Genomic DNA, 72,089 nt, shown 5'->3' on the forward strand with positions numbered 1-72,089 from the left:
CCATCTGCCACAACATGGGTGAACGTTGAAGGCATTATGCTAAGTGAAGTAGGGCATACAGAGAAAAATACTCTATGACCTCACTTACATGTGGAATCTAAAAGCAAAAATCAAAACTAAACTCGTAGAAAAAAAGATCAGACTTATGGTTATCAGAGGCAGGTGGTGGCGGGGGGAAGAAGGGGAACAGTAAGGAGATGGTAAGAAGGTAAACTTCCAGTTATAAGATAAATAAGCACTAGGGGTGTAAAGTACAACATGATGACTATACCTAATACTGCTGTATGGCTAGATAGGAAAGGGTTTGAGAGAGTAAATCCTAAGAGTTCTCATCACAAGGAGAATGTTTTTTTCTTTTCTTCTTTTCTTCTTTTCACTGTATCCATATGAGAAGATGGATGCTAGCTGAACCTGTTGTGGTAATCATATGTGTGTGTGTGTATGTATGTATATACATGTGTATATATATAAATCAAATTGTCATGCTGTATGCTTTAAACTTACACAGTGATGTATGCCAATTATTTCTCAATAAAACTGGAATAAATTGAAAAGTATATAGTGTCAACAAAAGAAAGAGTTAACCTTAAACAGGCCAATAGACAAACTGAATTAATGTTAAAGTATCTCTATCCACCACCCTCTTCCTACTTTCCTCTATTTCCCAGACAAGTAATAAATTCTTTCTGTCTTACAAGAGTATTTGAGAGAGTAGAAGTGTAAACTATAGATCTCATTTTGTGAGGGGAACATAAACAGATCACAAATCAATTCTATTTATGTATCTAGATTTAAAAAAACCCTAAATAAAATATGAAAAAGTTATCCATCAATTTATATAAAAAATAATAGTATATTATAGTCAAGTAGAATTTATTCCAGGAATGCAAGCATGGTTAAACAACAGAAAATCTGTAAGTTTCATATAACAATTTAAAATTTAAAAACCATAAGCTTGACTTAATAAAATAAGACAAGCATTTGATATATCTGGGTCTCCTCTCTGTTTCTCAAACATGCCAGGTGAACTTCTCTTAGGGCCTTTTCCCTGACTGACTCCTGTGCCTGGGACACACCCACCTCCCAACATCCATGATGCTAACACCTGCAAGTCCTTAAAGTTCTTGCACCAATAAAAACCCAGGGAGACCCATCCTGACTACTCTACATATAACTGAAATCCACTCTCCTTGCCCTGACCCTCCCAACTCCCTTAGCCTACTTCAGTTTCTATTTTTTTATTCTGTAGTACTTCCATATCATATGGTTTCATCATTTATTATGTTTATTGTGAATTGTTTGCCTTTCTTTGTCCCATCCCACTAGAGTATAGATTCTATGAGTGCAGGGATCTTTGTTTTGGTTACTGATACATTTCAAGCACCTAGAACTGTGCCTGCTATTTAGTACATGCCCAATAAATATTTGTTGAATCAAATAATTCATAATTTAAAAACTTGGTAAATTTATTAAACAGGGAACTATATTCAATATCTTGTAGTGACCTATAACGAAGATGAACATGAAATGGAACATATGTATGCATATGGATGACTGAAACATAACGCTGCGCACCAGAAACTAACAACATTGTAAACTGACTATACTACAACAAGAAAGAAAAAAAAGCTAAAAAAACTCAGAAAATTAGCAATGAAAGAGAATTTTTTTAACAAGACAAATAGGATATTTCCAAAAAACTACTTCAATATGCAGAACGGTTTTCAGTTATCATACATTATTTAGCTGTACCAGTTGAAGGAATATTGAAATCGTTTCTTACTGCTGGATATATACCTGTGCCCAAAGTCCCCCAGATGCCTCCCTTCTGCCACTTCAGTCACCTTCATTCCCATCATGGAACCCTGGCTCTATGATCAATTTCCTTTGGTCAGTGACAATTTTAGATTACTTACAGAAAATTACATATGTTTAATATCACCATTATTTGAATCAAACATGAAAGAAAATGTAGGTGAAAGAAATCACCCAGGGAGAGTACGGAAAGGACCAAGGACAGAGCCCTGAAGCCATCAACGTTTAGAAAGAAGAAAATATAAAGATGGATAACGGGTTACTAAGATTTCAGAGGAAAACCATAAGCATTTATTTTTATAAAAAAGAACCACTGATCGCAGCATAGAAGTCCTACAGGTGCCTGAAGTACGTATGTGTCATAATAATTTAATAGAACCACAGCACCAACCTAACTTTCTTGAGTTGTTCTGATTATACTTCAATGAGAAAAGCAGTCATCTGTCACATTTTATAAAATAATAACACTAATAAAAACAAACAAATCTATATATTTGTACATTGTATGCATATATAAATGTGTTTGTATATATATATATACACACACACAGAGGAAGAAAGACAGAGAGAGAGAAAGAATGAGAAAGAGAAGGAAAGGAAATTCTGTAAGACTACATATCAAGCAGTTAACAATATTTATTACTAGCTTGTAGAATTGACAGGAAGGCAGACAAACATAAACACAGGGCCTTTAGTTTTTTTAAATTCTTACCATGTACAAGTTCATACTTTGACATGTATTCAATGAGCAGGTATCACTGTTGTATTAAAATAATAATTAAGAATTTACATTAGATTATGGAGTCTATAGAATTTGAATAAATCAGTAATGAGATTTTGAATGAATCAAAGAAAATGCAGAAAAGGCATGGCAGGCAAAACAAATACTGTAAAACATTTTGTTTTCACATCTCTAAGTAACCATAGGCCTAGATTAATGCTTGAGCACACATATACCTGACATGTATGTCAACTGAAGAAAAACGCACAACCTAAAAACTGTGAGTTACATTTTACTCAGGACCTTACTGGGCACTATAGCCTGGGAGACCACCTTTCAGATAGCTTTGAAAAACTATTTCAAAGAGGTGAGAAAGGAGCCAGGAGACACAGGAGTTTTTGTTGGGAAAAAACAGGTGGTCAAACATTAAAAGATTACTGCTAATCACAAAAGACAGAAATCTCAAATTAATGATTTTAATGCTTTTCTGTGTATGGGAAGATGCAAGAGCCTGGGGAGGTCACTTAAATTATCCCTTAGATAGGCATCTTAGCCATCTAGGGCCAATATCCAGCGCAGAATGTTTCCTGTTTTTCTCCCTTCTGAATTCTCCTCAGGGCGCACCATTGGAGGGTGGCTGTGGTGGCTAATGGCTTAACGGTGGACAACATACGTTGTTTATCGGAATAGCAGGCACTATTCTTTGTTTACTGAAATGGTAGGCAACATTCTTTGTCCACATACGTAAAGTATTTTAAAAATATAATCTATTGTTATATAAAAGAAATTTATAATTAAAAAGTAACTTAAACTGTAGTGATCACGATCATGTTATTAAACTTTGTTTGATTTTTCTCTTGTTAATCAATCCCATGTCATTTAATTATTAGACCAGCCAGAAGAACTTGGAAGGGAAGAGGAGAATTTCCTCTCCAACAACAGGAAAATGAATTAATGTAATCTCATGATGTGAATGGATCCAATATTTTCCTTTAGCATTGTGCTTTAAATTTTTTTTTAAATCTTTTCATTGTTTTTCTGAATTCTGGGAGTTTTTGCATAATATTGTCATTTTGGGAGATTTGATTTAAAAAATACCAGGGTAGAAAGTCTTGACAAGTCAAGATTCCTCCCCCTACACACACCCCACACACACTTAAAGAGAATATTCACTTATTCTCTCCTTCAGACCGTTTATTACTTTCTTTTCAAATGCGAAGTATAATATTAATTGCTTAAGAGTAGGTGTCAAATTCAGACGGTGATTTAGATACAGGCAGGTATTTATTTCCTGTATTTAATAGATGCCTTCTGTGTGAGTTCAGACAACCAAAGTTTCAGTTTTTTCCTCTGCAGTGTGTGGGTAACATCTGTACTTACATCGCAGGGCTGGGGTCAGAGTTAAGAGAAATAAGACACATTAATTATTGCACACACTGCAAAGGCACGCACTTAACACTGAATCGATGCTTGTTAATATACAAAAATACAGTGTGGCCAAAAAGACTAGTCTTCCTTTACCTGTAGGTTGAAACCCTCTTCCAAGTTCTGCTTTCCCTTCCGTGTGCTCTCTCTTCTTCTCACACCAATACGATGTGGCCGTATCCCACTGTGTGACAGAGAAAGCACCCAATAATCGCTAGCTAAACAATATTAGCAATTGAGCAATGAAATCTTTGAAGGATTTCGTTGTTACAATTTTAAAATGGTACTCTTCACCTCCATGCCTGGAGTTCCCAGGATCCCCTCGTGGGATCTTTGCACCCCTACTCCACTTCTTATTTTCTAAAGTGCTTAGCCTTTGCGGAAATCCTACACTTTCCTCCTGTTAAAATCTATACATTCACTAAGGGTTTACAAGAATGCATTTAAAAAAAAAAGCCAGATCCGGGTTTAAATCTCCATTCTGCCACTGAACTAGCTGTGTGACTTTTTGCAACTTCTTTTTTCTGGGTATCACCTCTGTCTAATCTCTAAATTAGGAAAAATCACCTCATTAATTAATTGAGATGATTAAATAAGCTATTTTAAAGCCCCGGGTGCTTAGTGGGAAATTCAATAGCTACTTTCTCTTATTTCTCCTCATTGGCATCAAGACATAAATTAGTATCCATTATTTTTAAGCATATTACTCCACAAATATTTTGTGACTTGTAGCTTTGTATGTGTAGTTGAGATAGGTGTCAAACATCAGTGAAAAAGCATAAGGTCAAGTAAGCCTTCTCAACACTGCTGTAAACCATTCCTGCAAGTATACAGAAAACTTTGTTTCCCACAGACAAGCCTAATCCTGATTATGGAAAACGTAGTTCTACTTGTTTTCTTAAATTCTTCTTGTTGTTATTGGTATTATTTGCACTGTATCTCAATTTACATATATATATATATATATATACACATACACATACACATACCCACACATATATAAAGATATGTATGAACAGAAATACTTGCCTATCGCCAAAATGTTAAGTAAAAGCAAATTATGCAAGATATTCTGTAAGATTTTGGTTGTAACTGTTTCCGGTTTTTCCTGTGGAGCATCAGAGTATTTCTTTACCCATGTCAGGGGAAGGGCAACCAGAAGATCAAATCTTTTTTTTTTTCTTTTATCTTAAAAAAATGTATTTTAAAGGTGGATTTGGAAGAGACTGAGAAAAGGCTCTCTTGGCTGCATTAAAAGCTGAGGATTAGTAGCAATGTTCTGACCGGAAATTTAGGTCTTGTGATTTCTTTCCAGGAGATTTTTCACTGCGTGAAAAACCTGTCTCCAATGGCCTTATTATTTAATTTAATCTTAATTGGATACAAACTGTCAAAATCTGAGGGATTGTTGGATGGCCTAAAAGCGCACAAAGGTATTTTTTAATGGTAATATTAATCATCTGGAAGTAGAAAATGTCCTTCACCAATCACTAAACCTTTCCGCTACAATAGTTTACGTTCATTTTACATTTCTTTCAAATTTTTAAAGTTTTAAAAACATAAATTTAATCTCTAGAACATATGCCCTATTAAGGGGAAGATTCGGCCATTTTCAAAAGTAGGCTAAGCTTTGTGTTCAGTGATGTATATTTTAGGAATTCTCCACGTGGCTTAATGAGTATGTCTTCCTTGCTGTGAGAGGTAAGTCAGCCTTCATCTTGTAATAAGACCCCTTGGAGACGAGTCGGATGCTAAGGGACCAACATAGGGTGAGGACTAGCTCCTTTAAACAGCCTTTCATAATCTGGCCAGAATCGCTGAGCGCTATCAGGTAACCGTTTGAAGGAGACGCAAATGCCTAGAATGTTTTTCTTTTGCGAGAGAAGTAAATGGCCGGCTTGGAGAGAAAACTGGGGAAAAGGGTTCTTTGAGTCACCCACCGCTTCTGGTCCTGTCACCAACTCGGAGAATAGTCCGAGCGTGTGAGGTAGGATCATTTCTATTGTTATCCCGGCTGAGACAAAGGGGGAGGGGACAGTGGGCAACTGGTGCCCATCCTTTCGGTTGCGTAGGTTGTGGGAGGACAGGATGGCAGGGAGAATTTGTTTAGTTTGCTTGGGAGCCGGCTTCCCCAAGTCCATCCCGCCCCCGGCCTGGAGCGCTGGGAGGATAGATGCTGCGAGGCCGCCGCAGCGGCCTCTGCGTCAAGGGGCGGTGGGGCGGGGAGGTGCGGCGCCCAGCCGGGCGACCTGGCTCGCGTCCCCGCGCCGCCAGCAGCCTCCGCCTCTCCCCCGCAGCCTGCCGGCCGCCGCAGCTCGGGCGGGCCGGGCACGTGGGTGCCTCCGTCACACCCTCACTCACACACTCACACACACCCGCGCGCACGCACCGCGCGCCTGCATCTCGTGCTCTTTCTCTGGCGGACACACAGGCGCTCACGAGTCGCTCAGTGCCAGCCCCCAGGGCAGCGACCCCCACCACCCAGTCCCGGGGCCCGCCCTTGGCTAGCTGCTGCCTCTCTCCAGACGCCTCCTTTGCGGCCTGGGTCACAGCCACCTGGACCCAACCCTTCGACCACTGCTGCTACAGTCGGGACGTGGAAACAGCCAGAGGCGCCCGACCAACACACACTGACGGTAAGGACACCCTCCTACCGCTAAGGGCACGGCTTAGGTGGAGTGGGGCTCACCGTTGGGCACCCTGGAGCCTGGGGACCTGGGAAGGGAGCGGAATTGATGGATGGGTCCAGGGAAGGACTCAGGCTGTGTCCGGGGGTGAAGGGAGCACCTTCCAAAGCCCTGGATGGGAGAAGCTGGACTAGGCGGGCGACCCTCCCGGCTCCTCGTCCTGCACCTGTACACAGTCGGAGGGAGGGGGTGCGAGAGGCGGCGTGTAACGGGAAGCACATGGGTCGAAACGTGCCGCCATCCTTCCTTCTCGTCGTGAAAACTGCCCACAGCAACCCCGAGAGACCAGTCCTTTCCCAGTCAAGTCAGGTTGGCTGAAGGGTGGGGTCTGACCAGGGCAAATCAGAAAGTTGGGAGGGTCGGGACGGAGCGAGGCGCTTCGGAGGTTCTAGGTGAGTTAGAAGCCGATCCTCGTGCGGGTGGGCGGTGGGGCGGGGAGAGGAGCCAACCTCATTCCTCATTCGCTTCTGGTTGCTTTTGCAACTGCTTAAGGAGACTACCGAAGGCGGTGTGTTTTCACGTGACCCCAGTTCCCTTTTGCCTGAGGCATCCTGCGATAAATGGTCCTAAAGTGGGCCATTCTCCCGCACAAGGCACGTGGCTCCGGAAGAAAGCACAGCTTGTGTGTTCCTGCGCACCCAGGAATTTGAGAGTGTGGCGGTGAGGGTGCTGGTGCTGGGATTTCAAGGAGGATGGTAGGAATTAGAAACCCAGACCTTCTACGTTTCGTTAACTCTACCGTCTATGCGCGGCCTGGGCAGAGGACGGTTTTGAGAATAGGATAGACTTTAAGTCGTAAGGCGCAGACATACCAGCCTTGTAAACATGAATGGATCAAAAACGCCCGAGCCGTCCCGGGGACAGGTATGACCCTGCCGGGCGCAGAGGCCGCAGGGGCGGGAATTCTTTTCCGTTAGGCAGAGAAGCGGAGTTTGCCGCGCGTTCGCGGAGAGCTCGCGCTCCGTGGTGCCGAGCTCTCCTCTCCCCCTTCCATTCTCTTCCCTCGCAGGGAAATAGTGGAGTAAGACGGGGCGGGGTCCGCACTCGGGCGTGGTGACGTCAGCAGTGTTTGGGTGCTTATGCAAATGAGACTGCGACCGTTTCTCCCAGTTGGGCCGTTTCCCTCCAGGTCTTAAAGGTAGATCTAGTCTTAGTGTGCACCGTTTGTTTGGTTTCCTGCCCAGAAACACCGGAGGACTGAAGGGTTTACGTACTGTGCTGCATTTGGGCTCCTCATCGTCCAGTTTTTAAAGCTGTTCTATACCTGTCCTTTCCTGGTTGCTTTCCCGGACCACAAGGAACAATGTGTTTGCTTTAGGAAATATTCTCTGACAAACAACCCCATGGAGAGCTTGTTACCCCACCCAGTCTCATTTTTGCAAGAACGGCTCTGAGATACACACTTGCTTTTATCTTCCATACCCAGTATTGGGTTTGACAGTAGTAGGTATTTAATACTTGATTGTGAACCAAAGCGTGTGTGTATTTATCTCATTAAATTCATAGTATTCAACCATCAGAATCGCCTGTTTTATTTTTTCTATCTAAAAATGTGTTTTTTCTATCTACATGACCAATGATCCATGTATATCTGTTAGAATGAAATACATTACCAGTATATTATTGAATTCATTGGCCATTTTCCCCTAAGTGACACATTCAGTGTGTCCTCCCTCTATATGTAACTCAAGATTCCATATATTAATGGCATTAAGAAAAGTATTTATACATACTTACCTGGCAGGGGAGACACCATGATCACGAAGGTGGTTTTCCCAGGGCGAGGCTCATCCATTGCACTCTGGATGTGCTGACCCCTGCGATTCCTCCAAATGTGGGAAACTCTACTGCATAATTTGTGGTAGTGGGGGGGAGGACTGCGTTTGCACTTTCCCCTGTTTAAAAAAAGAAGAAAAAAGAAAGGTATCTATATGTATTTTTAGGAAGAAATGCTGTGTCATCCAATTAAAGTAAATAACAAATACTATCTGAATCCAGTTCAGGCTGCTGTAACAAATGACCATAAACCAGGTGTCTTATAAACAACAGAAATTTATTTCTCACATTCTGGAGGCTGGTACAAGATTAAGGTGCCAGCAGACTCCTTGTCTGGTGAGAGCCTCCTTGCTGGTTCAGGGAGGGTGCCTTCTCACTGTGTTCTCACAAGGTGGAAGGGGCTAGTTAGCTCTCCAGGGTCTCTTACTAACCCCTAAAGACTTCACCTCAAGGTAATACACAATCACCTTGGGGTTAGAATTTCAACGTATGAATATGGGATGAAAGGAGGATACAAACATTCAAACCACAGCAAATAGTAAAGAATTTATAAAGATAATAGTTATTTGAGATACCAATAATCAGATGAGATGCCTTAGTTGTCAGTTATTGAAAATTTTAAATAACTTAGAATAATTCCTAAAACCTAAGCTCTATAATCATTAATTTACCCAGTGATCACAGTTCAAATTTTACTGTGTGCATGTTAGAAAATAGGCTTATCCTGTCATAAAATAAAACTTTTATTTGAATTGGTAAGAAATTTGCATTCTTGTGAACTCTGGGGTTATCATTCAGGTAATTAAAAGATTATCAACTTGGAATGATAGATCTGAAAGAGAGTGTTGTGATCAAAATCTCTGAAAAATTTTACTTCTCAATTTACTTCTTTTGGAGAGTGTTTTAACCCCTTTAGTACTATATATGTACGCATGATTGACTATGTTAATATATTCCTATGCAGAGTCGATTTTAAAATAGTTTCTGAGCAGATGGCATTATCAACAAAAATCCTTGGGTGTAGTCTGATGCGTGAAATCATTCAGGGTTACATGGCAGGATCTTTAGATTTATTTCCAGTTTGCACTATAACTTAACTCCTAACTACTCTTCTGGATGTATTGAGTAAATAATTTTTAATAAACACATTTATCTGCTTATACATTAACTTTGACCAGTAATGATTATCTCATATTTCTCCATGAACAGTAAGCCCTAGAGACTGAGCTGCAGGGTAGTTTTAAGTGCATAGTATCATTTAATATAGAGCTATTTTCAGTCTTGAAGTTCAGTTTGTTTCCTAATGATTAAGGTGCTAAGGTAACCTTTCACATAAGATAGATTGTTATCTTTTAATAGAATGCTTAAGCTGGGAGCTTTTTTACCTCTCAGATTGGCAAAGATCAAAAAGATTACTCACTGTATTGAAGAAGGCTGAGGGAAGCAGGCACTCTCATGCTTTGCTCGTGGTAGTGCAAATTTAGATAACCTTTATAAAGGGCCATTTGCCAATATTTACCAAAATTATGAAAGCGTGTACCCTTTGATCAAACAACTCCACTTCTAGGAATTTATTCTACAGATATACAAATTTCAGGTATACAAACTTAGTTGCTTGAACATTGATGCAAATTATCAGAAATGGCCAATCTATGATATATTCATACCATGCACTATCATACAATCATTAAAAAATAAGCTATTGTATTGAGAGCAAAGTTTTTGAAGGCTTTTAAAGTGAAAACCAAGATGCAGAATTATGTATAGTATATAGTTACAGTTGTGTAAAAAGAACAAAGTTGGGTAGGGGGGAGAAAACACATATTAGCCTGAATATACATCCTAGTTTGAATATATATCAAATTTCTGTTGAGGACTTCGGTGACTTACAGAGAGGTAGGGGTGGGACTAGATATGCTGGGGAGAAAGGGTAGGAAGATATATTTCACTCTATGCCCACCATATTACTGTATTATTTGTTCTAAAGTAGATTTAAACATATTCTAAAGTGAAAACAATAGCAAATAAACAGCTCTGGGAGAACAGTATCCAGGCATCAGATGCTGTCAAATGAGTAAAGTATAAAAGTCAATGGGTGTTTTGTCTCCATGATTTTTGTAGTTTCTGAATTTATAGGAAAGTTTCCTCTTTTAGCATTCTTAGTGATAAAATTATATTAGAGCAGCAGATAAGATTTAGTTGATTCACTAAAACATGCATAAAATGTATAGTTTAGTGAATTGACTGAGGTTTTTTAAAAAAAATTATTTTAAGATGGTTATAGATTCACATTTTAGTTGTTAAGAAATAATTATATAAGATAATACGCAGTTAAAAGAAACAGAGAGTTCTTTTGTGCCCTTTACAGTTTCCTGAAAATGTAACATCTTGCAAGACTATACAACATAATCAGAATATTGACATTGATAAAGCAAAGTTACAAGACAGTTCCATCACTGTAACAGTCCCTGTGTTGCCCTTTCATAAACACAACCACTTCACTCCTTCCCTCATCCTCTCCTTAACTCATAATAACCACTAACCTGTTATTCATGTTTGTTGTTTTCTTTCCAAAAATGTTACATAAGTAGAATCATATAATATGCAACCTTTCAGAATTGGCTTTTCCCACTCAGCATAATTGTCTGTAGATTCACCTAAGTTGTTGTGTTAGTAGTTTGTTTTTATTTCTGACTAGTACTCCATGATGTGGTTTTACCAGAGTTAGTTTAACCATTTACCCATTAAAATGGCATCTGGGTTGTTTCTGGTTTAGGGTTATTACGAATAAAGCTATTGTAGACACTTGTTTACAAGTTTTATGGAACATAAGTTTTCATTTCTCTAGGATAAACAGCCAAGAGTTCAATTGTTGGGTTAAATAGTTGCATGCTTTGTTTTCTAGAGAGCTGTACCATTTTACATTCTCACCAGCAATGTATGAATAATCCAGGTTCTCTGTATCAGAATCTGGTTGTCCTTATATTTTGGCCATTTTGATAAGTATATAGTGACATCTCGTAGTTCTCGTTAGAATTTCCTAATGCCTAATAATATCAAACCTCATTTCATGTGCTCATTTGCCATCCAGATACCATGTTCAGTGAAATATCCCTTTATGGCCTTTGTCCATTTGCTGAATTATTTCTGAAGTGGCTACAAGTGAAGGGATGCTGGCAGCCCCAGAAGCTAAAAGAAGAAAGAACAAACTCCCCCCACAACCCGAGTCTCCCAAGGGAGTGCAGACCTGCCAACACCTTGATTTTGGTTCATTGAAACTGATTTTGAATCTCTGATTTCCAGAGCTTTGAAAGAATACATTTCTATGGTTTCAAGCCACTACATTTGAAATAATTTGTTGCAGCAGCCTCAGGAAATGAATACAGTGCCTAAATCTGAGTTGTTCTCAAGATGTTAATAAAATTTTGTGTTTAAAAAAAAACTTTATGTATTTAAAAAAAATTAAAAGACTTTTTGAAAGACTTAAGTAAGGTTTAAAATCTGTCCTTGGTTCATAGAAGTTAACAAAAAAAATACATTTCAACTTATGGGAATTACTTTATAATCACAACTAACTTTGAAATAATTTCAAGCACACTGGAAAGTGCAAAGGGAGCTCACCTAGCCTCCCCTGTTTACAGTCTGGTATAAAGTACAGAACATTATCAAAACCAGCATATCGTTACGCGTATAATCCATAAAGCTTTCCCAGATTCTGCAGTCATTTTTTCTGCATGTTAGTTCTTTGCAATTTTATCTCATGTATAGCCTCATGTACCCTTCGTCATAATGAAGACAGTGAAGGGTACCATCTCACAGAGTTCCCTTGTGCTCCCCTTTTACAGCACACCCACCTGTCCTTCCCTTCCCTAACTCCTAGCAACCACTGTTCTGTGGTTCATCTCTGTCACTATGTTATTTCACATATGTAATATGAATGGAATTATGAAATATGTATCCTTTTTGAGTTGCGCCCCCCCATTCAGCATTATTTCCTTCAAGTCCATCCAGGTTGTTATATGCATCAGTGGTTCTTTCCTTTTTATTGCTGATATGGCATCATATGGATGTACTCCGGTCTGTTTAACCATTCATCCACTAAAGGATATTTAGGGAATTTACAGTTTGGGGCTATTATGAGTAAAGCTTATATGAACATTTTTGTACAAGTTTCTGCTTGAAAATAAGTTTCTGTTTCTTTGGGATACATGCCTAAGTGTGCAAAAAGGAACTGCCAACTACTTTTTAGAGTGGCTTTTATTATCTTACATTTTTATCAGCAATATATGATTAATCTAGTTTCTTCACATCCTCACCAACTTTCAGTGTCATCATTTATTTACTTATTTTATTCTAGCCATTCTGATAGATGTGTTACAGCCCACCTTTTTGGGCAAAACATTACAGACTGTACATTGTGACCTTGTATTATCGTTTATAAAAATGTCCTCCTTTTGATTAACTCTAATTTTTGTTATCATTTTTGCCTAATGCAAATATTTTATGTAAAAGGGGATTTTATTTGCAAAATAAATGCTTAAGATGAATCCTGTATTGTTAAAAATGTTTGTATTATTTGTCAAAATCATTATTTCATTATGTTTTCAAATCTTGCCTTGTTCCTTTTGCAATTATTTCATAACTACGAACTTCTCAACATGTGCCACTTTTTTCTTGGGTGTTGCATTATGTTTCAGCGTTTTGTTTTTATTCAAATAGTCTTTACTTTTTACTTTATATATTAGAATATGAAAAATGTATTTCATTTGAATTTATAATGAATTTCATATTCAATGTTCAGAATTGGTTCATATTTAAAGAAAACTTTTTTCAGTAAAACTTGAACTTGTCCAAGTCAGGAAGATAAACTACTGTTGTTCTAGGTCTATATTATAGAATATTAAGATTGCCAATAACTAGCCAGTGCAGGCATTATCTGTTTGAGTTATCTCTCATATCTAAGACGCAAGTGCTTGCCTGCTATTTTAGGCTTCTGCATACTTTCATTGGAAATGTTAGTTAATATCTAATAGAACATAAATTTAAAAGCTGTTGTAACAATAGTTTAGTATTTAAAAAGTCTTGAAAGACGGAGTAAGAATTGCATTAATTCTATAGTGAATTATTTCTATTTTGAGTTAATTTTGTAGTGAAATTTTTAGCAAGACTAATCAATACAAAAGCAGAGAAAACACCTATTACCGATGTCACAGATAAAAAATGAGATAGGACTACAAATCCTATAGATAATAAAAAATACTAAGGAATATTATGAATCACTTCATGCCAGTAAATTTGACAATTCAGATGAAGTAAATTCCTCAAAAAACACAACTTACAAAACTAACACAGCAAGAAAAAGAAAGCCTAAGTAGCTATCTATCAATAAAATAAATGGACGTTTAAATTTAAAATATTTCAAAAAAAGAAAACTCGAGGCCAAGATGGCTTCATGGGTGAGTGCTGCCGAACATTTAAGGAAGAAATAAAACTACATATATTCTCTCAGAAAATAAAGGAGAGACCATTTCAAAACTGTTTACAAGTCCACCAAAAACAGAGAGGTAAAATACAAGGAAAAAAAATGACAGATTCACATTCTCATGAATATGGTTGAAAAAAAATTCTTACCAAAATATTAGCAAATTAATTTCAGTGATATATTAAGAAGGTAATACATCTAGACTAAGTGGAGTTTATCCCGTAATGAAAGATACAAAACCAATCAATGTAATACTCTATATTAATAGATTAAGAAGTTATATGATTATCTTAATAAAATCAGGAAAATTACGTGACAAAATTCATTATTCATGATTCAAAAAAAAATACTGAACTGGAAATAAGAATCTTTTCTAAACTGATAAAAGGCATCTATGAAAAAATTCATAATTAACATTGTAAAGTATGAGTACTTTCACACTAACATTGGGACATAGATGAAGAAGTCTACTCTTAGTATTTCTGTTCAGAATTTTGGTGGATTTCCCAGCCAGTACAATAAATCAAGAAAAAATTAAATGTAAACAATTAGAGAGTTAAGCTGTATTTACCAATGACGTATTTATAAAAATTCTAAGGGATCTTTAAGAAAAAAACAACTTGATTTAGTATTGTTGCAAGATAGAAAGCTTGTATTAAAAAATCAATTTTTTCTAGAGATAAATTAAAGCAGATACAAATAAATGGAAAGATTACCAAGTTCATAGACTGAAGAAACTCAATTTTTGAAAAATTCAACTTTTTTAAGATGTCAGTGCTACCCAAGTGGGTCTATTGAATGAGTGTAATCCCAATCAAAATCCCAACAAGCTGTTTTTTGGGGTAGAAATTGATAAGCTAATTTCAAAATTTATAGGGGAAGGCAATGAACCAATCTTAAAAAAGAGAAAAAACACATTAAACATGGTTAGGGTTTAGAACCACAAGTTAGAGATTTATTATGTTGATTTAAAAATGTTTTGAATCTAGTTTTAAGTGTTGAAGATAGATTTTTTTTTCTGAAAAATTACCTATGGAGATATTTAAAGCAAAACAAAAATGAGAAAAATGTCAACAATTCCAAAAGTAAATAATGAAACATTTCCAACGTTTCCTCGTGTAAGTCCTTAAGCAGAATAGATAAATATGCAAAAGGTGCATAATAGGGTTCTTTGTCTGCAAGCTGCAGACTGATGCTGGCTAAGAGGGAAAAAAAGAAATATTGGCAGGGTCACAGGGGTTCAAAGAAACAATGGGGTGCTTGGCAATAGGATGGAAAAGGGCAAGGATGAAAACACTTCTGGAAACTAGGAACCAGGATCCATGACTACAGTAGTAGTTACAGCCTGGGCGTAACGCCTTTGGAATTGAATGAGATGCCAACTTTTTGATCTCTTTGTTCCTATCCTCAAGATTCAAAATCCAGGGAAGGGAAATCTAACTGGACAAATGGGAAAGATTATTTTCAAAGCTTGGGCAATATTTCTCTCTTCCCTCTACTCATTCCTTTTACAATTTGACTTTATCACTCCTTCCATCAAAAAGAGGAGTTTTTCCATTCTGGAATCATCTGGGCTTAGCTGTGTAGCCAGTGAGACATCAGCAAATATGACAAAAACAGGCTTTACTAGCACTTGGGTGTTGGGCTTACTCCTTTTGGCTAGAGTTGGTAGTCTGAGCTTATAATGTGAACAAGTTAAAACTCGCATTTTGGAGAGACTGCATGTGGAAGAACCGAAATGCTCCAGCTGATAGGCTGCCTCCTACCAGAAAGTGAGTGAGACCATCTTAGACCATCCTCCGGGACTTGAGTTGGCAGATGAGTGCAGGAGTGACCCAAGCCAAGACCTGCAAAACAACTGGTCATCTAAGCCTAGCTCCAATTGCTAACCCACAGAATCATGAGTAAATTCAATTTTTGTTTAAGCTACTAAATTGAGATAATTGTTATGCAGCAATAGAAAACTGGTCTTCTTAAAAAAAAAAAGGTGGTGTTAAAACAATGTCTGAAATATGCAGCATTGGCTCTGGACTTAAATTATCCTTAATAGAGTAATACATGCCAAACCAGTTGTAATATACAACCATAAGAGAGACAATAATTATAATAATAAAAGAAACCATATCGAGTACTCTCAATGTAATGGCATTTAACCAAGCACTTTATTGTTAGATAACTAAGTAATTTAGCCAAGGTCATAAAACCATAAGTGATAGAGTTAGGATTTGAACTCAGTCTGTCTCTAGAACCTGGATATAAATGTTTGGCACCAGTACGTTTCTTCTTAGTAAGAAATATTAATTCCTACGCGATCCCATTAAAAGTGAATAAGAAAGATTATATGAAAACATGGAGGTTGGGGTCATTATACTTCTTTAGACTGAATATCATATTTAGAGAATATCCTAAATTGCTTTCTGTGAAGATGAGGACATTCTTATACCTTTATTTCTTTCTATCTCTTTCAATTTCTGATTTTGTTACGTTATTTTTGGGTTTTAATTTATATTTTTCCCCATCATAATTCTTACAGACTTTGAACCTTATTTCCTTGTTTAAATTAATATGCACTTCATGCACTTCCATCCTTTAACATGACTTCTCTGTTTCTGAGGTTTTTACTTTGTTTTCTCTTTTGGTTGGCTAAGTTTCATGATCACGTAGCCGGTCCCTCTTCCTTCCAGAAGGACTCATCAGATCTCTTATGGATGAGACTATTTGCCTGGGGCATTTATAATTGGAACACAAAGTACCTGAGTATAAAAATTGGAGAGCAAGTATTTTTTCCCTTAGTTTTTATAGAGATTGTTGAATATCCTGAGAAGTCTTTTTAGCTCCCCTTTCTACTTCTGCTTGAAATTCCTAGGAATCTTTATCCCAGTAATTTCTCAATGTTGACCCTTAGCTAACATGCATTATTATTATTATTATTATTATTATTATTATTTGAAAATACAAGTCTAAGGAACACTTCTGTTATTTTATCTTTTAGTATTTTGTGTTTTATTAATTCTATTATTTCCTGATATACATTCTACATTTATCTTTTCCTTATGTTTCTTCCCCTCTCAACTACTACCCCTCCATGTCCCTGTTTCTGTGTAAAACTCTTTGATTCTTAGTAACTAATCTCATAATAACTAGTGAATCATCTCCTCTTTGAATGGGGAGAGTTCTGTCTTGTCACACGGTGTGAAGAAGAAGTTAGTGTTGGATTAACTCCAATAAAATGGAGCATGGATTAAGTGCTCTGGGGCACTCTGCATCTTGAGTTCAGATTTAATCTCTGGAACAGTGGTTGTCACATTTTTTTTCTGTAGTATCAGTATATATTTTAGGTGTTACAATCCATAGTGTTTCTGCTGTTACAGCACAAAATTAGCCAAGGAACATATGTCAATATGAGGGCACGACCATGTTCCAATAACATTTAATTTACAAAATCAGTTGGTGGGTTGTATTGGACACGTGGGTAGTAGTTTGTTGACCCCTGCTCTCAGCTATCTGTTGCTGCATTGTAGATAGGAGGCCCTTACCAGATAATGATGAGGCCAGCTCATGCAGCTCCTACCTACAGGTGGAGGGCAGTAGATGGTAGCTTGTTGCCAAGCTGACTCTCACAGGAATGGGTGCTGCTAACGTGGCAGGGGCTGTGCAGTTACTTGATTTTGATGATCCCGCTGCCTACATGACCTGTAGAATCCCGACACTTCATCACCCACTATTTTCCTTCCTTCCTGGGCATTCCTGCTTCGTTTCTTTACCTACTTCGAGATGTAGCAACAGTAATACATTTTTGGTAATGGTCAATTACATTTTTTAATCTATGTTTAATGGATTACTTTTATGAACTAAGTTCTTCAGGCAAGCTTTGGAACTTTGATCTTTTGGAACTGAGTCTATTTGAAAGATAAAAACATTACATTTCAAAAAAGCCAAGTCTTGAAAATTTGAAATTAATTTGCCTTCCAAAATGTAGTCTCATATACTAATTCCTTATAAATCCATTCAGAAACTCAATTTATGTCTTTAGTTTTGGCTAATATGCAGTCTTTATATATGAAAGAAATGCCTCTGACTCAGTAAGTATAGGGCCTTGGAGTGAAAAACAAACAGAAACAAACAAATGTGTAATAATACAAAATATTTGTAGTTATTATACAATATTATTCTGTCATACTTCACTCAGTTCATTTATTTGACATTTATTTGAGAATGTGAGATTGGTAAAATAAAGTAATTCTCCAGACAGAGCTTAACCCTAGTGAAGAAGAGGTATACATTTTTTCCCCTGAGACTCAAATGTTATTGTGGAAATTTCAACATTAACTGCAACCACTCCATATTTTCCTACAGCCATCTAAGACAAGAGCAGCAGGAGGGAGAGGGTAAGAAACAGAGTGAGAAAAGAGAGGGTAAATTATTTTACTTGTAACATCATTAATGTACTATATGATCACCTTTTTTTTTTTTTGCTTATAATAGAAAAGGAACTCTAAATGCATGCAAACACATATTTAACATCCCTTTTTAAAATATTTATAAAATTATCTAGGATTATTGCATTATACAACCTGTATATATAGTTAAGTATATCTTAGGCATTTAAAATATTAACATCACGTTTAAATTTTGTTTACTTTAGACATTGATTTCTTTTCATACGAAACATGAACTTTGGGTAGTCTGATAGGAATTTTTAAATGTCAGCTTTGCCAAAAGATATACTGTGTAAATTCGTATGATTATTCATTGGATATATAAAACATGCAACAGTGTCTGAATATGTTACTTTTCATTTAAATTTTTTTTCCTTGCGAAGAATAGAAATGTATAGAAGAAATGCAACAATTCAGAGATAACTAATTTGGGGAAGGCTCATTGAGCAACACTATCTTTTAGATTTTTTCTTTATGAAATGATGTTTTGACTATAATAGTATCTCTAAACTTCAGCACATTTCTTACCTTTCTTTTTGTATAGAAAAAAGCAAAAGGAACAACAGACCACTCTTTACTGAGGAAACTAAGTTAAAAGTGATATAATCACTAGAAGGTACACAAGTAAGTAAGAGTCAGGACATAATTCCAAGTTTGTCAGATTAAAACAAATGCTCTTATCCATGTACCAGTAATTATGCCAACAGTTTATCATTAGATGATTCAGTAAATGTAGACCTGTAGATAATCATGTCTCACAAATCACAATTTCCTATACGTCAGGTTGTTTTCTTCCAGCAAAAATTATTTGGAAAATTAGCTTATTTCAGTTTTTTAATGGTTATATTTATTCACTTATTCAGCTAATATTTACTGTGCTCTTGGAGGAAATAATGCAAATTAAACAGACACAAGCCCTAAGCTCATGAAACTATTCCCAAATTCCAAAATGCCATGGTGATGGCAGTATTTTTCTTGAGTTTTCTGAGAGAATGTTCAGACAAATAAGAATTTTTACCACTTCCTGCATGTGGTTATGCAGTTCCTTGTCTGGTGTGGCCTTTCTCCATTTTTGCCCAACTCTAAGTTCCCTTTTATCCAACATTCCTGGTCTCTCCTGTTGTAATGATGTTGAGGGTATTTAAATTGTGTGGTATGGTGTAGTTATGTGGGATGTGCCTTTCTCTCTATCAGACATAAGCTCCTTAGAAGCCAATATTGTATGTTTCATTAATGTTTGTATCTGATGGGGTTCAGAGCAGGTTGCCCCAAGATTGCCCCTCTGCCATGGTGATTATTTTGGGCTGAAAACAATCAAAGCCCAAAAGACTCAAGAACCTTTGAACTGCCCACCTTACTGCCTAAAATAATTTAAGATAGAAGTCCAATCCCAGAAAGGAGCTACCACAATAAATAACTATAGTAAAGTATTAGGTGTGGTAGACAGGAAGAAACCCAACAAGGTCCATTTGATCAAAGCTCTCTCTGTGTATCATTGTCTTTCATGGCCTTTTAAACATTTGTTTACCAAACATTAACTCTTTTTTTTCTCTTCCTGTGAATTACCTTACTTTCCCTTGAAACTTGAGGTCCCTACTTTCTTCTTCTTAGCCCAGAATGATATGTGTGTGTGTGTGTGTGTGTGTGTATATATACACACACACATACACCTCACCTTGCCTTGCTGTCTTTGGAAATCTTCATACTTATATGGACTCCCCATGCAAGTAATAAATTGTATTTTCTCCTGTTAATCTGCCTTATATCATTTTAATTAACAGCCAAAAGAACTAAGAGGGGAAAGAGGGAAAATTTCCCCTCCTCCAATATGTCCCTTAATGCTCCATCACAGTATCAAATGAGTTCATGGATGATTATGTGAACAGAAGAAATTCTACATAAGACAAACTTTCAGGGATGGCAAGCAATTGTGTCTGTAATTCTATAAATAATAAAATAAGGGATGTACTTTAGTCAGAGAGGGGGAAAGGAAGAATTAAGAAAAAAGAGTCACAAAATTTTAATTACGAATGAACAGAGTATACATTATGCATTGGAGTTGATCTGAGATCAAAGTAGATTTTTGCAAGAAGGGAAAAAAAAAAGTTAGCCAGTAGAAAATATGTGTGAAGCTCTTGTGTACTTTACAGTTCTTACACTTCTGGAAATATTCAGCTCTGAAAGGTCAAGGACAATCAGACGTTTTATACTGTCCACTGAAATAAAATCACACAACGTGAGAGTTGTGAGTTAAGTTTCATCTGGGGCAAAATGAGGACTATAGCCAGGGAGTCAGCATCTCAGATGGCTCTGAGGAACTGCTCCAAAGAGGCAGTGGGGAACTCAGTATTATATATGATTTTAGTGAAGGGGGTATGTGATGTCAAACACACATTTAGGCAGGGGCCTGCTGCTAGTCAGAAAGAGCAGATGTCAATGTTAATGATTTTAGTGCTTTTCTAGATATGAGGAGACAGAAGAATTAGGGCTCATAAAATCTTCTGAAAATAGCTCACTATCTGAAGGCCTGTTCTGCCAGTTTTCCCAGAGCACAGAGCGCCCCATTCCTGATCTCCACCCTGAACTCCTTTCAGGGAGTGTTGGAGGTCAGTGGCTGCAGCAGCTCATGATTTAATCCAAGCAGAGTTAGATGGCAAGTGCTAACATGATCCAATCCTCATAGAGGCAGATGGCAAATGCCAATTTTTAGTTGGCAATACTCTGGAGGAAGAGTTTGCATCACAAAAATTAATAAGAAGAGGTCTTGGGGATTTTAAATATTTTCATCATTAAATCTTACTGTTCTTCAACTTAAAATTTTACAGGTACCTACAGAATATTGGATATACAGATCCAGAATCCATAAGACTTTATCACCTTAAATCAAGGATTTATTTGATAGCCTCTTCTGCCTTTTATTTATAACATATTTTTAAAAGAATTAAGAAATTTGCCAAAAGAGAATTAAAAAAATAATCCTACCTGCACTTTCCAATGCCTAAGAACAGCAAGGTGGTAAAAAGAGAATTAGACGATGAGGTTATTGAGTCTGTCAAAGACCTTCTTTCCAATGAAGACTCAGCTGATGATGCTTTTAAGAAGAGTGAACTAATTGTTGACGTCCAAGAAGAGAAAGATACAGATGCTGAGGAAGGATCTGAAGTTGAAGATGAAAGGCCAGCTTGGAACAGTAAGCTACAGTACATCCTGGCCCAGGTTGGATTTTCTGTAGGATTAGGGAACGTGTGGCGATTCCCATACCTCTGTCAGAAGAATGGGGGTGGTAAGTTTTTGCTTTCTGTTGTTTTTTTTTTTTTTTAAGTGACACATTGCTGAGTAAATTGCAGTTGATTACCTCAAATAGCTCCTGTTGTTACTACAGTGTCATTATTTTAGAAGCTATGAATTCCATTGTAAAACTAGGGAGACGCTTTGGTTGGAAGTGAGCTCAGCTCTGTTTTCAGTTTAGGTTTCCATCGGAGCAGGTGGCTTACTATGAACACTCAAGGACTGCTTAAGGTAATAAATTCTCAATTCTGTGGATGCTATTAAACATCCCTAAATTACTGACTTTTCTAACCAATGTTGCATCCCTTGTGCCTGTCAGTTACTCTCTTTGGAGGAAATCCTAAAGTTTAAAGACATAAAGATACAAGACAACATTGGTGAACAAGACAGAGAATTTTCTGTCCACAGTTTATTAACTCTGAATTTTAAGTTGTTTCACGCTTCAAAAAAGCAAACATTGTGTATAATTTAGAACGATTATAGTCTTCAAATGCTGACCAGAACTTTGTAGATCCAAGTAGAAGGGATTTAACCAGATAATTAATATAATGCTAGACAGTCTTCATCCTTAGATATTAGCATCCTTAAGAGGCTATAAAGAAATGAGCATTCTTAATTTTAAACAAAATTATCTGTATCAGCATGATATTTAGCTTCTTGTATTTGGACGTGTAATTTAATTACCAAGGGCTCTTCAGCAAAAATTGTCTTAAAAATTAAGAAAAAAATATACAAAGGAATAGATGGTACACATAGAATACACACTCTAGAGTACACAGAAATTAAACTGAATATGAAGCTAACTAACATTTGGGTTGTTACCCTAAAAATTTTTAATATTGAACTTTTATCTTTACCATTACTACCATTATTTTATACACACACACACACACACACACACACACACACACGGAAGCTGTTAAAATAACTATAGTTAAAAACCAAATATTCTGTAAGCAACATTCAGCACACAAAGGATAGAAAGAATATTTTCACATTTTATTACAGTTTATGATAGTTTTGCTGACTGAACAAAAACATGGTTTTATTTTTGATGTAGTTTTAACATGTAAATCAAATGAAATAATATAACCATTCATATGTGAAATGGTTTCCTCTTGGTCACTAAGAGATAAAAAGCTAAGGTGTTATAGTAACAAAATATGTTTAAGATCTTGCTTAATTAATTCACCCAGGGTCAAAACAACAAGTGTGCGCAAAAGTAGCCTGTTTGACAGACCTACCTAAAAGGTGAGAATCAACACATGACCTTGGTGGCGTACTACACAGCGCTCCCCTGGAACTGTGAGCTCCTTACCTACTCTATAACATCGCAGATGAATTACTTATCAGATCAGCTACAAGTAGCTATGTACTACCCTACTTTTTGCTTCTCAGAAGTCATCCCATTTGCAAGACCGGCAAAAGATGAATTCTGATTTTCAGACCTTTCCCTTTATAAGCCTTACCAGCCATACTCTTCAGAAAGAAGGCTGTTTTGGCTGAAAAGTCAGGTTGCTTTCCATTTTATATTTTTGTCCTGGTGAAGAGCTCTAAAGGAGTTCGTATTTAGTAATTAGTTGTTAGCAAAAATGACTACTCCTTATTTTCATATGTAAAGAGAGTCAAAATGTCCTTCCTAGTATTGTTTCCTTTCTTCTAATTACAAATACTCGAGAACAATATTATACAACACCAGTGGACTGCATGGTTGCAAGATGGCTCTTGGAGCACAAGGGGTGGTTCTCAGCATGCAGTATAGCATTGAGCTTTCCAGGTGTTTGACTGGCATCTTCTAGGTGTTTGAAAAAATTAAAAATTTTAAGGAATCAATTATTTTTACAAAAAATGAAGTTACTTTACCCTTTCAGTAAAATGACACCAAAACTATTCATTGATACCCTTACTTTTTTCATAATTATTTTTTCATCAGAAACTCTTTGTAGCAGTCAAATTCAGATTTCAAATACTAGAAAACTTAAAGTAATGAAATTACATTTTCTTTAACGTCCTGTATAATTATATGATGTAGAAATTAAAATATCACCTTTCATAAGGTAGTCAGCATTAGTGTATTCTCTACTGTGACTGTTGAAAATATAATCTATTTTATTTGTTCTTGTCTCTGTAGGTGCCTATCTTTTGCCATATTTAATACTGCTTCTGGTAATAGGTATCCCCCTTTTTTTCCTGGAACTTTCTGTGGGTCAAAGAATTCGGCGAGGAAGCATTGGTGTGTGGAATTACATAAGCCCCAAACTGGGAGGGATTGGATTTGCAAGTTGTGTAGTAAGTTTCCTGGTATGGTATATGCCATATAATTTTCACATGGTTTGTAATTGTATAGTTTGCATTTGAATGAAATCTTTGTGTATTTCTATTCAACTCTTTAATAATGTTTAAAAAAAACATTTGGACCTTGCACTAATACACAAAACAAGCTGTAAATATTAATGTAATTCAATATCTTAAGGCCTATGAGAGTCATCATTTTAGACAGAGAATGTGTTTTAAATAAAAATAGAATGAAGAGGATTTTTTAAAGTATTAAATGGGGTTTTATGCGTTTCATCTCAATTGTTTCAGAGGAAGGGGCATGAGAGGTTTCATGTAATCACATTATTTTATTTTGCAGGTGTGCTTTTTTGTGGCTCTCTACTACAATGTCATCATTGGCTGGAGTTTGTTTTATTTTTCTCAGTCTTTTCAGCAACCTCTACCTTGGGATCAGTGTCCTTTGGTGAAAAATGCTTCACACACATGTAAGATGTGTACCTGGTAGTGTTTTTTGTATTTAAAGATCATAAAGTTGGTAAAGGCAGGAGCTTTCAAGATGTTTTCTTTTTAAAAATAATATGGAAAAGTCTTCCAAAATTATTTTCACAACAAACTTTCCTTGACATATTCAAAAAGATAGAAGCTTGGTTTGATTTAACTAGCTCTTTCCAAGATATTGTGCTCCATGGACATTAGGGTTAAAATTTATAAGCCTTCATTGTTAACTTTGACAATATTTTATTTCTTACACCTTTCTTGATGCCTTACATTTTCATTAAAATAAAAGAGAACAAAAGGAAGAATGTGGATTGAAGGAATTGTTTTTAAGTCTTCAGTTCTATTGTTCTTTAGTTTTCTTATCATTTATTTTTATATGTTAGAATATAAAGAACAATTCCCTAGCAATGTCCAGTAAATATAAAACACAACTCACATATGTAATCTAAAACATTCTAGTAGCTCTATTTACAGGAGGTAAAAAGAAACAGGTGAAATATTTTACTTAACCCAATATATCAAAAATATTAACATTTCAACATATAGTTAATATAAAATGAGTAATGTAATAGTTCACATTTTTCTCATATGGTCTCTAAAAGCCCCTCTGTATTTTATATTTATAGCACTTGTCACTTTGGACCAGCTCCATTTCAAAAATCACATATGGCCAGAAGCTAGCATTGTTGACATCTCTGCCCCCAGGAAGTCAATCAGATAATTTTGGAGGCAGAAGGGGCCATAAACCTGATACATTTTAATTACTTTGATAAAAAGCTCGCCTATTCCTATTTTAGAAATGTGTAATAAGACACATTAAAGAAGATACATGCCTGTTGAATTTTTTTCGCGTTTTTGCAGAGTTAAGGTTTCACTGTGTGTTTAAATTCTTCTATAGAATAGTAGTACTTTTCTAGAAAGTGTTAAGAATTGATTTACAGGCTTACTGGGGAAAAAAAATGGTGCCATTGGTCTTTATAGCCTGAAGTGACTGTGTTACTTGTCTTTCTACAGTTGTAGAGCCGGAATGTGAAAAAAGTTCCGCCACCACCTATTACTGGTACAGAGAAGCACTGAATATTTCCAGTTCCATCTCTGAAAGCGGGGGCTTAAACTGGAAGATGACCATCTGCCTGCTGGTTGCCTGGGTTGTGGTGTGCTTGGCTATGATCAAAGGCATTCAGTCTTCTGGAAAAGTTAGTATGTCAGAGCCCCTTCTGATTCTGCTGATCATCACGCGTGGGCACTGCGCCCCCTGCAGCTCGGCTATAGTCTGTGTGGGCAAGCTGCCAGCAGTGCCTTGTTCTAGGCAGTTAAACTAAAGATTGTTAAAAAGTGAAGCTTTAAAAAATGTGTTTAAATCAAGGAAAGGACATAAAGATATAAGTGTTTTATAGTGAAATCTAAAGTCATTTATAATCTTTCCTTCTCTTTCATCAAGATCTTCTTTCACATTTTTTGTCAATACCTAAAAGTCCTTTATTTTTGCTATTTATTCAGCTGACCCTAATGTTTTAGTTCTTTGACTAGTTTCAATCATGGAAATTGGAAAAAGTGGTAGAATAAAGAATGTTTATTTGTGCTACATCAGTTATTTTTCTCTGCTGTAGGTGCTCTAAGGAGTAGTTGCATAAAAGATTTAAAAATAGTCTAGTGTGGAGTGTTTCTAAAAGATCTGAACATTAGGTAGTTAGGATAATGTCAACAAGAACTCAGAGTAATGTAAAAGACTTAAGGGCATGCCTGCCAGGGCAAATGGAAAATTTTATAAGGCTGTGGTTGAAAAAAACAGTAAGTGATTTCTAGATACCCTAGGAAGACAATCAGATAATTTTTTAAAAGGATGCATTAGTAAAGTAATTATTATTCACTGTTTTGCTTCCACATTTCTTTTTTTTTTTTTTGCCATTATTATCGTCACTCTAAAGCTCTCTATATCTCTTGTCTGGACCATTAGCAAGAATTAATTTTTGTTCTTCTCTCTGTCCTTTAATAACCCATCTCTACTGTTTTTTTTTTCCCCAAAGCACAAATCTGATCATATATCTTTCTTAGGCTAGTATATTACCACTTACTATCATATACTAGTAGTAAGAGTGGAATAATGGTAGTAGTGTTACCCCAAAAGGTAAAGACCCCGGTTCTTGTCATACCCATAAGACAAGTTTACCGTCGGAATATGCTACGTTGTGTAGTGAAAGATTTTTTAAAAATTATTTTAAAAAGGCAAAGTACACCTCCAAGAACAGGAGGTGGGCTGATCCAAGGGAGGAAAAGTGGCAGTTTTTGTTTCCCCTTTCTCTCAAACCCTCACTTAGAAGTGGTCTCTTGAGTGGTTGACGGCTCTTGTCCCTGGTCCCTGGAATGCCTAGTCACGTTTGGCCTCTTCGTGTATGTCCTTACCCATGGTATACATAGGAAAACCCTTGGAGGGGTGAAGGGGAGGGCCAAACTGCAATGTTAATTATAATACAATGAGCACTGGGTTGTGTCCGTTCAAGTCCTTCCTGCTGTGGCGCAGTCGTGGCTGTCGGGCTCTAACCGGTTTCTTGCTGGTGCTCATTTAGAAGTGAAGTCCATTTATGCTGCAGGCGGGCACAACGCCATCTTCCGCACCATCCTCCCTCTCCTCCACCTGTCTGCCCGGTGCCCCCACTTATCTAACTACCTAACAGTAGTAGCAGAAGTAGTAGTGGTGGGAATAAATGATGACAGTGACAAAGATGATTCTCACAATGATCAGAGCAAAAACAGTAACGGAAGCCAATGTTTATTTTATGTTTATTTTGCTCTAGGCGCAGTGATAAGTGCTTAATATACTTTATCCCATTTAATTCTAAACAAAACAAAACTCTAAGAAGTAATTGCTAGTCTCAGACTGTTTTACAGATAAAAAACAAGTTTGAGAGAACAGATAACTTGCCCGAAGAATCATGGCTAGTAAGTGCTAATACCCACAGTCAAACCAGCTCTGTCTAAATCTATGGTCCATGTTATTTCCTGCAACATTATAACATCTCTCATTGCGATACATTTTTTTCCCACCACATAGTGATTTCTGTTAGGACATAAGTCTGTTTAATTCATCTTTGCTTCCTTTACTTTATGTTGATTAGAAAGGTTTGAGGATATTTTTAACTTGTAAATCACAGCTGATTTTACATGTACCTTCCTGATGGACCTTCTACACCATTTTTCCTTTGCAGAAATGAATATGGTAGATAACACACCTGAACATCTTTCAGTCTGTTGTGAATATTAATGTAGTCTATGATTAAATAAGTTCAGTTAATTGGCTCAATTTGATGTGTCTTCTACGATGTCAGGGCCCCGCTACAGTCAGGTAATAAATAAAGGAATAGATTCTTAAGCTAAATCTAACCACATTTATATGCTTCCTAAGATATGTCATTTGGTAGAAAGAAAACCAACTGCGGTCAGCTAGAGAAGTCCAAAATTCCTGTGTTCAAGTCTTACTGCCACATTTTATTTCTTCTTGGTCTGAGTATTATCATTTAAAAAAAAAAGCCATCCTTTTCTCACCACAGCATTTGGGATGTTTTTCTTATGTCATGTAATATAACTTTATCTAGAAAAAAATTAATACAACTTATATACTATAAGTACCTTATTTATTTCTTATTATGAGAAGGCTTCAAGGAGAGGGTAGCTTTGATAGAAAGAATTTAATAGGTACAGATGAGGACAAAGCTGTAAGTAATGTGAACAAGATTATGACAGTCTAAATTGTCACAACAACTCCTCATTCTGGAACAATGAGCTAAATATAATAAGAAATTTATTGGAAATAAATGTAAAGCTCTGCCGAACAAAAAAGTCTTTAAATAAACATTCACACAAGTGCAGTACAGAGAAGTATGGTTTAGGGGTAATAAGGTTTAGGGGTAGTTTGTGGGAAAAAAAATTTTAAGAGGATCTAGCAGCTAAGAGAAAAGTCAGCTTGCAGTTTGCTTGGCCAACACACACACACACACACACACACACACACAGAATGTTAATTTGAAACTGCACGAACTAGAAGTGGGTGTGACAGTATCATTCTTTGGTCCAGGTAGGAAAACGTCAGCTGAACCACACCTATGACCCTGGGTTTTACTGAAATCTTTATTCCCTCCTTTGTTACGGAGAAGAGATACCTCAGGCTTCTGAATCACAGTCTTCAAATAGCTGAATGAGAAGAGAAACAAGCCTTATTCTGTGTGTTCACAGAGAACAGAATGATGATCAAATATTGAGGATTATGGAGGGTGGGAGGTGGGGTAAGTCTTCAAAGAAAGGAAGACTTTACAGGAATCAAGCCTGGTGACAATGAAATTAGTGGTAGAGAGCTCAGCACTACTGGAGATGGTCCAACAGGGGTTGTGTGTCCATTTATTAGAGCCTCTGAGAATGGGATGCCTGCCTCAAGGGGGAGGCTAGAAATGAGAAGCACTACGCTTTCCTGTAACTCTGAGGTAATATTTTCTACCAGTCCTACTTTGCCATTATTCCTGCTACTGTGCTGCATTAGCTTGTTCAATCTTCCTATCAGCTAGATGATTTGCATGTTCTTAGACTCACTTTACTGCAAAGTTCAGCTTAGAAAGAATAAATAATTGGCCGGAATTAAGCAACTGATAGGTGGCAGAGCTACAACGAGGCTATGAAGTACCCCAGTGTGGTGTGACTTTTACATACAATTTGTACAGCTTGTGAGGGATGACGCTTTAAGTGTCGGTTGATTGCAGATATTAAAGGATCTACAGACACTGGTAAAATGACAGTTAACTGATGGTGTGAAATATTTGAGGATTTTTAGCAGTTCACTGACACATCAGATCTTTAGAAAGATCATTCTGGTAGAAGTGGGGGTGATGAGTCTCAGAGATGAAGAGGAGAGCTGGCAGGGAAGATCCAGAGACAAAATGAGGAGGAGGCAAAAGGTGACGTGTCACTGAGGATGGAAGCAAAGGGACAGATGTGAGGTTTGGAATCAGGTGGACTTGTTGATCAGTTGGTTATAGAACGTGGAGGAAAGAGACATATTAGGGTGTGCTTGAGTTGTTTAGCCTCTACAAGTACAGGAAGAATCATTTCTTCCCTTCTCTCCTAATTTGAAATTGCATTAAAAATATACGAAGGTACATCATATTTATTGGAAAAAAATCAGAAACCATCCAGATTATTTTAGCATGCAACCTTCATTTTCATTTTTAAAACAAGTTCATTAGTGAAAATCACTTAAGTCACTTTATAAAGGCAGCATATTTGAATTCTGTTTAAAAAAAAAGACAAAAAAAGAGGGTAAGCTATTCCGTGCAAAAGTGAATCCATGCTTCTGGCTAGCCTCAACAACTGAAGAATGATAAAAGGAATAGCTGTAATTCAAGTGAGAGCAAGGCTACGTGAGTAGATGCCTAGTGACAGAATGCTAAAAAAGTTGGCAGGAAGGAAAAAAGTGCTCCATCTGAAAGCATTCTGGTAAAAAGAAGTCAAGAAAAGTGGATGAATGGATGTAATTAAAGAAACTGTTTTGAAGTGATTAAAAATTATACTTCTTTACAACTAATTCCATTAAAATGTAATTTTTTTAGTGAAATATTGGTTCCTAATTATGCTGAGATTTTTATTTGTAATATTTTTTTCTTAGAACGTTTGAATAAAATTATAAAGCCTGAAGAACAACAGAAGTGCAAATGACTGTGTTGATATACCTGCTGTTAGTCGACCGCTGTTACAGGATTCACTATCTCTTACCTGCCAGAGCCACCCTCTGCTCTGGAGGTTTTTTCTCCAGTCTTCCCAGCCTCCCTCCACTCCTCCCCTACAAATACCTTCTATGAGCCAGCAACTGTGTTAGGTGTTTGGGACTTGGCAGTGGACAGGAGAGAAAAGGCCCTTGCCCACACAGAGCTTATATTCCAGTAGGGGAGGCTGAAAATTAACAAGGAAAACACATAAATAAGATCATTTCAACAGTGCTAAGTGCTATCGAAACATAACAATGATATCATGGAAGGTTCATGGGGCCTGGGGAGGGCAGCTGGAGGCATATTGGATGGGAAAGAGGCATAGCCTTATTCTGCATGGTTTGGGAAGACTCGAGAAGGTGAAGAATGAGACAACAAAGAGGAGGAAGTCTTGCGCAGATGAGGGAGATGAGTGACTTGGACCAGGGGCATAGCCCTGCTCTGGCCCGGAAGCTAAAGAGCTTGGTCTCTTGACAGATACCAAGGGCCTGCGGGGCTACAGCCGAGCTGGGAAAAGAGTGGTGGGCCAGGCAGGTAGGCCCACTAGTGTAGGGCTTGGCAGCGCAGAGGGAGAAAGTCTCGTTTCATGCCAACCATATTAGAGATCCCTGGAGTGTGCTGAGGAGGAAACGAGATAACCCAAGTGGTTGTCAGGAAACTAGGAGAATGTTACAAACAGTGCAGGACCACTTCTTCCTGCTTGACTTTAGCAACTGGATGGTTAGGGGGAGACAGAGATGGGGGGACAGCTTTGGGGGAAATTCAGCAGTTCTCTTCTGGACCCAAAAAGTTCTAGAGACCACATGGAGATGTCAAAGAGGCAGTAACTGTCTGGTTGGGACAATTGCATAACACACATAATCTTAACTATGGAAAAGAATTTAATCGTTAGTGTGTCTCATGTATTTTTATTTCTCTTTCTTTGCAGATCATGTATTTCAGTTCTCTGTTCCCATACGTCGTACTTATATGCTTCCTAATCAGAGCACTCCTTTTAAATGGTTCAATTGATGGCATCCGTCACATGTTTACCCCTAAGGTACGCACTGTATTTCTAATTAGGCTTATGAGCACAAAGGCTTTACGTTTATAGTTAAAATGTTCCCACAGTTAGATTTAAGAGATAATTGCTTCTAACTTATGTTCACTAGACTGGTAAATTATAGCTGTTATGTTAACCAGCCTACTAAAACCAGAGCTTTTAGATATCTACATATATCCACCTCTCTCCAATTTGAAATGTCCCATTTTAGTGCTACAGTAAGTTTTAGTTTTTAAACTTCAAAAATTCCTCTTTTATAATTAATTAACTTCCCATTTTTACACTGATACACTTTAGAACTTTTAAATCTTTACTCTTCCTCCTCTATTTCAGTGATTTTCAACCTTTTTGTGACATGGACCCCTTTGAAAAAAAACTGATAATGGGATCTTCTTACCGGGAAAAAAAAAAAATGAACGTATTAATTTGCTTAGTGTCTCAAGAGGTTGACAGATCACCTAGTATCTCTGGACCCAGATTAAGAACCCTACTCTATCTAAATCGTGTCTCAGACAAATCCAAGACTTCTTATTTTGTTTTGAGGTTTTATATCTTCTAGAATAGTATGTATAGTAGTGCATTTGGGAAGTTCTGTAACTTTTATAAATGCATATACATTTCAGGCAAATCCTCAATAGGTCTCCTAAAAGGCCTGGAACTCAGTCTCTGTCATTCAGCTTGGAATTGACCTCAACACTGAACACATTGAACCTGATTAATAAATTTTTGTGGACCTGTTATATTCATTTGACAGAAAAAAAAAAGGTTTGAGGTGTATATATTTTGGTTATCCACTGAAATGAAGTTACACTTCGTATTAGTTTGCTAATACGATCATAGGCAGATACTGAGTTATAAAAATACAACTTCAAAATTAGTTCAGAAATTGAAAGTTACCCAAAGGATGAATGTGTAGCCAAGCATCTTGCTGAGGGACTGGGACACAAGATTTAACCTCCCTGGAATTGTCACTCCTGGCCTCTGCCTTGATACTGTGTAAAAGACGCTTGCGTTCTTTGGGTTCTAGTTCCAACTTGGTGTTCATTCTCTAGTAGCAAAAATGTTGACTTTGTGATCTGATTTTCTTGAATAGTTCAAAAGTCCTGTTTAACATTTAGAGTTAGTAGAACTCCTCAGTGAATAACTGGTTTAGATTTATGAATTTTGGCTATGTTTTAATTTAAATCAGTCTCAAATGGGCCATACTTAATAACCAAAAACATTTATATTTGAAAATTAAAAAGTTTTCTGAGTTTAAAATAACTAGCTTTGGTATGAATTTCTGGAATAGCACGTTTTTCTAAGTTGTGACATAACTTTCAAAATTGATTTACGTATATATTTTAATATTTAAATACTTTGATTTGACACTTTCTCATGGCCCCAATTTTTAAGATTGTAGCACTATTAACATTTTAAACCAGGACTGGGGATGTCTATTAAAGCAGGGTTAATTATTTCTTCACTTCACTTTCCACAAACTATTAAATGGCCAGTGTAGGATGTGATAATTATATAATAACAATAAGAAGTTGTCAGTTACTTTCTAATGTACACTGTAAATGTAAAGGAGAAGTACCTAAGCACAGGAAATATTCCAGGTGAATGGAGGCTTAATTCCTGCAATGGAAGAAATCTGAATATGTCTAGTAAATAGGTATTATCTGCCATCTAGTGGGTAAAGTAGGGATAGACAGTTGAGTGAATTTCAGATCAGTATTAACCACAGGATGGTAATTCAGCAGCAAGGGTCAATAAATAGTATGCATATCCTAGTTAATTGCAAATAAATTATAAATATAACCATGATTATGATTCATGATTACACTGCATACATTTAAGGAATAATCACTAAAATTAATTGAAGAATAAATCCTAATATTTGAGAAATTATGCATTTTGGAACTTAGTCGTGTTCATATTTCAGCTCTATTCCAGAACTGCTGTACAACGTTAGGCAGGCGACTCAACTTTTCTAAGATTCAGATAATAGTAGTAACAACTCCATAGGTGGTTGTGAATATTAAATGAGATAATCCATATAAAGTGTTTATCAGCATGGCTAGCACTATAGTCCATATATGTAAACAAGTATGGAGGCCTTAAAGCGCGGTGGGCACTGTGATCAGCAGTGTGTGTCTTGTTACTCCCACCTTTCAGTTAAAAGTTAAAACTCAGAGTGCAGCAGAGTTACTTGAAACCTATGTTCAGCACAGATTCAGAACTCTAGAACTTTGGTCTTAGAGATGATATATTGAATTTCCTCAATTTTCAAAGAAAAAGTCTTTCAGGAAATTGTTGAATGAATGAACAAGACCCACATGGATATACAAAAAACAAACAGTCCAACTCTACCAAGCTTACAAGTATTATCTGCTTTGATTTTTAGACTTCCACCAGAAAACACAAAAATTAGGGTATTGGTTAAGTATTTAACTTTTATTGCTAATTGATTTATTTTGCTTTGGAAAGAAAACAAAGAATAGGAATAACCGAGGATAGTTCATTTCTCTTTCAAATAGTCCTTTGATGATTTGTCTTAAAGATATTTGAAAATCCCCATATAAGTGGAAAATTTCCATGTAACATCTCCATCTAAAGGCTTGATCGTTATAGTCTTTCCTATTTATAGTCCTTGTTTCATTCCTAAATTAAAAAAAAATTTTTCTACTTAAAAACAGATTATCCCCTCAATTTAAATGACCTTTGGAGCCTAGGTGTCATTATGATATGTTTAAACAATAGAACTAGTTTTATGTAGAGTATTCTGAAACATGACTTTGGGGCTGACTTCTATTATGTTTAATTTTAAACAGCTTGAAATAATGCTGGAGCCCAAGGTTTGGAGAGAAGCTGCCACTCAGGTGTTCTTCGCCTTAGGTCTAGGATTTGGTGGTGTCATTGCCTTTTCAAGCTACAACAAGAGAGACAACAACTGCCACTTTGATGCCGTCCTGGTGTCCTTCATCAATTTTTTTACTTCTGTCCTGGCAACTTTGGTGGTGTTTGCAGTTCTGGGCTTCAAAGCAAACGTCATAAATGAGAAATGCATTGCAGAGTATGGTTATTAATGTCCTTTAGCTTTTGATGGCATCATTATATTGTTTAAAAATCCCCCTCTCAAACCTGTAAGTTTTCATTATTGTCGCTCTGTTTTGCAGAAATTCGGAAATGATCATCAAACTTGTGAAAATGGGCAACATTAGCCAGGATATCATTCCCCATCATGTCAACTTTTCTGCTGTTACTGCGGAAGATTATCATTTAGTTTATGACATCATTCAAAAAGTGAAAGAAGAAGAGTTTCCTGCTCTTCATCTCAATGCCTGTCAAATTGAAGATGAGCTAAATAAAGTTAGTAGCTGATGTTTCAGCAATAAAATAATGATCATTAACCTAAAACAGTCACTACCCGGAAGACTTCTTTTAGGAAAATGACCTATAAAATCCCTGTGGGAGATCCTGCTGTGTCAAAATTCACATTCTTTGTTTCAGAGAACATACTTCCTTACATCAAAAAAGTTTGCTTTACTTTAAAAAGCAGTTTCATTGATTAAGCCACAATAATTTAAAATATGAATATAAATTAGGTGATTTTCATCACAGAAAATGAAATTAGTCGGACAGCTTTCCCAGTATAATATTTAATACAAATTTTGAATTATGAGTGTCATTTACATATTGCATGATCATTTGGACACATGAATGCCATTTGCCCATTTTAATAACTGTGTTCAATAAGTCACGATTAAGTTCTTTTTCTTAGCCACTGTCATATATTTCAATAAACATGAGATAGGTGAACATAAATAAATATCTTTGTATTAGTGGTCACATTCTCTTTGTATTGCATTGCCAAAAAGGAAAATATGGTGAAGTTGGCCGTTAATTACTTGCTTTAAGATAGCTAACTACACTTGAGACTAAACATAAAGAATCATTTGCAGGAAATTACAGATGAAGCCATCATTAATATAAAAATCTGGAATTCTGTAAGGGAAGATTTAATTATTAAATAACCCCTAAATTTCCTTTTTTTTGTTTTTAAATTTTCGCCTATCTGTTGTCTTTCTGAAATAACATGATCACCTTAAAGTTTGCTTGGAGGCATAGTTTCTTAGGTGGCAACATAATATTAGCATGTTTATTTCTAGTCACTCCTGGGTATTATTCAGAGTTTCCCGGCCCTTTGTAACTGATGTATATAGAGTTATTATTGCTCTGTATTAATGTGGCTATTTTGTATATCTTACAGGCTGTTCAAGGGACTGGTTTAGCTTTTATTGCCTTTACAGAAGCAATGACACATTTCCCTGCGTCTCCCTTCTGGTCAGTGATGTTCTTCCTCATGCTGGTAAATCTAGGGCTTGGCAGCATGTTTGGAACCATTGAAGGGATCATCACGCCCATTGTGGACACTTTCAAAGTGAGGAAAGAAATTCTCACTGGTGAGTTTTCACATATTTGACTTCTTGAACTGATGCAGGCCATTTTACTCTTAGTGAGTGATGGGAGATGGGAATAGGAAAGTTTATTATTAATATATACTCATTAATGCATATTATTATTAGTTACCTATGGGTTTATGTATATAATATGCAAATTATAGATTTAATATAGATGATATTAATTATCTACTAGCAATCACTTATTATATTACTCTTTATTAGTAGTAATGTCATTATTATGAATTACTGGCACTAGAACAAAGTCATAGAATGTTCATGCATAATTCTGCATTCAAGTCAAATAATTATCAAAAAATTAGTTCAGATCCCATACTCCTTTTCCAAAAAGTGCACAGCTTAAATTGATAAACTGAAATTCAATTCTCATATAAAACAGGAATTGTAGCCTGACAGAAGTTCATATATCTAGGTAAGAAAGATGATAACACAATTTATCAATTTTTGATATAAGTATAGTCAGTTTACAATATGTCAATTTCTGGTGTACAGCATAATGCTTCAGTCATACATGAACATACATATATTCATTTTCATATTCATTTTCGCCATAAGTTACTACAAGATATTGAATATAGTTCCCTGTGCTATACAACACAGTTTAGCAATACTGATGGTTGTTAGTAAATCCAATCTGTAAGCAGTCATTAAAGTTCCAGTTTTGTATTGCATCTTCCTTGCATTTGAGGGATATCAACAATATAAGAGAAATTACAACAGAGATACAGCGATAGAGGAGAGCCTTCTTCTAAAAAGAACAGTACTAATAATTAAAATCAAGTTAGGTAGGTAAGACTTGTATGATGTAATATACTGATAGATAGCGTAGTAGAGACTTTACATGTTATAAGAATTAAGAAGCAGCAAAGGTTATCCAAATATATGAGGGACCTGTCAGGGAAAGAGGTGGAAACTGAATCGGAAAAGCGGAGGTCTTTTCAGGGGTCAGAGGGTGTTAGGAAGCAGACACAACTAGAGATAAAGGGAGCAGTGAGGAAGCCAGCCAGACCAGAGGACCGCAACAGTGTTGGTAAGTGATGCAAAAATACACTGGAAAAAAATAGAAAGATGATCTCGAATGCTGGGCAGTGGTGCACCAGCTCCCCAACGCTCTGTTTTTAGCTCTGAAGGACTTAGTACTTATTTATGTGTAAATACTTTCAAATACCTATATAATATATATTATATATGTGTGTGTGTGTATACCTTTATCACTCACTGTTCTGCGAAGTGCAAAACAATTTCAGCAGTTTGTTAAATATTTACATACAGATATCTTTAACTCAGCTGAACATAAATGAGAAACGTCTTTATCTTTTCCTGAAAGACAATCTCTTCCGGAGTTTCTATTTTATTTACGGCTATCAATACCCGGCCTGACAGGCGAAGTAACAGTCATCTTTGCTGCTTTCCTCATTTTTGCCCCGTATCTCAGCCCTCCTGTGGTAAGAGGGTTTGCAAAAGCAAGGGAAAAGCAAGTTCAGAGGGAGAAACACACATGGGAGAATCTGCTAACTCGCAGTGGAAGACCTGTTAGGTCAGAGTACAGATGACTACGCACTCTTCCCGGGTTACTTCTCTTCCAGGATCATACTTTTATTCAAGTCATATTTTACTTTGATGAAATGTTCCCCCATCACCTCTGTCTCCTCTGATAGTACAGCAGGACTTAAGTAAGGGAATGACTCATTATCTTTTCCTCTCCCATTGTCAGCAAAACTCTTAGTGTCTACACCACCTCCACTATACCTTCTTCGAATCTACCTTATACTGTCATGTAATTAGGAGAGAGAGAGAGGGACACAGCTCTGCTACTTCCATCTTGAGACTTTGATTACAATTTACTGTGACAAGCATTTCAGTATTTTAGTATGTGTTAGGCTCCAAGTAAATGCTACCTTTCCTATTCTATATGATATGTATATAATATTCATTAATGTATGGTGTAACTCATACCACTGGCAGAGCACTTAAGAGATGGAGGAAATGACTTAATTTAGCCCATACTTACTGAGATTCTTAGGGAACCCCCACTGGATGGAACCCAGGGGTGTCTGTTTTCTCCCCTCCTGCACTGCTGTTACCTGCCCTCCTTTCACTTTTGCTCACCTCTGCTAAAAGGTGTTGAGAAACAGAACACAGTCATCTCCTGTTTTTGATGGCTTCTCTACTAAGTGCATGAGAGAATAAAGAGTCCAACAAAAATGTGGGAATATTATCTGGATTCCAGAAATCTCTCTAGGTTTTTATATTAATGGTAGCTGGTTAAAAGTTTCTGCATCTTTCTTAAGTGCTACTGCAGAAACTCCTTTTAGATGGTTCTTAGTTACTTGGAGAATCAGATTACTGGAGCCACATTAATCTCATTATTAATTAAAAATTCAATATTGCTTCCAAAACTATGAAACATTTTTAAAAGTAGAAATGACCTATGAACATCTGCTGCCTAAAAAGGTTACTTTGCTCTCAGTAAAGGGAAGAAGGGTAGAGAAATTTAACATATTTCTCAGTTTTGCCTCATTTGTTATATGTGCTTGGGGAAGAAGTTTCCACAGACTCAGGGAGATGAGTTGAATTACTATCTTACAATGAATTCAGATTAAGTCTGGGGCTAAGTCCTGGTAACTAACTCCCAATGAGTTATATTCCATGGTATCAGTTAAGGTATCCTATTTATATCATTGACAACTTATTAAGGTGGAAACAAACTTATTGTTTGCAATAATAAATTTATAATGAAGTTTAGAAGACCTGGACTCTGAATAGGGCTTAATTTCTTATTTGTTCCTTTTGTCCAGTTATCTGTTGTCTTCTGGCATTCTGTATTGGCCTGATATTTGTGCAGCGCTCTGGAAATTACTTTGTTACCATGTTTGATGATTATTCTGCCACACTGCCTCTGCTAATTGTAGTCATTTTGGAGAATATTGCTGTATCCTTTGTTTATGGCATAGATAAGTAAGTATACTCTCTTTTATGCATTCATTTTTCATCTCTGTTTTGGAAAGACCAGTTTTCACTGTCTATCTCATTTAGAAGAAGAGGGAAATGAATAGACGGAAAATTTCCTTTCCACAAAAATCAAATCTTTTGCAGGCTCTTCTTCATTCAACAATTTTAATGAAGTACTTTTCCTTATTAGGTGATGAGATAGAATGGTGTAGATGGTAATGTAGTCTAGGGTTCTGGAGCTTTGATTTAATTCTCGTTATCAAATAGTTACTTCCAAGATCTAGTGAGTATTGGCTATGTTCCAAGAACCACGTCAAGTTGTTTGGAGCTATTGTTAGGTATATTTCACAGATAAGAAAACACAGGCTTAGTGAGGCACCAAGTGACTTGCTCATCACACACCTGGACAGAGGCAGACCTGGGATTCACAGCCGTTTTCGCTTAACTCTAAAGCCTATGCTTCTAGTTACTTGTTTTACACGAGAACTTTTATTTTCTTGTGCTATATAATGCCTTGCTTTACCAGGCAACATAATGTTTTATATATCAGGCTCATTTGGGGGAATGGTATGTCCTGCCCTGAGATATGTATGGCATTTGTTATACAGAAACTTCATATTTACATGGAGTCATGACTTGAATTCACTAAATGCCTAAACCTCTGAATTATATACCTGCTTGATGTAAGAAGTAAAACACTTGGTGTGAAGTGAAGCATTAGAGTAATCTCAGAAGAAGAAAGTTTCTGAAGGCTTGGTCCGATATTTTTAAAGTTGTTGTCTCTACTTAACATACAGGGACTAAAGGCGTAAGATCATCGAGCGTATTAGAAGTCTCTGTAAAGTAGGAATGAACGAGGACCAAGAGTGCTCTTAAACAACATAAAGAACATTCTTGGTATTGACTGGGCTTTGTGACAAAGCTAAAAGAATGTTTTCATTACTGTCAAAAGTTCCAGGCAAGGAAAGATAGGGGAACTTACATTTAATGATCATGTACTCATAGTAACAGTAGTAGCAGCTGTATGACATGCATTTGATCTTCCTCCTCATAAAAATACTCTTTGGTAACTACTATCGCCCATATCACAGATGGAAAATTGACCCTACTTGTACAGGAGAATGCAGCGTGTTAATTGTAGAGCTAGGACTTTAAACTTGAATTTCAAAACCAGATATTGCTACACTCTACCAAGCTACCACCACCAACTTCTAGCCTGCACCATGTTGGAATTTGATGTTGTTATCAGGCTGAATCAATAAGATCATAATTTAGATTTCCATTTAGACAGTTTGTCATTTAAAGTAGGCATAGTAGTAAATATCTCTTTTTAGTAGTTTGTGTTCCTAAATAATAATCATTATAATAGTAGGAGGAATAATAATACTATGCATCTATTAAATTCCTACTGTGTGTGAAGTAGTATGCTCCACATACATTGTCTATGAGCCTAACAATAACCTTCTAAGATAGGTACTCTTGTTTTTGAAAATGCCAAAAATTTTCAACAGGACTAAGATTAACATGAAAAGATGACCAAGCTATGATGTGAAACCAAGTCCGTTGGTCTCCAAAACTCCTATTTTGTCTTAGGAGCAAGGTTAGAATTCTCCTGTCTAAAATGCTCTCACTTAATTACTTTCCCCTCCTTTAGATGTCTGTAGCAACTTTATATGCTTCCTGTTCTCTTTCAACAGTGTCATGAGCTCAGTTCTGTTCGGCCTTCTGCCACGTTTACCTACATTTCCAGAGACAGGGTTGAGGGAAAGAAGGCAATCAAAACCTAAACTTTTGAGACAGCAAATTCAAATGCAGAAAAAGAAGTGTTGGAGCATAAGAATTTAGCAATTAGGACGAACTATGAATGAGAGGAAATGAGGAGGAGGAGCCCATGCAGCTGAAAGTGATGGCTGTGTATTTCCCTGAGTCTGCTCTTAAAATGGAAAGAGGAAAAGAACGACTAGAAAGCAAAACCAAATTCCCGTGAACAGTGGCAAGAAGATATCCCCGTGAGCCCCCAAACAGAGAGGCTGGGGACAAGCCACTGGCAACCACAAGACGTATGTGGTGTCGCATCTGTGTGGGAGGCAATGTAGGATGTACAACGGGGCTTAGGACAGTCTCCAGTCAGCCCCAGATCCTCCCTGCAACCTCTGGGCAGCTGACCTGGAGACCCTGACCTACACTGAGAGACATCTTACAGGATCCTTGACCTCATTTCAAGGAATGCAGAGGGATCAAAATGCAATAAGATCATCAGTGCTGGAGCAATATGGTCTCTAAAAACTCTTGAGACAGACAACCCAAAGTTCCCTTCCCAGAGAAAGCTCTGTAAGAGAGTGCTGGGCACAAAACCTCAGCTGAGCAGGAAAGAGATAGTAGGGGCAATGAAAAAGAAAGTCCAGGTAAAGATGAGAAGGAGAGCAGAGGTAAATAGAACTGAGAAATTATGAGGCCACTATTTTTTATTACTTTGCAAAAATCGAGAGGTAATGCCCATCCCTCCCTCCTAAAAAAGCAGGAAAATTCATTTCACTTAAATGTAGTCGAAACTTTTATAAAATGTTATTTTTTTAAAAGAGAGGAAAGGGGTAGAGTAATATCCCTGCAGACAACAAAAGCACACAAGCAAAATAGATGGAAAACTAATAATGCTTCAAAATGAGTTGAAACAAATGTTTAAAAATGATAGAAGCCACAAAAGAATAGCATATATCAGTTATTTTAACATTGAAAAACGTTAGACAAAAGGAAGACTTGAAAGCAAAGGTGATAGAATGCAGGAAATAATTGTGAATAAAAAAATACACTTAAGAAATGAAGATCAAATTAAACAGAAAGCAAAACCAATAAGCACAGTGGCTACGTCCACAAGAATTAGAGACTAGAAAGGAGGAATACTTACTAAAATCAAGAAATAACAAAGGATTTAAGAAAATGAACAGAAACAGTACTTAGGCAAAGATGATTCAACATATGTACAATGAGGGCCTCTAAAAACAGTGGCTAGAACAAATGCTAAAAACTGTAATCAAAGAAGCTTTCCTGAAATAACTTGGATGTTGAAAGGGCAAATAATATACTTGAAAAAAATAGACACAAAGGCCAATACCAGGACTTAAGCCTAGGATGTTACTTCAAGACCAAAAAAAAAGGGGGGGGGGCATCCAGGCAAAAACAAGACAGAACAAAACAAAGAAAATTACTTGTAGGAAAAAATCTAATAGTCAACAAAATTTTTGTAACACTATTATGTAGTCAGACATGTTTATGAGTCTCAAGGAAAGAATACATGCCACAGATTTTAAATTCACCGAAACTGACACTGAAGTAGTGACCACAGATAAACACTCAGAACCATGCAAGAAATTAGGAGCTATAGTTACCATGATCCCTTTTTGAAGAATCTTCTAGAGAACTAGCTTTAGACAACCAAACAGTCGACAGAAACATGAGTACAAGAACTGGTGGGTGAGCAGTAAATATTTACCTTTAGATAAATACTAAGGAATATAGACTAGTATGTACTGGCTACATGCTCCTGACAGTGTTAACATCATTTGACTAAAAAGGGTGAATTTTATTTCAGGTAAATAATACTTCAAGTATTGACTTAAAAAAACAACACTTAAGTCTAATTAATCATTAGGTCTAAGTACTAAATCACAGGAAATAGAAGGATCTGATGCACTTGTGAAGCAACACTGTGTGTATGCAATCAGAAAAATCCAGACTGTGGGAAATTACAGTGCGGAGTTCTCAGCTGATTGGATAAAAAATTGGAAGAAATGATAAAGAGATGTAGGAGGAACTTAGAGATGAAAAATGGACTTGAGAAACACATCAATCAATTGCAACGTGTGGACCTTCTTTCAATTAAAAAAAAAGACTAAAAAGAAAGGATATTTCAGATAATATAAACACCAATTGGATTGTATGATATTAATTAATTATGGCTAAATAAAAAAAAAAGAAATTTTAATGTATTGCAAATATTGTGTTCATGGAGTGGAAAGTCATCAGTTGGAGGAGACTTTCCAGTAATTGACTTAAGAGGACTTTCCCCAAATGAAAATTACAGTAAACTGGTTCCATTTTACTTTATAAATCTTCTCAATTTATAAATCATTTTCCAATATGACTTTCGGATTCAGTATAAAATATCATAAAGTATCATGGTTAACACTCTGTCAAACCATTGATATGATGCACATTTTTGAAGGATGTGTAATTTAGCATATTTTAATATAACTATACTGACTCTGGAATAATTAAATTCTACCTTTCTGTTTAGGTTTATGGAAGACCTAAAAGATATGCTGGGCTTTGCTCCCAACAGATATTACTACTATATGTGGAAATACATTTCTCCTCTAATGCTATTATCGCTGCTAATTGCTAGCGTCGTGAATATGGGATTAAGTCCTCCTGGCTATAACGCATGGATTGAAGATAAGGTAAAGTACAAAAAAGGAAGTTAGATTAAAAATATATACAAAATGTCATTTTAGAGGTTTTTGTCTTTTACTTTTGTCACAGTATAGTTTGCTGTTTAATGAATGCTATTGCTTTTATACAAGGATCTTGAGATTTACATTTTCTTTGGCCTCAAATATGTATTTTTTAATATATTGTGGATTTTTTTTAGTACATGAGAAACACTGACTTGTTCCTCATTAAGGTAGCTTTATTTATGTCACCATAGATAAACCAATAATTACTGGTCCTTTGACTCTAAAAAACATACTGACCAAACCACCAGAAATATTTTTTCCTATATAAATTACTAAATCGTATCTGAGAGATTCTATAACAATGAAAATACGCATTGGCCATGTAGACATAATTTAAGTAAATTTTAAAGTAAAGTTTTGTTATAACTGTTTCATATGAGCCATGACTATTTCCATTCTTGTTCTCAAGCTGCATCAGCTGCATAGGAATGCAATCATAATATATATTAGCTGTTATAAAATCAGAATGATTATTTTTCAGAGTTACCATTGACCTTTATTCTATGGTCAATAATTCTATATGATAGCACTTAAACCTATGACTATTCTACTTAAATAAGTGTATTATCCCTTACTAAAACCCTTGGGGCCAGATGTAGTTTAAAATTTAAATTTCAGATTTAGAAAAGATACTGTGGCACATGTAACAGGTATCTATTGCTTAAAAACAAATGACCCCCAAACTTAATGACTGAAAGCAATGCTGGTTTATTATTTATGAGGGTTTCTGTGGATGAGCTAAACAATTCTTCTCTGTGACTTGCCTGAGCTCACTCCTTCAGTTGATTAAACTTGGAGAGCAGCACTCTTTCTATGTGAGCTTTCATTCTTGGCTTCTTCCAGGCATTATGGATTCAGGGCAGCATTTTGAGACACAGAGCAGAAATTGCAGGGCCTTTAAGACCTAGCACGGGGAGTTCCTTGCTGTCACCTCCACAGTAATGTATTAGTCAAAGTCACAAGACTAGCCCAGATTCTTTGCTTACAAACCTGAGACAAATATGGTATTTTTTTGTGGACCTGTGGCAAAAGATCGATTACCAACAGTTATTTTTTGGCTTTAACAGGCATCTGAGGAATTTCTGAGCTATCCAACCTGGGGAATGGTTGTCTGCATCTCTCTGATGGTCCTGGCAATACTTCCCGTCCCCGTGGTCTTCATCATCCGTCGCTGCAACCTTATAGATGATAGTTCTGGTAATTTAGCATCTGTGACTTATAAGAGAGGAAGGGTCCTGAAGGATCCTGTAAACTTGGAGGGAGATGATGCAAGCCTCATTCATGGAAAGATATCAAGTGAGATGTCCTCTCCAAATTTTGGTAAAAATATTTATCGCAAACAGAGTGGATCTCCAACTCTGGATACTGCTCCCAATGGACGTTATGGAATAGGGTACTTGATGGCAGACATGCCAGATATGCCAGAATCTGATTTGTAGCCGGGGGCAAGAATCTGTAGGTTTTATTTGGTTCATTTTATCAATGAACATTGGCTCTACTGAGAGAAGCGTTAGACTTCACTTACCAGAGGGCGATCTCAGGTGTTCCATGGCTGTGATCTTTGATCCCAGCAGTGTGTGTAAATTCAACTGGAGCATCCCTTTGGATTCTTTGGTTTACATTTGTGCAGAAAGAGTTACAGACGTAGCGTGCAATGACTGAGGTCCATGTCGGTCAGAATTTTTTAAAATACTTTGGGTGTTTTTTCAAGTATTTCTATCTCTAAAAATCACAGGTGTTACCTCAGTTTCTAATAATTTCTGGATGTCATGGTATGGAGCAATTCGAAAATGTTTTGCTTCAAAATGTATAAGTTTGCCTTCAGGGTAACCCCCAGGATTACAGTGAACAATTCTGTAAGTTGGTGCCTCTCAGCACGTTTCCATGAATATACCGTGTAGATAGGCTGTACTTATTTTGGTAGCGTCAATACCTTCTTAGGCAATTAGTTGAAGAAAACTGCAAAATATTTTCTTATGTAATAGCTATATAGAGCAATAGTATCAAAGAATAAGAAGGCACTAATGCTGGGATGAAAGGTGAGATTCAGAGGTGACTGGGGATCATGTGTGTGATGGTTGTGTATTTTGTGTAAAATATGTGTGTGAAAATGATCTAAGACTGAGTCACTCAGCCCTCTCAAGAATGATGCAGATTCTGCATTCTTCTATGCCGTGTGCCTAAAAACCTACTTAATATTTATTGTGGTTTCAAAATTACTCCTAGTATATTTATATAATATACTTGCAATGTACATAGATGTATATTAGTACTCTGAGTACTAATTTGAAAACTTGAAGCAAGATGGCATTTTATTTCATATCTTTCTGTTTTGCTTCTGTTTTATGCAAATATAAATCCTTTTTTTAAGTGATTGTTAAAAATCGTATGGCATTACATTTTAAGCTGCAAATAAACAGTTATAAAATGATGTTTGTTTTCTGCCTTGATTTTTTGTGTGTGTGCCACCTGAGTTGGATTATCTTGCACTTCCATCAGCACTTAGGTATTTCATAATAATTAGTCATCAAATTCCAAGTAGGATTAATAGACCGATTAATGGAGTTACCTCTACTTTGGAGGCAAAGGAAAAAGAGAGTACTATGGTTAGGTGGTGTTCTACCGTAGTCTCACAATTCTTAAACAAATACTTATAGCTTCCCAGAAAACCGCAAGTACAGTTGACTGCTTGCTGGGTCAATATTGTCTCTGAAGTGTGAAAAATTATGATGATTTCTGTGAAACTGTTGTGTATATGAAGTTGGAGGAAGCAGGACTCCACTGAGTGCCATCTAGTTAAAAAGGCTTTTATTTATAACTGTCCTACCACTATAGCAGTCACTTTAAAATAATGATGGATAAAGCAGCAAAATAGGGGAGGTAGTACACACACCTATTGATTTATTTTGGCCAAATATTCTTCATCTGCTGGGGACATATGTTAACAGACTGCATCAGAGCATTTAAAATATAATTCCACTGGTGATGAAAACTTTCAGGGTTTTTTTTGTTTTGTTTTATTTTGTTTTTTGCATAGTCACTAATATATTTTGTATCACTTTAAAGTTAAAAATATTTCGGAGATAGACAATATATGCACACTATGCAAACTCAAAAATCATCAAAACTCAGTGTAAATTAAAGTTTTCTGTCAAAATTTCTCCCAGCCACCCATTTCCCATCCGTGAAGGCAAACACCATTACTGGTTTCTCATGTATCTTTAAGGAGGTGCTCCATGTATACACATCACATGATGACAGCATTCAGTATTCTCTCTTCTGAATCTTACTTATTTCAAGGAATAATTTATTTTGGACAGTATTTCATATGATGGCACATAAATCAGCCTCTTTATTTCAGAAGTTGAGGTCATTTACATTTTATTTATTTTTGTGTTGAAGTAGTATTTTCTTTTGTAAGCTACCCCAGTGTTAGTAAGTTTGTAGCAAATACTTACTTTACCTGCCAGCCTTTAGCTGATCATGATAATACATTGCTAAATAGCATCCCTCTCTACTCCCTCTCTTGTCATGAGGGCTGTTAATCTACAGTTTGAAGATCTGCTTTCCACTAGGGGATAGGTCTCGGCCCTTGTATTCACAGAGTAATTCCAATGCAGGAATCATGAGATGGAAGAGAATTTCAAACAGCTTCTAATGCCCCCATGTGGCAGATGAGGAAACGAGGGCCATGGAAATTAAAGTGAAACGAACAAGGTCTCTCCTTTCTGCTTTTTTCATTCAGACAGTTCTTCAGCTGTTCATTCATTTATTTACCCTTTCTTTTAGGATCTACTCACCAAGAATCTGCTTATTCTCAGTATTAAGACCAGCACCATATTGTAATTAGGATGTAAACTAGTCATTTTCCCCCATTTTCTCTTCTTTGTCTGGGAGACTCGTTACTTGTTTTTTCCCAGACAGTAAAATATTTAATCAATACATGGTAGTAGGAAGTATCCTTTTCTGGACTCCAAAATTTGAGGCTATTTGCTGCTATTTCTGTAAACTCTGGCCTGAATCTGCACCTAGATATGACATAGCCAAAGATCGTCTATCTTCCAGTGGGAAGCAGTCTGGGGAGATGACAGGGGGACTCAGTGTTAGAGTGGAATGCAAGGAGAAGGGAGAAAACATACCACTCCTCTGAGGTGTTAAGAGTCGTAATGAGGAAGCTAGTATCTTGATGAAACAATGTCTTAGGGTGTAATTTTATGAAAGTATATTTGCATTTCCATGTGTTTGTGTTTATGTGCGTTATTTAAGGCAGAAGGTTTTTTTTTTTTTTAGTGAATGTTCAAATGGGTATATGATTCCAGAATGTCTAAGATCAAGACATAGGTGCTTCTTAACTGTAATTATTCTTTTGAGTCACTTGTGACCTTTTAAAAGATATATTTCTAACTTACTGAATCTGAATACTTTTGGGATTGGTTGCAGGATGTGAGTATGTTTTAAAAACTTATTCTAATATGCATTCTTGTTAGGAACCATGGATATTAAGAAGATGAAGAGAAAAAGAAAATATGAATTCTAGTCATCTTCAATCAATAAAACAAATGGTGCAATAATGGTGGTAACTGGGAAGAAACATAGTTTGGGTAGATAAAAGTTGGAATTCAAAAATTTTAAAATTCTTTGAAAGGTAAAATATCTTTCTCCTTTTAAGTTTTTTCTTGGTAGCTGTGTTTTCTGAACACTCCCCAAAGACATTCATATCTATGTCAATTGAATATGAATAAAATCAATACCAATTACAGCAATTACATAGATTTTTCCATACATTTGTGTTATAGTTTTTTTGAGACAAAGTTCTCACAAAAAGGGAAAAATGATAAAACTCTAGAAAACTACTGAAAATTCAAACACGTCCCATAAAGTATTCATTACTGAGCATAGCATATTTTTACCTTCATAACTTAGGACTGATATAAAATGTTTCATATATTATTTTGCCTCAAATGACTGACTCCAAAATTGGCTGATCTTTCGGTTATCCTAATATATATTCCCATCTAAAACATTGCCTTAAGAATGCCTATTATGTGGAGGTAAAAAGAGAAAAGGGACTGGGACGTTATCTCGTCCTAAATTCTTTGGATTCTGCTATTACTTTAACACATCACAGTCCTTCCCAGCACCACCATCAAAACACACACATACACCACCACCACCAACAACAACAACAACAACAACAAGAAAAAACACCTGATTTATATGAACAGCAAAAGAAACACGCCCTGTGGTGTCAATGAAATACTCCATTTGGTGCCACATGAGTAAAAGAAACCATGCCTTATAAATTAATGATGATATCCCAGCTGCTCTTCCTTTTCTGTTTATTGCCTTTTCAGAGGATGTTTAGTTGCACAAGAAGGAAAATGACGGGTTCTTTAGAAGAGATTGACGTTTATATTTCTGAGAATACAATTTTCCCAGGAACAAGCCATTAAAAGAATTGCAACAGTATGTCATTTCACTGTTCTTTAAAGAAATGCTTATAAAAAGCAAAAAAGCAGAACACAATACCCTAGTGCACCCCAGTCTGAAAAAATTGAGTAAATTTTAAAAATTTCAAGCATATTAGCAATGTGGCATTGGTTTGATCTGCCATCATTGGCATTTACCCACATTATTGACGAGGTCAACAGAATTCATGGATGCAGATGCCTGGCTTACATTCACTCCCCCAGAACACTGTCTCTTTTGTCAGGAATATGCCTTTCCCCACCTTCATTTTAAAGCTTCGCTCTAATTTGAATAAATATTGAAAGGACTAGTATGGGATCATTTGAGGTCAGTTATATCAATATCTGTCAGGATCCAACAAAGAAGATCTCTTCTCTGAGCAAGAGGGGATCTGGATGGACGAATGTCTCTGCTAAGCAAATCAAACAGAAGTTTATTCACTATATGCTTTCTGAATACACTTTTGTGTAGAATCATTTCTATCTGGCTCTTCTGTAAACAATCCCATGAGATTTAATCATCCCAATCCTTTTTTCTGAGTTACTGTATGAAGTAATGAAATGTCGATATAGACAATCTAACAACCAACGCACCAGGCCTTCTAGATAGGAACATTTATTCCCCACTTCTTTAGCCAAGTGAGGTTGCTGGTAAGCTGTGTCTAGGACGTAGATTCAGAGAATAAATCTCATTATTTACATAGTATACATTTTATTATCATGATATGAAATGTATTATCTATTTTATTTTTACTTTTCAACTCATACTCATAACTTATCTCCGTTAAACAGACAGCACTTTCTCATCCAAAACTCTGTCACTTTTCTTTTTTTGCCACCTTTCCCTAAGATATTTACAGTCAAACAAATCCCAAGCCCAACAAGTAGAGGAAGCTACCTTCCTGTTGAATTTTACAGATGAATTTCAACAGCAAAACAACACACACGTTTGTCATCACTTTGAGGTGTTCTTTTAGAATATCTTTCTGTGTTCTTTCAAAAATGCAGCAGTTCATATCCTAAAGTTGAATTTTTCAAAGTCTTTAATTTTTTTACACTTCCAACGTTTTCAAATAGGGCTTTTAAAGCTGGTTCTCTATTTTCAGGCAGATGAGTGAGCATCACACTTCTAGGAGCGAGCATCAGCAATGTCACCTTTTTTAGTATTCTCATTACAAAGGTAAACTTTATAATGCAGATAGTGATGACAAGCACTATTTCAGAGATTTTGCCTTGATTTTGTCAGCATTAGATGAAAAAGTTCTATATATTTCACACGGAGTTTGCTTCATATGCTTTCAAAAGTTGTATACGATTAAGCCATATGCATTTCTTTATTATGATCAAATAATTTCAGGTCATGTCTCAAGGCCATAAAGGATATTTTGGGGATAGAGAGAAAATATTTTTGTCATTAGAATGACCTTATTTATAAATGAAAATAATGATGGTAATTATTTGACAATAGCCTGAATAAAATTCTAAATCTGTCTTTATATCATTGTCCTAGTCATCTGAGGGGAAAGTAATTCATATGTGAATGAGTCTTTGTCTTTCAATAGAAAAAAAGTATTGCCTGTGTAATATCATTAAAGAAAGGCAAAACAGTCAGTTCTGGTCTGTTCAGAAAAAACAGGGAGATACTTCCGGCAGAAGAGCCTCCTGGTGCGCACTAGACAGAGCAGCGGGCTGTGGGACGCTGCGTCTCTCTCCCACACTGAGACATCCTTCACTGGCCAGCCAGGCACGGCAGCCGCACCTGCTCTAATTGATTAACCCTCGTGGCTGACCCGGAGCCTTGTACAGCCCAGGTTTCAGATTTTCCAGCTGGTTTCACACAGTGGAAATACTAGGAGATGTCACCTTAGAATGCAGCCCTCAAAGCAGCCCTATCTCAAAAAGCACAAAAGATCTAATTGGGAGAGGATTATTGCTTAGCATAACCTACGGAAATTTTAGAACGGGAGCTCCCGCACATTACTGGTATGTTTTAAGGCAATAAGGATTTGAGAATCTAGAGACTCGGCTATTGAAAATTAGAGTCCAAACTTCTGATGCAGGGAAATGTAATCACTTCAGTTAAGAGCTCCAATATTGAGGTCCGGGCGGCTAGGCTACAGAGAACTCACCTGCTGTATCCTTACTCTTTACTAATACCACTCAGGCTGAGTGTTCCTAGGTCTTACCTGGGTAGCCCAAAGCTTCATGCCAACCATTTCCCTTGTCTCTTTCCCCTCTCGTTGCCCATTTTGGGCCGCAGTGTTCCACTCTTTTCTCTCCTCTTCTCCTTAATACATATCCATTAGTCAAGGGATAAATGACTAATAAGAGTTTTGACTTTAGCTCCACTCTCTGCAGCAGCTACCATTTGATAGAGAGTGTTGTGGTCTTAAATCAGTTCCACCTTTAATCCACAGAGCCCTACTGTGTGGATAGGGTCTCTGCTCTTTTCTACCCTCCTTTTTATTCAACTAAAGCAACTTCGTTTTCTTCTGTTCTTAGGTTTGGCAATATTGCATAAAAAATGAATTCTAAGTTTACAAGAAGCTATATGCAAATGTTCTCACTTTATATATAAAAGAAGACTTTGGTCCTAAAGTTGGATTTACTCTTTTTTTCATATGAGCTCTGCCACTTAATACTGTGTAACCCTAGATAATTTATCAAGCTAATCTGAGCCTCAGTTTCCTTACCTGGGAAGTGTGATTAATAACATATAGAGTTCTTATGAGAATTAAAGAAGATAGAAGAGAAAATGCTCAGCACGGTTACTGGCGCATATTAAGTGGTCATTATATTCAAGCATTTTCCAAAAGCTAAAAATGATTCTTTACAAGCTTGAGGCTTTCCAGAATTTGTAAAAATCAAACCACATATAAGTACTTCCTATTTTTCTTATGTGTAAGACTAGCCTTGAGATGCCAACACAAATTAAGCCTCTTGATTTAGAAACAGCCAAGACATTATACACTTCTGTTCTATTCCAAATATATTTCCTAAGCCCACATCACATGCAAATTACAGCCAAATTAGAGAAGCCAAATACCTTATGAGAGCCAACCAATGAATGAAGAGCTGAAGGAAGATGCCGCAGCTCAAAAGTCAAGAGTCAGGGACCCAGGGAAGAAATGGAAACCAAGAAACAAAGGAGAGAATGAGGCCTGAGGGACCAGAACTTTGCTGTGAATAGGGATACCCCAAATCTCCTTCATATGGGGGTAGCAGTGGTTTGTGGTTTTAGTTTAGAGGAACCAGATCAGCATAGACCCTCCTTGCCCTCTATAAGCATAGATAGTAGGTACATACATGGAAAGCGAAGTGGACAGTGTATGGTGATAAACTCAGATCCTTCAAGTTAAACAAATCTGAGTATCTAGAGAGCAGGAGGGAATGTTGAAAATTGGGCTGCATGTCTATAAATTTATTCAAAATGATTGTTAAAAAATTAAGAAACACATGTGCTAACAAAATAACACATGTCTAAGGGCAAGATTCTAACAGGCTGCCAGTTTACAACCAAATCCACTATAGTATCTCATTTGTTTTTACTATTATCATGACATCCATATAAAATCTTGGGAATCACCTGGCTAGGGAGTATTTCTTTATGCATTATTATCTTGACAGGCACATAAGAAGACACTAGACTTAACTTTTGAAGGTTTTTGGGTGACAATTGAATTTACCTAAAAACATACCTGTGTAGAAAATTCAGGGAGAGGAAAATACGTAAACATGTCTTGCAAAATATCACGATGGCCTTTTCTCCTAAGTCAACTGCCTGTCACTTGGTGAATTCTGTAGTGCCCCTGGTGTGATGGTCTAAGGGCAGAACTAGGACGGATGGGACATCACTTTTCTAGACTGCCTTAACAAAAGCTCACAGACTGAGTGGCTTAAAACAACAGAAATCTATTCTCTCATAGTTCTGAAATCTAGAAGTCTGAACTCAAGCCATGCTCTCTCTGAAGGTTTTAGAGGAGAGTCTGTTCTATGACTTTTTCTTCATTCTGGTGGTGGACAATCCATGGTGTTTCCTGACTCAAAGATGCCTCACTCCAATTTCTGCCTTCATCATCACATGGTGTTCTCTCTGCACGGGCCTGTGTTTCTTCTCTCTTTACAAGGACAGCAGTCTTACTGGGTTAGGGTCCACCCTGATCCAGTATGACTTCATCTTAACTTAATCTGATCTGCAAAAACCCTATTTCCAAATGAAGTCATGTTCATAGGTACCAGGGGTCAGGACTTCCACATCCTTTTGGAGAACACAATTCAGCCCACAACGAAGGAGGCTGAAGCCATGTTCATTTATGTTCAACTTCCCTGGTGAAATATAAATCTAATGCTGCTAAGAATAATAACAATATAGATTGTACTGTTTTCCTCCATTTCTAGAGAAATAAAGCAGGTAAGTGGAGCATTTAAAAGTATAATTCTGCTCTGATTATTCTCTTTAAAATCTTTCTAAGGCTCTATGTTTCCTTCAGGGTCAAGTTCAAAGTGCTTAAGATGGCAGACCTGATTCTTCACAGTAAGTCTCCGCCTTACCTCTGACTCACCTTTTTCCTAGCACATTCTACACCCCAGTCACAGGCAATTGCCATATTTATACTTCCTTGGATGTTCTAAATTCCTTCTAAACTGCTTCTTTCTACATACTGTTCTGTGTGTCTCCATTCCTCCCCATTTTCCCATTTATCTTTGCCTGGAATCAACGCATCTTTCAGTCCTCAGTTTAGAAGGTATTGTCCTTCGTGGAGCTGTTTGCCCTGATGATGTGCTCTGTTACCCTTGGAAGAGCATCATCACAATACATTCAAATTCTGTTTTCCACTTTCGCTTATGCACTCCCAAAGGTTAGATGTTTTGTTTTATTCAGAATTGTATTTTCAGGACTTACACAGTGCTTGGCACGGAATAGACATGCCGCTTTTTCTTCTTAACCTCCTCCACCCCTCCTTCTCCTTCTCTTCCTTTTCTTTTTTTTTTTTTTATTAAAGGAAGGAGGACTAGGCAAAAAGGAGATGTGGAAGGAGGAAAAAGCACTAGAGGAGAATAAACAAGGCCATATCTGAACCCTCACACTCTTATTAAAATAGGGTCAAACTAGTCTACCCATTCCATTTGCTAAAACTCATTATAAAATGATCCAACTAGCAACAAGCTGACAATTTCTGGGTTTCTTTCAGGGATCACGGATCAATGTATCAGATCTTTTTGTAAATTATCTTGATCATAGAAACCAGTAAGTTTTGGAGTTAAAAACAAGGAACCAGTTTGCCTGTGTTCATATATCAGGTCTGTTTCTTAGTATCCAAGTGACTAAGTAATTCACATACTTCTCTATGCCTCCTTTTCCTCATCTGTAAATTAGAGATGGTAACAGTACCTAACCCATAAAGTTGATGTGAAAATACTGCGAGTTAATATATGTAGACTGCTCTGTACCTAGACTAACTCATATCAAATAGGATGTGTGACATAGTGTTGACTATTATTTTCAACATTTTCTTATTGCATCCAGTTTTGTCATCTAGATTAACCAGACATTTTAACCAGCAGTATTTTAAATATTAAAGTGAGTATTTTTATCCACCTTCAAAATTAAATGGTCAACTATTATATTTCAGCTTTTCATTAAATATACTATTATAATTCTGATACAAACAAAGGAAACTATGAGAGAAGGGAATTTCTAGAAATTCTATATTGATTAGAATAAGGCAGAAATTATACAAATAAAAAATTTAAGTGTTGTTTTGTGAACTGAATCATATTTCAAAAATCTTAATAACATTTCTCTCCATTTCAAAAGAGACGTAAAATCACTGAGTGTCATTTAAGTATCTTCCATAAGAGGGCAGTAGTGCATTTCCGTATCAGTAGAAGGTTTTCCACTATTTTCATTCACATTTTGTCCAAGTAAATTGACAGTAATAATTGGTGCTTTGGAAGAAGGTGTATATTTATGTTAAAATCTTGTTTTTATGACTTAATACTTTATTTTTTACAACTCTATTACCATGTAACTTTAAAAGAAAATATATTTTTATAGAAATAAAATCTTTATAAAAATTTAGAAAGACCAACATAATTGATTCTTAAAAAACAAAATGTAGATAAACAATCGGTAAAAATTTTGTTTTCCTAAATTAAGGCAACCATCAAGAAAATTAACATAATATCTTGACATTCCAGTAACAATTCTGGACGTTAAAAAATATTTTTTTTTTAAAATATAAGTAGTTAAAATATATTAGCCAATTTTCCAACATTGTTTAGACATATATTGTGTGTGTGTTTGTGTGTAGAATTCCAAAAATTATTTTAAAAAATAAATAGTACCTTTTTGAACTAGCTTAGCAAAATAAAATTATTCATATTATTTTTGTATAATATGCTCACAAGTGTGCAGTATTTTTCATTGCTCTAAGTTTATAATTTTTTTAAGAAAAAATCTTCATGTAGTTAATGATTTGTGAGATACATACGTTCTTGAAGAACATAAATAGGAAGAGTACTAATGTTAATATTAACATGAATTGAGCCTAGGACAACTCGTGGGGCTGGGAGTAAGGAAGTGTTCAAAGAATAACGGAGATGTGTCAAAGGTATTCAGCAACAACTCTGAAGAAGCTGGTACTAACTGAATATTGGAGAATTTGAGCATCAAAATAAAGAATGATAGTAACAATCATAATACACTGAGTAACACAGAAGTTCAAAATTCATATACACAAAAATAAATAAATAACTATATATTAAATTGAAGAGACTGTAAGTTCTTTCCATAGCATGCCACTCATGTGTAAGAGAAATGCTGGAATCGAAAATCAGCATTTGGCAACCATCATACTAGTAATTAGCTCATCCAAGAATCATGAATGGAGGCAAACACTGACGAGGAGCAGAATATTTACAGGGTCTTAAAATATACTTCTACAAAATACTTTAAAGTTATTATTAATAGGGGGGTGGGAAGCGATAGACTGGGATTTCAAAATGTAGGATAGATAAACAAGATTATACTGTATAGCACAGGGAAATAGATACAAGATCTTATGGTAGCTCACAGAGAAAAAAATGTGACAATCAATATACATATGTTCATGTATAACTGAAAAATCGTGCTCTACACTGGAATTTGACACAACATTGTAAAATTATTATAAATCAATAAAAATGTTTTAAAAACGTTATTATTAACAAACACATTAACTCTACAGTGACGAACCTTGGCACCATCCAAATGATGAAAGTTGACATCACTAGTCATATGGCAATTATCCATGGTGTACTTTCTAATACAATGTATTGAGGAGAACACAATCAATGCTAGGAAGTTACTTACTGTCCTATATCCTTTACACCCCTTCAAGTCATGAAGTACGAGAAGAATCTGAGGAACTGTTTCAGATCATAAACAGCTAACGAGACATGCCAACTAAGTGCATCATAAAGTTCTGTATTAGATCCTAGTCTTTTATAGCATATTAGTAGGACAGTTACTGAAATCTGAACGAGGTTTGTGGATTAGATGGTAATATTGAATCAATAGTTGACCAATGGTTAATTTGCTGATTGTGACAATTTTGCTGTGGTTATAAAAGCAAGTATTCTAATCTGGGAAAAGGGTACATGGGAGCTCTTAATATTCTCTGGCAACCTTTATATATATTTGAAATTATGTTAAAATCAAAAGTTAAAACAAAACAGAACAAAAAACACCAGGGAAGACTGTACTAGGAAAAAACAGTAAACACCAAGGCACTAAAACAGAGAAGGGGGCAAAGACAGAAGGGCTGGGTGCTGAGCACAGTGAGGGCAGGGGTGTGGTATGTATCAGGTGAGTCTTGAGAAGGGGACAGGAGCTGTATCATGCAGGGCTTTGCTGTCCAAAGGTATTTGGGTTTTATCATAAAAGAAAGGAAATGTCCTAAAAGTTGTATAACTGGTAACTGACATGACCTGATTTATGTTTTAAAAACTGTATTGTGTATGCTGATTGTAAATTGGATTGGTGGTGGCGAGCTGGAGAGAAAGAAATGTAGAAGCAGGAATGAGGAGACAGTTTCTTGGGAGATGATGATTGCTTAGCCAGTGTGACTGTAAGATGAAAAGGAGTAGAGAGAGTTGAGATGTATTTTGGAGTTAGAACCTACACCTACAGGCTGATGGACTGAACGAAGGGATTAAGAATGACTCAGGTTCTCTGTAAGATTAGGGCACAAGTAAATTATACTCTTTGGTATGTTCCAAGGTACATGCATAGTATAAGATCTTGCACAGATGAAATATTTACTGTATATTATATAGCTGTTGATTGATAATTTTTATATCATCTGAAAATACTTAGGTGGACATAATTATAGAATAATGCTTCCATAGTGAATGTGTTATGAAGAAATTATGCAGGCTTGTACTTTGAAGCACTTTTAAGTGATAATGTAAGCTATCAGTGTGATTACTGCTATTATTCTATCACATTTTAGATAATTTGATAACAACTTCATAATGGTTCAGAACTCTCATTCCTTAGTTGCTAGCCAATGGTTCATAGAATTATAATACTGTAGCATTAAAAGTAATTTCAGAAGTGACTATTAGACACTACTGCACCACTAAAAGTAATTTTAGAAGTCATTACTAGAATCCGAAAGCAATACTCTATTTCAGGGTTTCCTGACAAATGTTCATCTGATCGTTTTCTAAGGATCCCTGGGATCTAGAAAGACTTTGCATTGGTTTCAAAGACAAATCAACAAATACTGATCTGTGCTGCCTTCTCTTTTGCTTCTTCTCTCTGCTTCATCTGTCTCCATCACACCATTTACAGGGGGAAAAGTATGGGTCAGAATGGTGTATTATTCAGAGGTGATTCTAGATTAGTGTTACAGGAAAGACATCCTAATGCATAACAAGAGGCTTTTCCAAACTTTGCAAGGGCAGAGGATGTGATGGTTAAGAAAGATACTTTCAGGAAATGCAGAAATAAAGGTAGAACAGGGAAATCATCACCAATGGCCTTAACTGCCTGCAGTACCAGTGCAATGAAAAGCAAAGTGAGAAATCTGGGCATCTTTAATCAGGATGACCCAGAGATTTTTATCAGGATGGCAAAGTTAGTTTGGTCAGTTTTGTTATACTTCAGAATAACTTTATGGGGAACAAATAGTGAAATTTCAAACCCAAAGTCATTAGTCTATTTGATCATTTAGTTCAGAGGCAGCACTTGGTTTAAAGCCAATTTATATAATTAACTAGGTAGATAAATTTTTTTCAGTTGCCAAATATGCATGGATCACTTAAATGTGTCAGAAACTGTCTTAGGTTTGGGGGACACAAAAATTAGTAGTTAATGATCTTGGTCCACTAGACATTCCATCTACCCTTTGCTTACTGTCAGGATCTGAGCTGGTTAAAGTTCTTTACCTGGTAGTGATCTAAAGATTCTCTCCTGAGGGGTCTGAATTATGAGTGGACCTGCCTCGTTTATTTGCCTGTTTGATGACTTGTTCGTTCTTAGGTTTGTTTTGCTCTAATTTTCAATTAGCTTTACTGATTGGAATGGAAGTGATTGGAGGAGCCCTTGGAGAATTGCAGAGGTTCCAGACAGTTTCCTTTTCCCACTGTATAGCAGCAACCACAATTTATCCTGGTTAATTAGAATCTATCACTCTGGCCAATACACTACTATCCTCTTTGCCTTTTGCTGAATGGCATGAGGACTGCAAAATGGCCAAGTGCAAAATAGCAAGGTACGGTTTCAAGTTCAAGTACTAGAAAAGCAGTGGTGTCCTGGAGCAGGTGCATCTTGGCTCCCAAGAACTAATTATGTGCGTCATTTCTCAGCTCTGCTTCTGTGAAATCATCTTGGAAGCCTGAAATCAGCTTTTGTAAGTATTACAGCACAGAAATCAGCAAATGCTACAAGTCAGGGCTTGACATCAACTATGGCTTCACAGTTTATTACAAAAACAAGCGCTGTAGCAGCTACGCATGTTTTCCTGAGCATGCTGTGAGTGTGTGTGTGAGACAGAGTACCAATTACTTTGTCCACCTATTCTCACCTTTATTATTTTATTAAGGATTGTCATGAGCAGTTAACTTTATAATTTAGTCTTTAGATTATAGAACATTTAGGTGGGGCCATGACTGAATATGGGGAATAATTAAAAGTATCCAGAGATGGATTCTATAACTGATGGGATTTTTGCATTGCACTTTTTAGGGAGTAGATGAGAGGACATCTTCATGTGTATAACTGAATACTTTTAGGTGAAAGCATAAAACTGTTATTGTCCTTACATGGTGTTCTAATATATACTCGAATAAGAGTGTATACAGGGGATGAGTAGCAGCAGGGATCCGCCATGCTTGTAATTAATCTGTTTTCTCTCACCTCCAAATTCACACTTCTATTCTCTGCTGTGTGATGCTAGTGTTGTTCTGACAGTTCTGCCCCAGCAATAGGTCCTCACTCTGGGAACAGCACTCAGTTCTAGTTTTCAGCTTTTTTTTTTTTTTTAACTTTTGAACATTTCCCCAAACAGCTTCATTATGTTTCCTTAGAGGTCCCTCAGTGGAGAGTACAAGTCTCTCTCTAGAGAGCTGGGTTCCATCTCTCTAAGCACTGGCTCTGAGTTCGTGAGGTACCAGCATCAGCAGGAAGCATCTTCTATTTCAATGTCTAGGTCCTAGCTCTGCTGAGCCCCTCCTCCAGGCCAGTTGGTCTACTTCCTTTCTAAGAAGACTGAGCTTCACAGAGTTCCACCTTCAAGCTTGTAGGTTTTAATCCCCTCAATCTCTTGCCCTCTTCTCCTGCTTAATAATGATAGCTGCTTTCTCCATTTACTACCTTTGTGATCTCTTTTTAAAAAAAATCTTTTGAGCCCACCGATTCTTCCTTAACCAATTATCCGTATTAAATTCTTGCTATTAAAATAATTAATGTGGTTTCTGTTTTCTTAAATCAACTTTTATTACTAAATGCCCACCATCAACCAACACACCTCTGGAAAAATATTGGACATACATGATTGAAAATGTTTTTTAAATTTCACTCATTTGTTCTTAACTCATGCAAAATGGAAGAGCAAGTCATTACTTCTACATACCATACATCTTTCTGTTGTACAAGTTTATGGTGTGCCCAGAGGTGTCAGACAGTAACCAGAGGCAATAGTGACCAAAAGAATATGAAAGGCATTTGCAATTGAATATACTGCTCAGTATAATCAAGCTTTATGACTAGAGAAAGAACATGATTATAGAACTAAAGAAATTGAAGAAGCAGATGACTAAAGAAAGGAGATAAAGAGATGGAAACAGACAAAATGGAGATAAAAAGGAGAGTGATTCCCAGATTTTTCAGAATAATTCCAAAAGCTATGATGAAGAACAATATAAAATAAACATTTAATATACTTTACCACGCTACCATATAGTAGCACCACCACTTCACAAAGATTTTAATACAAATGTAGGAACAACACAGTATCAGAATCAAGGTCAGTCTTTTGCTATAAAAGTCAGTAACGTACTATCAACACATGCAGACGTGCGACAGGCATTCCTCAAAAGATCATGCCCTCCTACTGTATTTGGGAGTGAAAGTAGTTACAGCTTCAGCTAACAAAATTAGCTGAAAGCAGATATCTTTAGTGCCCCTTCCCAATTCTCCCACTTCTGAAATGAACTCCCCACTCCCTGAAACTTCTTCACTGATTACAGTCTAACGATTCAGGACCATTCCCTTCCCAGGATAATGTTACAATATTTTCAGCAAAAATGTTGATATGCAAAAGGTCAAACTTTGCTATGTTCTATCTTTGTATTCCCCCATCAGAGCCCATGTGTTTATCAGACTTTACTGAGAAATCAGGGGTTAATTAGGAAATTTAAGTATGTAAGAAAAAAAATCCTAAAACTGCACACTGAACACACTTTCTTCCAGTTCAATGTGGGAAAAAAAAAAACTTTAGAAGGTCACAAAAAAAGAGAGAAAGATATAATAAATCTTCATGTATTAAAGTCACTCAACTTGAATAATTTTAAAGGATTAGCTAACCTTGTTTAATCTATTTCACAACTGGGTTTTTTTTTTTTCTGGAATATTTCAAAGCAAGTCTCGGACAGCATATAATTTTAACTTGGTCCTTCTAAGATAAACAAAGGTTGCTCGAAGGCAGAGACCCATCTACTATGCCTCTTATTATTTACCCCCAAATGGTATGAAACACATTTAGGTTCTATCCTCACAGGTTTCATCCCTCAGTCCTGATTCAAACGACTCCTCTTCCTTCTCCTTTTCTAAAACTCAGAACAGTCCTGAACTTACCCAGAGGGTTTTGCTTACAATGCGTGACTGCTGCAAAGCAGAGAGGAATTTTGGCCATTTTTATTACTTCTTCTTGGGCAGAAACAATGGATCATGATAAAAGGCAATCATAATTCTATTAACTTCCTTTGGGGTGGGTTCAAGGAACAAGTGGTCCCTCTCCATTCTTTAAGAACAGTATTAAAATCTCAAGGAACCATGTTGCTTGTATTGGTTAATTTATCTTTTTGGCTAAAGTTAATGCAGATATTAAGGTCAATTGTTAACAAACAAATATTCCTAATCTCATCTAATCTCATGAACACATGAGAATAAAGGAAAAATGTCTTTTTACGATGAATATTAGGAAAATTTTCATGCTATTATAAACTAATTAAGGAAGAGATTTTTCAGAAGAATCCAGTTTCCCATGGACTCCTGGAACCTAGTCATGCTCCCCTCTGTCAAAACCTGTTTCTTTTTCCATTTCCCGAGAGGCATTTCTCTTTGGGCTCCATCCACTGCCTGCCTCCTTAGAAAACTCCACTCAGAACTGCAGAGTCTAGTCTCATTCTAGAATCAGTTATTCCCTTCCACTAGAACAATCTAGGGGACACAATAAAAGGACTTGAGTAAATGTCACAGGTCTGTTGTTCTGTTTAAAACAAACTGTGAAGAGGCCTTAACAGAACTGTTGTGGATGAGACACGGGAATTTAGCTGTAGTTCAGAGGTCTCGGTCAGAGATTTTCAGTATCCTCTGAGGACTCTCCACCAGGATATATTGAATTTATGTGATTGTCGCTGGAACATTTGCGTAAAATGTTTACATGCACGTATACCCCGACAAATAATAATTCAAGGTCTGGGTGGACCAGATTGATTTTAAACACACTATATTCTCTCTAGGTAATCTGCCTATCACGTAGATACCAAAGTCTTATCACTCGTGCCTGTGATCCTCTTCCCAATTCTGAAACCATATGCAGAGGACTATGGACAAATGAGAAAGAGTGCTAATTGCTGCGCATTTTCCAAGTGCTGTGTTTTGTGGGTATCCTCTTCCACCAAGTCTTTTTAGAAGAAAAAATACATTTACTTACCTTAAATTAGACGGAAGCAAATGGCTGTCAGTGAACGGGGTGAAACAAAGACTTCTTATCCTCCTGTCCATCGCAATCAGTTCCCTGGTGGGTGAAAAACAGGGGAAGGGAATAGAGTGGTGTCTCAGTTATATCTTCACTGCCTGATCTTTATTTTCCTATCTTATTGTGGGCCAGGGGAGACTTCCTGTTAGACTGAGGAAAATATGAAAGATTTGCTCCCAGTGTTAAAATTAGATGTGTGATGATATGATAAATGTTAATTTCTGAATATAAAGGTCTTTAATAAATATTAATTTATGCCTTTATAATGGTAGTATTCAAATGTTACTGTGATTAAAATGACTTAGGAAGCTTATTTACATTACTGCTTACTAGTCCTCAGAAATTCTGATTTAATAACTCTGGGAAGGACTCAGTGATCAGCATTACTTTGAATGGATATTTTTGAGCATCTGGATACAAAAGATCTGTATCATTTACTGTGAGAAATATTCTTCCACAGAGTTTAAATACATGAGTAGTGAATGTATGTCATATTCCATTAATTCAGATGCACAAATTATTTCACTTTACCAAATGCTCTTAGCTCCAGCATACTGTGAAACACCTGTGTCTAAAGAATCTGGCTTCCTTAGATTCACCACACAGCCTTTCTTTAACTCTTTCCCATCACAAAGACACTCTCTTTGCTTCCTTTCTTCCTCAAGCTCTCAATTTCTACACTCTCCATGAACCAACATTTCTGTGTGAGAGAAGAGAAGGATAGGCAGGCTGCAAGGAATTTCTGCTTAGCTTTTGAGGCAGAGGAGCCCAAAGTCATGATGTGGTAAAGGGAAATTTACAAGAATGAAAATGCACAGATTATCAACTCAATAAATTACCATGCCACTGGGTAGATCTACTGGTATCGATATTTGTGATCTTCACAACATTCATTCCACTGACCATTGCCATTTGGTATATTTTTGATTTTTGTTCTAATTTTGAAAGTAAATATACATTATAGAAACTTGGAAAATACTGATAAATGATGAAAGTAAATAAAATCACCCATAATACCACAAAGCAGAAAATAATCTGGAAAAGTTTTTAACAAACTTTTTCTAAACAGTCCTAAAATCTTTACAGCAAACACTTTATTCCTTATTTCCCAAGCCATCTCATAAGAAAGGCTAGTAAGAATAAACATGATATAATGGAGTGTGGAATATAATAATAGCAGAGATATATATTTGAGGTTTCTTCTGGCCTGAAATCATTCTGTTTACCACAGAACACTGGCACGAAAGCCCAGCTGCACATAGTGGTCAATATGGTTGATCTTTGAGATAAGAAATGGCTTAAAGTAAGTTAGATTTAATAGTTTACAGGGGAAAAAATAAACAGGCTAATTTACCTAAATCTTCAACTAATAACAGCACTTAAATATAATATTGGTAGATTTTTTAGTCAATCCTTAGATATTACTGGTTTTTGTTTTCATTGTTGTTATTGGTTGGCTTATTGTCTCCTTAACATGATCCTGTATATTATTTGCATTTTGGGCATAGATCTTAAATCCATACATTTAGACTAGCTCCATCCAACTCAGTTGAGGTAGAATCTCCAGAGATTAAATTCTGAATTCTTCATTCTTATTAAATAGCATGATGAGTCTAGTGTGTGGCCAAGTTTGGAACTATTGAAAACAGGACAAAAAAGATGAGGGTATCCCTAAGAAGTTATATTCCTTTAAAAATAGTTTTCAAAATATTTGAATTTCCTTCCAGGATTTTTTTTCCCAGACTCAAATTTATATTTTTCTAATCTTGCAAAGGCTCCATTTTGAAGAGAGCTTTGATAATACTGTTTAGAATTGCTAAAATAAGTCATCATTAATTAGTTTCTTATTGCTCCAATTTCCAGGCAACTGGGAAAACAGATACAATCCATGTTTTTCTTTTACCAACACAATTTGATAGAATTTTTTTTTTGGCCTGAATTATTCAAAATATTTTAATACCACATTGAAAACTGCTCATTTTTTTCTAATTTCTGCTCTAATGACTGTGTCTTAGACTTTCAGATGGCTTTTGTTAAAATAGGGCAATTTAACTTAACTACATGAACAATTTCTGTAGTATTAAGAATGCAACAGTGGCGTTTCCTTTTGAATCCTAAGGATGCCAATAGATTAAATTACAGGTGTTATGCCTTCTCTTCCTCCTTTCATGCCTCTTATACTACTAGATCTTCAGAATATGTGAAAGGGACTAGAGAAGGGAGTTTTTTCAGTAATGTGCACATTTAGATGGAAGATTTGTTCATAAATGGTCTTCTGATGAGCAATCAAACTTTTGTCCTTCTGAATTCACAGAATTGTAGTGTAGCTGAAATGAAATACTGTACATGAAATCTATGAATAATTTTCCAATAACACTTTACACGCAGTATAGTTTATCTGATGAAGGTTTAAGTCAAGTTTAGACTTAGATGACACAGGCCAATTGTTAAAATTTGCGGCAGTGCTGGAGTAAGTAAAACACTTTGATGTTCCCTGAAAAGTGTTTTACTTACTTTGCTCTCCTGAACAAATGACTTGTTTTGCTGATTTGTGGCTCAGTTGATGATCTTTCACTGTTAGAGGTAATCCTACCAAAGAGTGATATTCTTTAGTGTACCATACAGAATTGGGCTAAATATCATTTAACGAATCAGCCTTGCTCTTTTTCAAATGAAATTTCCCCCATGTCATAAAGCATGAAGTCTTCATGATGAACTCTTAATGATGAAACACATTCAGCTTCATTCAGCATCAAAATTAGATATTAAATATATTAACCAGTTTTTCCACTGGCTGCCAATGCAGAAAAACCAAAAATGAATCATTGAGAATGGCTTCAGTCACCATCAACCACAGCCAATATCGCAGGTTGCTATTTCTGCAATATATTCACTTTCAAATGTGGTGTTTGATTCCGAATTATAAATCTTCTTTGCCATGAACCTAAAGAGAAAAATATACTCTGATATATTTATTTTGTTCCTTGATTGTGGTTTTGGAGATTGTGAGATATTACCCTGACAGCTGTGGAAATTACTGTGGGAATAATTATATATGGTTTTGAAGTATATTGTTTTCTTGAATATGTTACTGCATATAACACAGTATATATATGTATATATGTATGCACATATATGAAGAAGGAAACTTACTTTTCTTCCAATTTATTTTTTAATTAAAAATATTTTATTTCAATTATAGGCTCTTTTTAAAAAAATTTTGGTTGGGGGGGAAGTAATTAGGTTTATTTGTTTGCTTATTTTTTAATGGAGGTACAGGGGATTGAACCCGGGACCTTGTGCATGCTAACTATTCACTCTACCACTGAGCTACACCCTCCCCTAGGTCTTATTTATTCTTGAAAAGTTACATAGAGAAAGAAATTCTGAACGCATAACTAATACCCATGTCGACTCATTAAAAATAAAGCCAAAAAAAAGAAAAATAAAACTTACATTTCCAGACCCTGTTTACCAGACCCTGAAAATGCATCCCCTAAATTTTTTTTGTATAAATTTAATCATTTTCTAGTTTCAAATTTTCAGAAGAGCCTACTCATACCTCTAAGATGGGAGAAATGGAATTTTCAATTTCAAGAATGCTTCAGAAAAACTTTTTTAAAAAGTTTCACCAATGAATTAATGAATAATTATATTATTATGATGTCAAATTACATAGAATTAGCATGATAGATTTTTGGCCACATGCATTATTTTACAAATTGGTTCCAGGTTATAAAAATACTGTGAGAAAATAGGACAGATTTACACAGTAAGTCCCAAGAAGAGATTCTGTTGGGGAGAAGCATATTTTATTACATTGGCCTACGTTTACTTCCCTCGAAGAAACAAGTTTGAGTACTTGGGCGTATCTACACAGACTAGGTATAAAAGAAGGACTGTGGCAGTGATTTAGAGCTGTGAATCTCAAAGTTGAATGTGCATGCCTATCTCTCGGGGAATTTAAAGAATCTGATTCCACAGTTCTCGGATGAGGTCTAAGATTCTCCATTTCTAACAAGGTACCAGATAACACTCCTTTGCTCAGACCACACACTGAATAGCTAGGATTTAGGGCAGTGGATCCTATGTCTGACTGCCCATCAAAGTCACCTTGGGGAGATTTTAACCAAAAGAGAGGCCTGTGCCATAATCCAGATCCAAATCCAGGTTACCCAGTAGGTCTCTGACGTGTGTTCAGTTAATAAGCTCCACGCATGATTCTGACTCACTGGCTTAGACTAGTGTGCTGAGAGTGTATGTAGGGGTACGTGTGTGTTCGGGAGGAGTGTGGAAGGGGTTCTCAGGTGGAAGTATTTTATAGATCAAGAAAGAGATGGAGAGCTTTATTCTGAGCAGGTGTACCACTTGCTCTCAAAGCTTCTTTCCTCCCAGAGAAGCACAAATTGGTGAGGCAAAAAATTGACACATAGTCACAGACTCATTATTCAGAACGAAACCCAGAGACCTCTGAAATCAATTCCTAATTCTCTTCCCTTTCCAAACTCTGCTCCTGTCATAAGTGGCGTCTTGGTTGTTTCTGAAAATCCCTAAGCAAACCACCCCCAAATCTTGCACTAGATACCTCCTCACTCTGGCATACTCTGCCCTCAAACGTCCCATGCAGATTTCTTATCTCTTTCAAGTATTTGATCAAACACGGTCTCCTCAATAAGCCTCCTGCCAGCCTGTTCAGATGCCAACTTTCCACTCGTTCTGATCTTCCTTATTTGCTTCACTTTTCCTATCGCACATATCACGTTCTGTCATTATCATTTATTATGTTTACCGGTCTTTTGTTTGTTTTGGTTCTCACTCCTCTTCACCATCACTAGAAGGTAGTGATGTAGGGAAGTTGTTGACAGATCTTGCCAAACTGCTAGAAAAATTCCTATTCCATACTATGTGTTTTGTAAATGAATGAATGCATATAAATCCAGGTGTCACTTCAGAGAGGTCTTCCATGCCTCAGTAAAAGAAATGGCCACCTCCGAACTTGTCATCTTCATCCCTTTTTCATATAGCAGCCTATTATTTGACCTTATTATATATTCCTTACACTTTCTCTCTCGCCTAACCTCCTCCTCTCTCTCCACACACATACACGTACATATTTTTGTTTTTGAGTTTATTATTAGAACACAAATTCTTTAAGGATAGTGGCAGTATTTCAGAGGTATGTACTCAGCAAATATAACACCTCCTAGCATAGAGTAGATGGGTAGTAAATACTAGTTGACTCTTTCCAAAAAAAAAAATAAAATAAAAAGAGGAGGGAGTATAAAGATGTTAGCCTCTCTGCATTGCTATAATGTAATGAATAATTTCTGTCTTACATTTCTCTGGATAGGGAAACACTGTCTGGTGTTGATAGCTGATTTAGTGCTCTTTTATTTAAGTGAGCAAAGGCAAACAAATCAGTTAGACGTTTATTCCCAACCTTTATGCTATGATCTTTTCACCAAGCAAAGTTTAGCGTATGATTGTGTCCACTTAGTTTGCTTGCCAAAAAGCACCCAGGTACTCAGATTCTCCCTCTCCAGCCATCTCGATTTCTTGGCTCCAAAAGGTGCATATCCAGGGTTCTCCTAATGAGGAATTGGCACTGCAAAAAGTCTGGTTCAGCCCAAGGCAAATTCACACAGCTGGCTAAAGTAATCGCATGGTGGGATGTTGTTTTTCTACTTAAATACACTTGCGGTCTATCAAGGGCTCACTATTTCATAGCTGTTTACTTTTGATCCAACAGGGTCTACATTTTCCATTATACAGCACTTCAGCTACCCTGTAGCTGCAGAGTTTGCCCGCACTGAAATGGCTTATACGACGCATTGATCCCTAGACTGACTAAACAGACTTGACGCTGGTGTCTGGGTGTTCTTTCCTGACCCAGGCCATCCAGTTGTGTTGATTTATTTGCATAGTTTGTGGCACAGAAGACCACACTCCGAAGATCCAAAGCTGGTTGTGCAATTTGTTATCCTTCTTGATGTAGCAGCAAATGCAAGTAAGTAAAGGAAAAAAAAAAAGAGGCTCCAATCTCAACTTCAAAATCCAATAGTCTTATTTTTGACAGGTCTTGAAATACAAATCAAAGTAATCACGTCAGAGGTGACAAGATAGGAGCTAAATGTAGATCATTTTGGGTCTCTGGTTAAACCTCTTGCCTAACGATCAGTAGTCACTTTAATCACGCATTTGTTTACTAATTCACTCAAGAAGTTTTACTTAATCCTATAATATACACAGTGTTGTGCAAGATCCTTAGGGACAAAACCTCAACAATTCTAATTATACAAATTATGAAAAAAAGAAGAAGAAAAGGCCATGGATGTAGTGACTGTAATAAATTTAAATCTAATTCAGCAGTTATTAAGGTACCTATTTTATGCTCCAAATGTAACATCTGCACATACATACAGATAATTATTTGTTGGTTTGACCAATTTTTAGCTGCATACTGAGTACACATGAATTTGAAAGCTACAGTTTGGGCTTAGAACAATCCTAGAACATTAGGGGGGAAAAGCATGCTTTATAGCACCATTTCTTTGCAAAGGAAGAGTTGATAATGAAAAAAAAGACAGTAATCTTTTTTTTTAATGTATTTGGAATATAATTTTTGGCGGAATGTGTTAGGATTTTGTGATGGTTGTGGTGGTAGAAGTGGGATTACAAAGATAAACCATCAGCTCACCTTCAAGGAATTGGTAATCCTTATGAATTATAAGGACCATCTCCAAGGTCTCAGTTTACTCACTTTAGCACTCTCAAAGACAGACATGGTAATCACACACATGCCACTGGACTGTATTGTTCAGAAACCCATTTCAGGCTGATGTGCATTCTGATACATTGTGGGGTATGTGCTCACTGGTAGCCAGGCAGGGATCAGAGCCTGCCTGACTTCCCAGTTGTGCAGTTAGCCGGTGAGATGGTGGTTTGGAAGGAGAATAGTTCCCTCATGCTGTCAGCCTGGAGGAGGCAGATCAAATGTCATATGACTTGGATCATTTGGATAGCAGGTCAGAGCTAACTTGCCCCTAAATTAAAAAAAATAAATAAATAAAGGCCAGCCTCATTCACCCTGCACTTCACCAACATTAGGACTCCAACTCCGTCCTTTGTCTTCTGGAACATAATTTGAGAAACTGTGCTGGGGTTCTGTCCCACATTCTTTTTATTCTCCCACATGTCTTTTTCTGTCAAATTTGACCTTAATGGTCCATTGAATAATTGACTAAATAATTATTCCCAGGGAACAAGAAGAAATCTGTTCTTCAAACACTTTTGTGTCATTAAGAAATACTTTCATTCTCTTCTGGATGGTGATGCTGTTGGAGGGGTACTTCTCCCTGAGGAAGATTAATCTTAGCATGGGGTGTTTTTAAAATCACACTAGCTCCTGAGAGTCAGTCAGGAGTTGGAATTTTGTGGAGTAGGTTTTCAGTTGTCACCATCATTTTGCATGGCTAGCATTCAGGGGCCTTACATCAGAGTGCCAAAAATCCTGGAATGTGAGGGGAGTCCCATATAACAATTTATTTTACTGTGTTCTAATGGCTTTTAAGTATTTCCATAGTCAATCTTGCAGATGGAAAAACTCATTTATAATTATTTGAGACTAGAACCTCCCTTCATTTTACATATAAACACAATGGATATTTTTGCATAGTTTTAATGGACAGTGAATTTTGTAGGAATGTTAACTATTGTATAAATCAAGGGAAAATTATACACTGTTCTGTTTGGGAATATACCAAGAGTGTTTCATATTGTGGGAAATAAAATAAATAACAGTAACTCCAAAGATAATATTTCATACACTATAACATGCACAATATGAATCAGCTTCTGTGGTTATGAGTCCACTGTTATTCTACATGTAGACACAACCGTCTGACCACTTCATGTCCGTTAGTATAGACCTGCCTGAGTATTGACAGAGGAAAAGAAAGCTGTCCTTCATTACAAATTATTTTAATTTTATTTTCTAAATGCCAAAATTTGAGCACTGGAGAGATTATTTTTAACTCTATCGAGGTAAGTAGTTATTTTATCTGTGAATTTAATTTTAAGAAGGTACTGGGGAATTGGAACATTATAAAAATGAGTATGTACCTGAAGAATTTGAAAAGCATAATACTGATTCAACAAAAAAAAATGCTTAAAAGTTACATTTCTCTATTAAAATCATTTCAAATTTCATATCTTGCTACACATAAAATCTGGTAGAGAGCACATAAAAATGGAACAGGTTGTTACAGCAAAGAAAACAAATTACGGCAAAGTATATGGCATTATAAAGAAGAACAAAGGACCAGTGAGATCACAGAGGAAGGAGAAACAGGCCTTGAAGGATGAGCTGAGTTAACCCATGGGGATGGGGGGAAAATGAGGGACCAGCAAGGAGGGGTCACAAAGAAGATCAAGTATAGGAGGTATTTAGAAAAAGGTAAATGGTTCCTATTTGGGGAGTAAATGATTTTGGTAGATACACACTCAGTTTCTTGATGAACACAGATCACAGACAGAAATAACATTTGGAACTTCTCATGTAGAACAGAAAAGAATGAATGTAGGGGAAAGATTGAGAAGAAGTTACTGGAAACAAATTAAACAAATGCCAAGAGGACAATAAAGTGAGTGAAAAGTGAGCATACTATTAGTCAGGTTCCTTTAAATTAAGAATATTTGTGTCTTTTGCACCATAGAAATAATTAAGCATTTCCTCTTTACTCTGTTGTGATTCTCGTGGCTGTTGCTTCTAAGATCTCTGAGAAACCAGTGGAAAATCTTCTCCACAGTGTTTGGCTTCTCTTTTCAGTAGCCTCTCTTCATCTTAGATCTTAACCTGAAACTCCCAGTTCCTAGCTGAACCCTACCTTCAAGAAAGCCTAGCTTGAGAGTTGCCTTCCACTCTTTTCTGAAAGTTTGGATTTTCTCTTCAGCGAGTTCCAGGTCTTCTCCCCAGTAACTGAGGAGGCAGGAACTGCACCTGTTCTTTTTCGTCCTGCCAGGTATGTGATAGGCTCACAAATTATTTTGTTAAATGAAGAGATGAAAAATTTCACAAATAACCACACAAAAAGAGAGAACCCAAAACAGTCACCAAATTAACAACAACAACAACAACAACAACAACAACAACAACAAAAACAAATGGAACTAACATTTCAGAAAGCATGATATACATCTAAAGAAAAGTCTAACATTGTTGTTGTTACAGTCAGTTCCAGGCAATAACACGTTTGTTACAGGCTGGGAAAATCATAAATAAGGAATAAGTTATCACTATCACAGAAAATTTGAAAAGTGTTTGCATTGAAATTGGTGACTAAACTAACATATATTATTGCATATGTAGTGTGAGTGTGTATGTGTGTGTGTACAGAGAGAGAGTATGTTGAGAAGTATAGTATCCTATGCTGCTAAAAAAGGTGAGTTCTGGGGACAAACTTTGAGTTCAAATCCTGTCTTTAGATGTTTCAGCAAATTACTTACTTCCCAAAGGTCACTGCTTTGTATGGGGGTAAGTGTTACCTTTTAGGTTTATTGTAAAGTTATTATGTGTAAAGTGTTCACAACAGAGCTCCCTGTTTTATTACTATTAAAGTTATTTTTATATAACACACAAGAAAGTCAAACTTGACATTAAAAACTACAACTGTTACAGACCATTGGGTGTTTACTTATCAACCTTTTCTAGTCTGACTATCAGCATGTGACCTTTGAAACCAAGAGTAAGAGAGAAGGCATGTGGAGGAAGATCTGAAACCACAAAAGGATTTTTTTTTTTCTCAAGATATGTCTGTCTCAAATCTATAGATTTAGAGTAAGTAGGATAACTTTTAGTTTTACCTTTGAAAGTTTTTATCCTACCATCTTTCTTTGCTATATTGTTCTTACCGAAAAATCATACTGTAGTATGAAGCTAAATCATTTATTACATAGTTTATCGACTCTGGATAATGGAATCTAAGGCAGGTCCATAAATCAAATGTAGACAGGAGTAACTTG

General features: G+C 36.4%; 1 protein-coding gene and 1 non-coding gene across 6 annotated transcripts; both read left to right on the forward strand.

Annotated features, from left to right (window-relative positions):
* The first annotated feature begins 5,741 nt into the window (after window positions 1–5,741).
* On the forward strand, window positions 5,742–47,895 carry SLC6A15 (solute carrier family 6 member 15). Of its 5 annotated transcripts, none has more exons than XM_072973314.1 (13): window positions 5,742–5,948; window positions 6,393–6,597; window positions 21,171–21,628; window positions 23,765–23,922; window positions 24,269–24,395; window positions 25,423–25,604; window positions 31,087–31,197; window positions 34,017–34,258; window positions 34,362–34,554; window positions 35,456–35,648; window positions 38,465–38,624; window positions 42,913–43,075; window positions 44,200–45,563. In XM_072973314.1, the coding sequence occupies exons 3-13, from the start codon at window positions 21,340–21,342 to the stop codon at window positions 44,569–44,571; spliced, it is 2,190 nt and encodes a 729-aa protein (XP_072829415.1). In that variant the 5' UTR covers window positions 5,742–5,948; window positions 6,393–6,597; window positions 21,171–21,339; the 3' UTR covers window positions 44,572–45,563. The 5 variants fall into 5 exon arrangements, with proteins under 5 accessions (XP_072829415.1, XP_072829417.1, XP_072829418.1 ...); XM_072973317.1 differs by lacking the exon at window positions 5,742–5,948 and adding an exon at window positions 47,620–47,895 and having other exon boundaries at window positions 6,146–6,597; window positions 44,200–44,329; XM_072973315.1 differs by lacking the exon at window positions 5,742–5,948 and adding an exon at window positions 18,890–18,969 and having other exon boundaries at window positions 6,147–6,597.
* On the forward strand, window positions 8,378–8,546 carry LOC116282730 (U1 spliceosomal RNA). The gene has a single exon (XR_004192311.1). It is a non-coding gene; the product is annotated as a U1 spliceosomal RNA (small nuclear RNA).
* Window positions 47,896–72,089: the final 24,194 nt, after the last annotated feature.

Source organism: Vicugna pacos, chromosome 12, assembly GCF_048564905.1.
Source record: "Vicugna pacos chromosome 12, VicPac4, whole genome shotgun sequence".
In the NCBI taxonomy this organism is placed as follows: Eukaryota; Metazoa; Chordata; class Mammalia; order Artiodactyla; family Camelidae; genus Vicugna; species Vicugna pacos.

Excerpts from the sequence above, each read along its gene's own strand:
- SLC6A15 (XM_072973314.1), top strand. The coding sequence starts at position 21,340 with ATGCCTAAGAACAGCAAGGTGGTAAAAAGAGAATTAGACGATGAGGTT. Across the intron at positions 25,605-31,086 it reads GCATTCAGTCTTCTGGAAAA|ATCATGTATTTCAGTTCTCT; the intron begins GTTAGTATGTCA and ends CTTTCTTTGCAG. Across the intron at positions 43,076-44,199 it reads ACGCATGGATTGAAGATAAG|GCATCTGAGGAATTTCTGAG; the intron begins GTAAAGTACAAA and ends TGGCTTTAACAG.